At 44.6% G+C, this 72,089-nt stretch overlaps 2 long non-coding RNA genes across 2 annotated transcripts; both read right to left on the reverse strand.

Moving 5' to 3' along the window:
* Positions 1-666: 666 nt before the first annotated feature.
* LOC149976921 (uncharacterized) lies at positions 667-10,795 on the reverse strand. The gene is made up of 2 exons (XR_016487363.1): positions 10,585-10,795; positions 667-846 (listed from the first exon to the last, which is right to left on the reverse strand). It is a non-coding gene; the product is annotated as an uncharacterized LOC149976921 (long non-coding RNA).
* Positions 10,796-24,331: 13,536 nt separating this feature from the next.
* On the reverse strand, positions 24,332-52,753 carry LOC149976922 (uncharacterized). Its single transcript, XR_016487571.1, has 4 exons — positions 52,383-52,753; positions 47,152-47,229; positions 25,176-25,488; positions 24,332-24,917 (listed from the first exon to the last, which is right to left on the reverse strand). It is a non-coding gene; the product is annotated as an uncharacterized LOC149976922 (long non-coding RNA).
* Positions 52,754-72,089: the final 19,336 nt, after the last annotated feature.

Here is a 72,089-nt window from a genome sequence, read left to right on the forward strand (position 1 = left end):
GGTGGAGGTGTCCCTTACCATGTATTCTGATGGGATGTGTTGTGATCTCAGTCGTGACGAGACACGTATTGATTCTGCTGTGTGTCTCGGGGCATTCTTCTCAGTGTGTACTAACCTCGCACTGCTACCTCCAGCTACAGGTCAATATCCCATCCTGGATTTTGCCTGGCTGGCCTGCCAAGGCTCCGAGTATTGTTCCACATGGACCTCAATAACATGCCATTATTCCTGCCCCCTCTGCAGCAGCACTCTGCTCTCCATGCAGTGGCCCTGTAGGTCTGTTGAGGATGCTTTCAAAGCTCTGTCCAAATTAATAGATGAGAATGCAGGGAGAGTGCTCTTTAAATCACCTGTTCTCAATTTGTGCACCAAATGTATTTATGATGATGTCAAAGCCTACAGTACACTCTAGAAATGCTTTTAAAGACTAGTTAGGCCATCACCTTGATCAAGCTGATAATTATTTATTTCGATTTTCTTTTGTCTCTATTCTTTCTCTCTAAATGACTGGACAAACTGTGGATGTACGGTATGTTGCTTTATTGTTGTCAGAGACGGAAAGGACTTCTGTCAGTAATCTGTGAGTACTCTTTATGAAAGTGTCAGTGGTGTTAAGCGGAGCGACACAGGGGAACCCAAGAGCAGACTCAGATGAAGAAACAGGGATGAATGAACCAAAATATTTATTGTTCACACAGGGAGATATGGAGTGCAGATCCGGGGAAGCTCGGATGAGTTGCAGAAAAAACAGATGTGAAGACTGAGGTTGGAGTTAGCTGAGCAGAACAGGGTAAACTGGTCCTGAGGGGAATCCAAGGTAGTGGTGGTGAGTAAAAGAGGGGTAAACTGCAATGAGAGGATAAACGGTGTTAGGCAGGGAAACAGGCACAGCAGAGTAACAGGATATTGAATAATCATAAATGGCTAGACTCATGAACTGACTGAGCAGAGATTACAATCTGGCAGAGAGGAAGTGGCAGGACTGAGTATTTGTAGAGGTCTTGATTATGGAACGAGTTGCAGCTGGTAGGGATCTGCTCTGACTCCAGCACACCTGTCTCCAACCACACAATCACACAGAGAGGGAGAGGAAGAGAGAGTGTACAGGGAGAGTAACTGCAGGTCAAGAAGACACCGGATGAACACCAGAGGGAGTAGCAGGAGCAGATGTGACAAGTGGTTACGCCCCACCGAGAGAATCACTACAATTGTCTTGACCATAGACATCATTGGTGCTGACCTTTGATTGGTGCTGGTTGGAAGGGAGACTCCTCCCCCTACTCACACCTAGTAGTTCCTAAGAGCATCACAGAGGAATGGAAATCATTGTGCTCGCTTCCCCTACAAGAGTCAAGACCCAAGGGGGTCAGGGGCTTGATAGACATTTTGTTAAGAATTGAGCTGAAGTGAGTCTGAAGACGTGTGTTGTTGTGTCATGTAGTGTTAAATTGATCTGACATATGGTTGATTAACGTTGTCCTCTCCTTGTTTTCAGAACCTGCTGGTAAACCATGGATGAAGAGCAATGGAGAACAGCAGTGGAAAATGCTAAAACTCATGTCCAGGAATAGTTTTCCTGAAGCACAAAAATTGGCAGTTCCAAACGTAGCACTCATTCTTATTTAGGGGCAGCGGGCTGCTTTGGTGTTAGCATCATGTCTTTTATACATTGTTTTAAGCAGACACTATTGTAAATTTTTCAGGGTACAGTCGATATTTGAAAGAGGACTGACTAAAGGTTTTAAGTCGTATATACAGTACCTGTCAAAAGTTTGGACACACCTACTCATCCAAGGGATTTTCTTTATTTTTACTATTCTCTACATTGTAGGATAATAGTGAAGACATCAAAACTATTGTAACGATCTTCATCTGATGGAACAGGAAAGATTGGATCAAAACAGAGCGTGGTAAGTGTCCATGTTAATTTAATATCACTGAACACGAAATACAAAATAACCAAGTGAAACAACGGAAATTGAAACAGTCCTGAAAGGTGACAAAACACAAACAGAGACAGGAACAATACCCACGAAACACTCAAAGAATATGACTGCCTAAATATGGTTCCCAATCAGAGACAATGATAAACACCTGCCTCTGATTTGAGAACCACTCCAGGCAACCATAGACTTACCTAGACTACTTCACTAAACCACAATCACATAACCTACAAAAAAACCCTAGACAAAACACACCACATAAATACCCATGTCACACCCTTGCCTGACCAAAATAAAGAAAACACAAAATACTAAGGCCAGGGCGTGACAGTACCCCCCAAAGGTGTGGACTCCCGGCCGCACACCTAAACCCATAGGGGAGGGTCTGGGTGGGCGTCTGACCACGGTGGCGGCTCTGGCGCGGGTCGTGGACCCCACTCCAACATAGTCTTAGTCCTTTTACTCCGCGTCCTTAGATTGGCGACCCTTGCCGCCGACCTTGGCCTAGTAACCTCGGGACTGAGGGGAAGCTCAGACAGGTTGACGGCAGATCCTGGCTGAATGGCGGATCCTGGCTAAATGGCGGATCCTGGCCGACTGGCGGATCCTGGCGGATCCTGGCCGACTGGCGGATCCTGGCCGACTGGCGGCTCTGGCGGATCCATGCTGACTGGCGGCTCTGGCGGCTCATGACAGGCGGGAGACTCCGGCGGCGCTGGACAGGCGGGAGACTCCGGCGGCGCTGGACAGGCGGGAGACTCCGGCGGCGCTGGACAGGCGGGAGACTCCGGCGGCGCTGGACAGGCGGGAGACTCCGGCGGCGCTGGACAGGCGGGAGACTCCGGCGGCGCTGGACAGGCGGGAGACTCCGGCGGCGCTGGACAGGCGGGAGACTCCGGCGGCGCTGGACAGGCGGGAGACTCCGGCGGCGCTGGACAGGCGGGAGACTCCGGCGGCGCTGGACAGGCGGGAGACTCCGGCGGCGCTGGACAGGCGGGAGACTCCGGCGGCGCTGGACAGGCGGGAGACTCCGGCGGCGCTGGACAGGCGGGAGACTCCGGCGGCGCTGGACAGGCGGGAGACTCCGGCGGCGCTGGACAGGCGAGGCGCACTGTAGGCCTGATGCGTGGGGCTGGCACTAGTGGTACTGGGCCGAGGACACGCACAGGAAGCCTGGTGCGGGGAACTGCCACCGGAGGGCTGATGCGTGGAGGTGGTACTGGATAGAGCTCTTGAGCACCGAGCCTGCCCAACCTTACCTGGTTGAATGCTCCCGGTCGCCCTGCCAGCGCGGCGAGGTGGAATAGCCCGCACTGGGCTATGCAGGCGAACCGGGGACACCAAATCTGAATCTCTACATTTAAAATTTTAGGTCAACAAAATATTCAAATGCAATAGCACGGTGCCTGCCCGGTCTCTCTAGCCCCCCGGTAAGCACAGGAAGTTGGCGCAGGTCTCTGCCAGGTAGGAGAGGGGTGTGCCCCGCTTCCATCCACGCCGCCGTGCTCGTCTCTCCAACTCCATTCTCCTATAACCCTCCTCCAGCGAATCCCAGGCGTGATCCGGCACTCTTTTTGGGTCGACCGCCCACCTGTCTATTTCCTCCCAAGACTTCGCTGCTCCTGCTGCCTGTCACCACGCCGCTTGGTCCTGTTGTGGTGGGTGATTCTGTTACGGTTTTCTTCTGGTGAATGAGAGGAGGACCAAAATGCAGCGTGGTTATTCATAAACATCTTTAATGAAAGATGAAAAATACGAACAATATACAAAACAAGAACCATGAAAAACCGAAACAGCCCTATCTGGTGCAACAAACACAGAGACAGGAACAATACCCACGAAACACTCAAAGAATATGGCTGCCTAAATATGGTTCCCAATCAGAGACAACGATAAACACCTGCCTCTGATTGAGAACCACTCCAGGCAACCATAGACTTACCTAGACTACTTCACTAAACCACAATCCCATAACCTACAAAAAAAACCTAGACAAAACACACCACATAAATACCCATGTCACACCCTGGCCTGACCAAAATAAATAAAGAAAACACAAAATACTAAGGCCAGGGCGTGACACACACCTCCTCCTCCATGCTTCACGGTGCTTCCCATGCTTCCCAGCAATCCCAGTTCGACAATAAATGTTTGTTTTGTTCGATAAAGTCCATCATTTATGTCCAAATACCTCCTTTTTGTTCACGCATTTAGTTCACAAATCCAAATTCACTTAGTCCAGAAGAAAAGTCAAAAAAGTTATATTACAGTTTGTAGAAACATGTCAAACGATCTATAGTATCAATCTTTAGGATGTTTTTAACATAAATCTTCAATAATGTTTCAACCGGACAATTCCTTTGTCTTTAGAAATTAAACAGTATCAAATCAAATCAAATCAAATTTGTATTTGTCACATACATGTGCGCGCTCGCTCTCACGGCCATGCGCATGACTTAGCTCATGGCATTCTGCCAGACCTCTTTGTCAAACAGCTCTTATTCGCTCCCCCTTCACAGTATACGCCTGAAACAAGGTTCTAAAGACTGTTGACATCTATTGGAAGCCTTAGGAAGTGCAATCGGACCAAATTTACACTGTATCTTGGATAGGCAAAGACTTGAAAACCTACAAACCTCAGATTTCCCATATTTTTGCCATATGAGTTCTGTTATACTCATTCAAACAGTTTTAGAAACTTCAGAGTGTTTTCTATCCAAATCTACTAATAATATGCATATCTTAGCTTCTGGGCCTGAGAAGCAGGCAGTTTACTCTGGGCACCTTATTCATCCAAGCTACTCAATACTGCCCCCCAGCCATAAGAAGCTAACACTTTTTTGGTTACTACATGATTCCATATGTGTTTTTTTTATAGTGTTGATGTCTTCACTATTATTCTAAAATGTAGAAAATAGTAAAGAATAAAGAAAACCCTTGAATGAGTAGGTGTTTCCAAACATTTGACTCGTACTGTATACATACTTTTTAAAACATATTTTCAGGCAATCCTGACCATTAATTTATCAGGCTTATATTATATTACTTCCTTGATGTCATTAATTAAATAATATCCCTATGCTAATGTATGTCTGATTCTTGGTTTGGCTATAGCTATAGCTGTACTTGTGACTATATCCATCCACTCACTTTATTTTCTTTGTAAACATAGAAAGAAACACATTTCTTTATAGTAATTCATCCACTTTTCCCTTTTATGCATAAAGAACGCATATAATACCATGAAAGACATGTTGTGTTGTTGGCATGGGGGCAGGAGTGTGGGTAGTAGATAATAACCCTGGTGTCTGTTGGGAGAGACCAGCTCATACAGGTGTTTCAGCTGCCTGGGAGCATGTTATCAAGTCCAGCAGTGATGCTCTGCTCTCTATTCAATTCAAATGAAAAATACCAAGGCAGTTTCATTTTGGTATGAGAGAGATAAGAGGTATGGATAACAATAAGTGGTGTTACGCCTCACCAGTGGTTTAAACAACTGTGGAAAGTCATACCTCAACCACGGAAGCACCCACCCCCAGTTGGCTGTCATCACAAAGATGAAGTGGTGTTTCCTATTGGCCCAATTCATTTAAGCACAACTAAAACACATTGGCAGTTTGAAGTGACTCAAATCCAAATTTGTTGCATATCCGATTCAAATCTGTTCTTTTTCCTGCAGTCTGAACAGGCAGCTAGCACATGGAATCTGATGTTTCAATCCGCATTTCAAATCCACCTTCGTAGGTGGTTTGAAGTCAGACACAAATCTGATTGTGACTAGCCAAAAAGGGCTCGTTTTGAAAGTTGAATCATCTTATCCTTTCAGGCTTTAAAAGTGTTCTTGCACTATGATATTGAACATTCAAAGCAACTGGGAAACGTCCATGGCAGGCATTGTTGTCCCCTTAGCTTGCTACATCACTTCTGACTGATAGGAAGCAGGAGCACAACCACCAATCAGTCTACACCACTGCGCACACACACGTCATGACTATGACCACTTGCATAGCCATGTCAGCAAATTACTGCTGTCACACAAATCTGATTTAGCCACTTGTAACCTGATGTTTGGACAGTCAGTATTCCAAAACATTCGAGGCTTTCGAGTAATATTGCCAGGAATAATACCTCTACACTTATACTGCTGGGAGAGGAGGCTGTGGCTGGGATTGATTTCAGACCAGGGTGCTGTTCATGTCAAGCCGGGGTGACATAATTTGTAACCTGACATGCAGGGGTTGATAGGTCTAGCACAAGATCGGAGCCTCGATTAACTTTCTGCTATGCATCTCTTATGAGGAGCTGTGTGTGTGTTTGTGCGTGTGTGTCTGTCTGTACAGTGCCTGGCAGGATCCCATTTGCCTTTCATAATAAGGCTCTCTCAGTGAGAGTGCTGTGAGAAGTGACAGGGTAGAGGGACCTCACACGACCCTGTAGAGGAGATGGACAGGATCTAAAGGCCACTGCAACCTAGTGACAATGGTAGTAGAGGAGGAGAGGACAGCAATACATGGTGGCCTTCAAACAGATCTGTACAGTATTTCTGTAGAAGCAGAAGCTCTACTGCACACAACCATAGGCCAACAGCAATGCCCACACATGAACCCACACAGCAAAGTGCAGCAATATAAAAAATATAACATTCAACGGAGGGGACACCCTAGGCCCGGTCTATTTCCGAGCTCTCTTGGACTCCCCCACATGTGCCCCTGACATTTGGAGAATGATAACCCTTTGGGCAACAGTGTGGTGGTGGTGGACTGGCTTCTCCGGGCTGTGTTAGTAGAGGAGCACCATTGGCTCATCCAGCCGTATCGCTGGGGCTCAACTCCGGGGCTGCCAGAATGAGGTGTCCACAGGTTTGATCCGAGCACAGAGGCTAGGCAACACTGGTATATACACACACCCAGCTGACATTTATCCTCAAATACCAGGCTACACAGATCACTCCGGTTCAGTTATTAGCTGCTCTTCTTCCCCCGCTTTGTGTGTAAAGAGGAGAATAATTAGAGCAGTGCAGGTCCGAACGGTCAGATATCAGCTTTATTGCGTTTTTCATTCTGCTCGAGTCATCACAGGGAGGTGCTCAGGTGGCGTAAGTAAGGAACACCATCCCTCATGACCCCCGTGAGCAGGTATACGCACACACACACCCTCTCAATCAACCAAAACTGGAAGAACTGCTGCTACATACTGTACTTATATGATGTTGTCTCATTTTATACTCCCTCTCCTTTCTCAATCTCAACTGATCACACAAAGTATGTTCAAGAGACACATTCTGACTTTGAATGCTGCTTTGAAAGTTGTAACAGACATAGCTTTGATAAAGGGACTGTTTACAAAACCACGTAAAGAAATTCTAAGAGTAGTCTTTTTTAGAGAGTCATTTCATATGAAAATCAGCTTTACAGTACTGAGACCACATAACTGGTCTCAACACATGGACATTCTGCTTTCTAGGAAACGACTGGCGGGCAAACGTAATAAAAGAAATGTCACGGGATGTGGTCACGTAGATGTTTTTCATGGTATCCACTACTTGAATGCCTTGAGCGATGAGCTTCAAGGTACCAGATTGGAAAATGATATCCTTGGCATTCAAATGCGTCTTCTGTTGATCCCATGTCATACCATTTACCACAGGAGATATTACTACAGACATGTTCCATTCAGCCTGCTGAAAGCCTCCTTTCAAATATGATTGAATTTGATTGAATTCACATACACTATATTTACAAAAGTATGTGGACACCCCTTCAAATTAGTGGATTTGGCTATTTCAGTCACACCTGTTGCTGACAGGTGTATACAATTGAGCACACAGCCATGCAATCTCCATAGACAAACATTGGCAGTAGAATTGCCTTACCGAAGAGCTCAGTGACTTTCAACTTGGCACCATCATAGGATGCCTCCTTTCCAACAAGTCAGTTTGTCAAATTTATGCCCTGCTAGAGCTGCCCTGGTCATCTGTAAGGGTTGTTACTGTGAAGTGGAAACGTCTAGGAGCAACAACAGCTCAGCCGCGAAGTGGTAGACCACTCAAGCTCACATAATGGGACTGCCGAGTGCTATAGTGCGTAGCGCGTAAAAATCATCTGTCCTCGGTTGCAATACTCACTACCGAGTTCCAAACTACCTTTGGAATCAAAGTCAGCACAAGAACTGTTCGTCGGGAGCTTCATGAAATGGGTTTCCATGGCCGAGCAGCTGCACACAAGCCTAAGATCACCATGCATAATTCCAAGCGTTGAATGGTGTGGTGTAAAGCCCGCCGCCATTAGACTTTGGAGCGGTGGAAACTTTGGGATGAATTGGAACGCCGACTGCGAGCCAGGCCTAATCGCCCAACATCAGTGCCCGACCTCACTAATGCTCTTGTGGCTGAATGGAAGCAAGTCCCCGCAGCAATGTTCCAACATCTAGTGGAAAACCTTCCCAGAAGAGTGGAGGCTGTTATAGCAGCAAAGGGGGGGACCAACTCCTAATTAATGCCCATGATTTTGGAATGAGATGTTCCACAAGTAGGTGTCCACACACTTTTGGTCATGTAGTGTACTTTTAGCACCCACGGATGCATCTCAGGAAGTACAGTACAGCACTGCGAAGGACGTTTATTCAATATTTTCTATTTTACTTCCCCAGTCGAATAGTCATGTGTTGCACAAGGGTGTAACAAAGTGTGACTTTCGTGAACAGGCTTGTTTATAACAAAGTTATATATAATTCAAGGGCTAAACAAATTAGAGTCATTTGGAAAATGTACTGAATATATTTGATTGAATTTCCTTGCATGCCAACCTGTGATTGTGAAGGAATGGTGTTCGCTGGGGGTGGGGTTTCAGCAGTGTCTCTGCTTGCATTCACAGGTCTACCTAACACCTCCCATCATTCCTCATAACCCGCTGGCTTCACCTCCTCTCTACCTACATTTAGAATCAATTTAGCATCTCATGCCATAGATCCTCACACCTGAAGAGAAGAGGGTGGAATCATGATACATGAAACTACAGTATGTAAGGCTCAATGTACAAACAATGCAGGACAATTACTTTACCCATGTCAGGCAAATGTTATCGACCGAACATGGACCACCAACTGTCTCGAACACCAAGCCACTCTCCCCTCCCGTCACATGCTGCAGTGTAGCCTAACATCTCTCTCAGTAGTCTCTAAACAGTGGGCCTCCCTCCTCCCAGGCTGCTCCATAAGCCAGCTCACTGGGAGAGCAGTACTCTGACAATGGTCCTTATTAGAGCGTGCCTCAGTCTGACAGCCTCTATTCTGCTCCAGCATGTCCTGCTCCACACAACAGCTCTACACAATCTCAGCTACCAGCTCCTCCACAGCTGATTCACTGCTAATTCAATCCACTCCCATTTTAACCCCAGTTGTTAATGCATAGCGGAACCTGTCTTATACTAATTGAATCAGACCCGGATAGTCCTCCTCTCCTCGCCCAGCCCTGATCAGGGATTTCTAAGGAAGAAAGGCAGTGATTGGGTTGAGCGCTGACATTGCTAGAATTACATGAGTTTCTTATAATCGAGGCTAGAGAGATATCTTATGACTTGGTATGGTTGTGATACCTCCTACAGGTATGTTCAGCCTGGTCTCATAGAATAGACGTAACATAGAAGGCAGTAAATAAAAGTAACATAAAAGTAAATATGGGACACTCAAATGAGTATGATATGTTATTTCTGGTATGGTTACAAAAGACAGAAGGTTACTTAAGGCAGAAACGAAAGGACGGTGGGTGGGTGGGTGGTTGGTTGGTTGGGGTGGATGGGTGAACATATAACACGAATGTCTAGCAACCCAAAGGTTGCTTGCTCCAATCTCATCACGGACAACTTTAGCATTTTAGCTCGTTAGATACTTTGCAAATACTTACTACTTTTTAGCTACTTTGCAACTACTTGCCATGTTAGCTAACCTTAACCCTAATCTTAACCCTTTAACCTAGCCTGAACCCTAACCTTAACACAGGGAACGTTAGCCACCTAGCTAAGTTCCACAACAAATGGAAATTTGTGACATATCATACATATTGCAAATATGTAACACATCATATGAATTGTAATTAGTAACGTATCATATGAAATGGGTGATGGCCATCCACAAATGAATACATACCATACGAAACGTAACATATAACACTAAATGGTGGGAGACAGCTTTACATTTACTATGTTACATCTACCCCTGAGTCCAGGTTGGTATGTTGTAGAGGAGTGTGACAATAAAAACTCATAACTGATTTCCGTGTGCTACATGGTGAACTTTGACTCTCAGCCCCATTCCCTCTCTCTCACGTTCTCTTTCTGCATGGTGGGTGGTTGCAATGCCTCCCCTGCCCTTTGGCGATACAGCACTCACAGCAGGCCTTGGCACTGTGGCGCTGCACACACTCATTACAGTCAGTCACACTCAGAGGCTCTGCTTCTCTCCCTCACACACCACCTCTCTCATACACACCTGACAATACTTCAGGAGGACAACAGGGGGCACTCCACTTTGAAACCTCCGTTTACCTGTAAGCCAATCTCCTCATCTTAACCTGGGCCCTCAACAATTCATAGAATGAGAGTGATAGGGATGCCAATTTCAATGTGATAGTAATGTTCATAATTACCCTGTGTTTATAACCAAGTGGGTAGTTGGTATTTACCACATATGACTGGAAACTCTTCCATCATCCCTGAGCTCCAACTTCTCCCACATGTTGACCTCTGACATCACCTAGTAAGAAAATGATCTTGATTACAGCATTTTTGGCAGTTAAATTTAATAACAAAACATCATCTATTAAAAGCAATCTATTAACATGTTTTTGAACACTGTAATTAGTTTACAAGCATGATAGCTGTATATTTAGTTTATGGTTGACGCCGTTTCTCAACAAAGCACGTGAATGTGACCAACTGGTATTTAAATCCAATCAAAATTGCATGTGCCACATGCATCGAATACAATGGGTGTAGACTTCACCATGAAATGCCTGCATACCAGCCCTTCTTAACAATGCAGATTAAAAAATAAAATAAAATACAGTACCAGTCTAAAGTTTGGACACACCTACTCATTCAAGTATTTTATATATTTATTTTTACTATTTTCTACATTGTAGAATAATAGTGACGACATCAAAATTATGAAATAACACATATGGAATCATGTAGTAACCAAAAAAGTGTTGCACGCTTAAACAGATTCTTCAAAGTAAAAAACAGAAATAACTTATGTAAATAAGGTATTTCAGACCCTTTGCTATGTGACTCAAAATTGAGCTCGGGTGCATCCTGTTTCCAGTGATCATCCTTAAGATGTTTCTACAAATTGATGGATTCCAACTGTGGTAAATTCAATTGATTGGACATGATTTTGAAAGGCACACACCTGTCTATATAAGGTCCCACGGCTGACAGTGCATGTCAGAGCAAAAACCAAGCCATGAGGACGAAGGAATTGTCCGTAGAGCTCCGAGACAGTGTCGAGGCACAGATCTGGGGAAGGGTACCAAAACATTTCTGCAGCATTGGTCCCCAAGAACACAGTGGCCTGTATCATTTAAATGAAAGAAGTTTGGAACCATTAAGACTCTTCCTAGAGCTGGCCGCCCGGAAAAAATGAGCAATAGGGGGAGAAGGGCCTTGGTCAGGGAGTTGACCAAGAACCCGATGGTCACTCTGACAGTCCAATCAGGACTTTGTGGTAGAGTACCCAGATGGAAGCCATTCCCCAGTAAAAGGCACTTGACCTCCTGCTTGGAGTTTGCCAAAAGGCCCCTAAAGGACTCTTAGAACACAAGATTTTGGGGCGAAGGTTCAGATTGGGGCAAAGTTTCACCTTCCAACAGGACATAGAGGACAGAGAGATCCTTGAAAAACCTGCTACAGAGCACTCAGGATCTCAGACTGGGACAAAGGTTCACTTTTCAACAGGACAACGACCCTAAGCACACAGCCAAGACAACACAGGAGTGGCTTTGGGACAAGTCTGAATGTCCTTGAGTGGCCCAGCCAGAGCCCGGACTTGAACCTGTTCCAACATCTCTGGAGACACCTGAAAACAGCTGTGCAGTTACACTCCCCATCCAACCTGATAGAGCTTGAGAGGATCTGCAGAGAAGAATGGGAGAAACTCCACAAATACAGGTATGCCAAGCTTGTAGCGTCAAACCCAAGAAGACTCAAAGCTGCAATCACTGCCAAAGGCGCTTCAACAAAGTACTGAATAGAGGGTTTGAATACTTATAAATGTGATATTAAACTTTTATAAACAAATCTAAAAACCTGTATTATGTGTATTGTGTTCTTTGTTGTCTATTTTAGAATAAGGCTGTAAAGTAACAAAATGTGGAAATAGTCAAGGGGTATAAATACTTTCTGAATTCGCTGTATATGTTAGTAACACAAGAGGAATTAAATACACAAAAATAAAGTAACACTACATGACCAAAAGTATGTGGACACCTGCTCATCGAACATCTCATTCCAAAATCATGGGCATTAATATGGAGTTGGTCCCCCCTTTTTGCTAAAACAGACTCCACTCTTCTGGGAAGGCTTTCCACTAGATGTTGGAACATTACTACTGGGACTTGCTTCCATTCAGCCACAAGAGTATTAGTGAGGTTGGGTACTGATTTTGGGCAATTAGGCCTGGCTCGCAGTCAGCGTTCCAATTCCAATTCAACAATTTCTGTATGGACCTCGCTTTGTGAACAGGGTCATTGTCATGCTGAAATATGGAGGGGGCTTTCTCAGTACCAATCAATGTGCAGGGGTACGAGGTCTTTGAGGTAGATATGTACATAAATGCAGGGTAAAGTGACAAGGCATCAGAATAGAAAATAAGAAGAATCACAACTGGTAATTTCCACCTTGCCATTTGGTTAAGAAAACATCAATAGTCACCAGCATGCCCTCATGAAGTGGTTTTATTGTACAGTGTAAGTTGACTGTGTACATTATATGATGACAAATCACACCCAAATGAGTTGTCTGTATATTATTGCCATTACTGTGATTGTCATTCCACTCTTGTACTGGTTATTAATATAATTCTCCTCTGTATGATATTAACTGCCAGCGTGCCTGGTCTTCTTGTCCCTGTCTGTGTCGGCCTGAGAGACAGTGAGTGCATCCTCTTGTCCGGTCGCCCCCAGGGGAAATCGGCTCACAGAACGGAGAGCGTTTTTATCACCTCCTCCATCAGATTAGACAGACGAGTGACATCTATTAGACTGACCTGGTCGCTGCCAAGCTTAGATGTACTGCTAAAGACTTCCCTACCTTATGATATTACACGTTCAGATAAAAGAGTTCCACATCCCTGTAATGCCATTAGACCCGAGGAACGTGTACAGAGGGAGGAGAGGAGAGACTGGCCTGTTTAACCCTGGCGTTTGAGGACTACATCAACTTTAGAGAGAGTGCACAACTTAATCCCTCTAGGAAGCAGGATTAGACCACAGTCTTCCTCTTATCGCTCCTCTTTTTTCTCCGGGCCGCATTGTCATTTCCCTTTTCCTCCCTTTCTTTCCCCCCATAATGCTCCATACCAAGTGGCTTAGTGGTTCATCATTGTGGATTTTTTTTCCCTTTGTCGTGATAGATCCTGTTCCAGCAGCGGGGAGCATGGATTCACTGGCACTTACTGAGAGTTGCCACTTCCCACCCCTCTGGTCATGTCTATAAGAGGAAAATGATCCATGTTAATACAAGTGATATTTGTTGTTGTTAATTACTACTGTCTGCCACTACACAAAATTATGCAATTAACTTGTGAAGCTCTTCAGTAACAAAGCGCTTGCACAATTGGCCATATAATCCAGTTATTCATACATTTTTGTGATGGTTTGCTTCATTTTTAACACAAAAACAAGTGGTTACTAGAGGTCATCATGAGAGGAAGAGAAGAGAATGTATGTCAGCAGCTTGTCAAATCAAACTAGATAATGACATGGAGTTCTGCATGGACATGCGAATAGAGGGGGAGGTCTGCTAAGCTAACATTTGGAATTGTTTTAGGATGGTCATACCAAGGATAATTTAGCTAATGGATTTTGAATTTTAGGACCCCATAAGGTATAAAAAAAAATTGAAGATTAAATGTTGAATTTGGCCTTTCTGCTATTAGCCCATAGAAACGCATTGAATAACAGCTTCAAACATGCATAAACAAATAATAAAAAATAAGTTTGTTCTGAAGTGTATGTCCTATTTCTGAGCGATATAAGAAAGAGAATGAAACTATTTATATTTTTTGGGACATGTATTTAACCACACAGTGTATCTCCACACAGTGCATTTGGAAAGTATTCAGACTCCTTGACTTTTTCCACATTTTGTTAAATTGCAGCTATTTTCTAAAATGGATTAAATTGTTGTTTGTTCTCAATCTACACACAATATCCCATAATGACAAAGAAAAAACAGGTTAGTAGACGTTTTTGCAAATGCAATACAAAAAAAGACTGAAATATCACATTTACATAAGTATTCAGACCTTTTACTCACTACTTTTTTGAAGCACCTTTGGCAGCGATTACAGCCTTGATTCTTCTTGGGTATGACGTTACAAGCTTGACACACCTGTATTTGTGGAGTTTCTCCCATTCTTCTCTGCAGATCCTCTCAAGCTCTGTCAAGTTGGATGGGGAGTATTGTTGTTGCATTTTCAGGTTTCTCCAGAGATGTTCGATCGGGTTCAAGTCCGGGCTCTGGCTGGGCCACTCAAGGACATTCAGAGACTTGTCTTGAAGCCACTCCTACGTTGCCTTGGCTGTGTGCTTAGGGTCGTTGTCCTGTTGAAAAGTGAACCTTCGCCCCAATCTGAGGTCCTGAGCGCTCTGGAGCAGGTTCTCATCAAGGATCTCTCTGTACATTGCTCCGTTCATCTTTCCCTCGATCCTGACTAGTCTCTCAGTCCCTGCCAATAAAAAACCTCCCCACAACATGATGCTGCCATCACCATGCTTCACTGTAGGGATGGTGCCAGACTTCAATCTTGCTTTCATCAGACCAGATAATCTTGTTTCTCATGGTCTGAGAGTCCTTTAGGTGCCTTTTGGCAAACTCCAAGCGTGCTGTCATGTGCCTTTTACTGAGGAGTGGCTTCCATCTGGCCACTCTACCATAAAGGCCTGATTGGTGGAGTGCTGCAGAGATGGTTATCCTTCTGGAAGCTTATCCCATCTCCACAGAAGAACTCTGGAGCTCTGTCAGAGTGACCATCAGATTCTTGGTAAACTCTCTGATCAAGGCCCTTCTCCCCCGATTGCTAAGTTTGGCCCAGGTGGCCAGCTCTAGGAAGAGTCCACTGTGTTCTTGGGGACCTTCAATCCTGCAGACATTTTTTGGTAGCCTTCCCCAGATCTGTGCCTCGACACACAAACCTGTCTTCGAGCTCTACGGACGATTTGCACATTCTAGCATGTAGTTGCATATTTCCATTAGGGAACGCCTGGTCTCTGAAGTGCGCGTGTGCAATAATTCAATTCACTCTTGCACTCCTTTAAAACAACACCCTTTTTAGACACTTTGGCAAAGGGTAAAGTCTCCAAAACTTATTCCACTCTGTTCATAACATATTCTGGAACTGTATTGAGATTTTTTTTAAATCATTAGGCAGGTTAATTCAACAAAAGCAATGTCGCCAAAAAAATGATTGCAACGTCTAATGGAAACGGCAGATATTGGAGACATTTTCTAAAGATCAACAACATTTTAATCTGTTCGACAGGGGTGGATTTTCCTTTTTGACCCAGTGACAAAGTCCAGAGAGATATGAGACCAGGGACGATGAGGGCCCGGTAGTGGCTGAAGAAGGCCAGAAGGAGCTTGCCGTGGAATCTTGTTCTGGGCACACACTGTGCACAAGGCGCCGAAGGCAGAGACATCAGGAACCATTGTGGGCCACCAGAAACGTTGTCGAATGGCTGTTCTGCTCTGTTCCAGCCAGTGCCTACACTCTTCCAACACCATCTTGACCGCTAGGAGTTCTCGGTTGCCTGCATCGTAGTTCCTCTCTGCAGGATTGAGACGATGGGACAGGAAGGCACAGGGATGAAGCTTTTGGTCCTGGGCAGATTGCTGGGACAGGATGTCCCCCCACTCCAAAGTCACAAGCATCAGCCTCTACCACAAATTGACCAGACGTGTCCGGATGGATGAGGATGGGTGCTGTGGTGAACTGATGCTTCAGGTCCACAAAGGCTCTGTTGACAGCTGGAGACCATGGGAACGGTACTTTGGGAGAGGTGAGTGCAGAGAGGGGGGCCACCAGGGTGCTGTAACCGCAAATGAAACGGCGGTAGAAGTTAGCAAAACCCAGGAAACATTGCAACTGCATGTTGGTTGAGGCCAATTCACCACTGCTTTCACCTTTCCAGGATCCATCTGGACATTTCCCTCAGTGATGACATATCCCAGGAAAGAGATTGTAGAGTGGTGGAACTCACACTTCTCGGCTTTCACAAACAATTGGTTCTCCAGGCGACGCTGAAGGACCTGTCTGACATGAAGAACATGTTCTTGGGCAGACCCATAAAAAAACAGGATGTCGTCAAGGTAGGCGAACTCAAAACGCTTTAGCATGTCCCGGAACACATTGTTTACCAAAGCCTGGAAGAAAATGGTGAGTCCAAATGGCATGTCTTGGTACTCATAATGTCCGCTGGCTATGTTGAAGGCTGTCTTCCACTCATCTCCTTCGCGTATCCGAACCAGGTGGTAGGTATTCCGAAGGTCCAGCTTGGAAAACATGGTGGCCCCCTGGAGAGGTTCAAAAGCCGAGGAGAGGACTGGTAGGGGGTAACGATTCTTAACAGTAATGTCATTCAGACCCCGGTAGTAAATGCACGGATGCCGGGTCTTGTCCTTCTTCTCCAGAAAGAAAACCCTGCACCGGCAGGAGATGCAGACGGACGGAGGGCACAAGTAGCCAGAGACTCCTCTATGTACTCTTCCATGGCCTTGGTCTCCGGCACAGATAGAGAATATAGCCTACCATAAGGTGATGTGGTGCCTGGGAGGAGATCAATGGCACAATCTTAAGGAAGGTGCAGGGGAAGAGAAGTAGCCCGTGCCTTGCTGAAGACTTCCAGGAGGTCGTGGTACTCTGTGGGGACAGCAGAGAAATCCGAGACTTGACTTAAGCCTGAGGAGGCCATCTCAGGGAAGGCTGCGCTGCTTTGAGGCAATGGGAATGGCAGAACGGACTCCAACCCAGGGTTGAACTTGTGGTCCAGTCAACAACGGGGTGTGTTTCTTGAGCCAAGAAAATCCCAAAACAGGAACATGGGGAGACTCAATGAGGAGAAGCTGTATAGCCTCACTCACTCACATGTACATACTACCTCAATAAGCATGACTAACCGGTGTCTGAATATAGCCTTGCTACTCTTATTTTCAAATGTCTTTTGACTGTTGTTTTATTTCTTTACTTACCTACACACACACACACACACACACACACACACACACACACACACACACACACACACACACACACACACACACACACACACACACACACACACACACACACACATACTTTTTTTTCTCCGCACTATTGGTTAGAGCCTGTAAGTAAGCATTTCACTGTAAGGTCTACATCTGTTGTTTCGGTGCACGTGACACATCAACTCTGATTTGATTTGATTTGAATGGGGATACCTAATTCAGAAACTAGGGTAGCGTCCATAAAACTCTTATCTGCCCCAGAGTCAATGAGGACCCGGAGATATATCGACTGATCTCCCCACTGCAGAATCACAAAAAAGGAGGTTGATGGGATTTAGAGGATTCCCAGTCTGACTCACCAGAGCACTTGTACCTACTACAGAAATAGGTGTCTTAACCAGGTGGCTATATAATGTCCCGCAGCCCCACAATACAGACAACTGTTGGAACTTAGCCTATGTGAATGGTCCCTAGGCGATAATCTAGCTCTGCCCAGTTTCGTAGGTTCCGGAGTATCTGACTCACCGGTCGCCGATGATTCTCGAGGGAGCTCGGGGGGCTTCGGATCCTCTTGGAAAAGCAGCCTTCGAGGAATTCCGGATTCCTTCAAAGGTGAGTGAGCCATTGCGAATGAACGAGTGTGCCCTAAGCCAGACCTCCTCTCACTCCTGCATTCCCTTAGACATCCATCAATTCTAATGGTGAGGGCGATGAGGGAGTCTATGTCCACCAGTAATTCCCGAGCAGCTAGCTCATTTTTTACCACCTCAGATAATCCGAGAAGAAAGGTATCGAAAAGAGACTCCGGATTCCAGGCACTCTCGGCGGCCAACGTGCAAAAACCAACAGCGTAGTCTGCCACACTACGGGTGTTTTGACGTAATTCAAGAAGTTCTCGAGCCGCCTCTCTCCCGGATACCGAATCGAATCGAACACCTTCCTCACCTCTGCCATGAAATCCTCCAAATGACGACAAATGGCGGATTGTTGCTCCCTTCCCCACATTAGCGTAATAATATACGCTATCTTCGTTCGGTCCGAAGGAAACGAAGATGGCCGTAGCTCAAAATTAAGAGATCACTGAGAAAGAAAACCCCAGCAGGTAGCAGGATCCCCAGAATATTGCTCCGGAGGAGGTAAGCGGGGTTCTCGGGGAGCCGGGGTAGGCTGTACAAACTCACCACTAACAGGAAAAAACTTACTGGGTGGTTGGCGGTTCTCAGAGGTAGCAGGCTGCCTATGAGCTAACTCCCTGACTTGCTCCATAGTAGCCTTAAATCCTTGGTCGTGGCATTCCGTCAGGGAACAAAGCCCTTCTAAAAGGTCCTGTAGAAGCTCCTCATGCCTCCCAATGGTGGCTCCCTGCAGGGAGACAGCTTGGCGGAGATGGTCCAAGTCTGCTGGGTCTGTCGTGGCCCGTTCGTACTATAAAGGCACAAGGCGAGACCCAGATGCAGACACGGGAGGCAGATGGTTTGAGTCTTTGATATGTATTGATCAATCTAAAAGGGGTAGGCAAGAGAATGGTCATGGACAGGCAAAAGGTCAAAACCTGTTCAGAGTCCAGGAGGTACAGAGTGGCAGGCAGGCTCAAGGTCAGGGCAGGCAGAATGGTCCACCCGGCACAGCCAGAAGAGGACTGGCCACCCCTCATAGCCTGGTTCCTCTCTAGCTTTCTACCTAGGTTCTTGCCTTTCTAGGGAGTTTTTCTTAGCCATCGTGCTTCTACACCTGCATTACTTGCTGTTTGGGGTTTTAGGCTGGGTTTCTGTACAGCACTTTGAGACATCAGCTGATGTAAGAAGGGCTTTATAAATACATTTGATTTGATTTGAATGGTCAGGCAGGCGAGTACGGAGTCCAGAAAACAGGAAGGGAGGTCTAGCAAAAAGAGAATAGAAGCAAAGACATACTAGACGAACTGGCACAGAGAGACAGGAAACACAGGGATAAATACACCAGGTAAAATAAGTGACACCTCGAGGGGGTGGAGACAATCACAAGGACAGTTGAAACAAATCAGGGTGTGACAGTTTTCAGAATAAATTATGATCGCCAAATACTATAACTACAACTATCTGTATTGTTGTCTATCACTTGTTTTCTTTTGTGCAAAAATAATAATAAAATAAGTAAATAAGCATCCACTCCACATTTCATTCTAAACGGCTACTGCTTACAAATAACATTTAAACTATAACATTTATGTTTCTTTGCAGGACAATGATTTTCCTGACTTCAAAGACTGCCTGAATTGCCTTGCCTTGCTTTTCCGTTTGGCTGGCAAGTTTGGCTATACAATTATTTCAGATCTACAGGAGTGCACATTTCACAGTGGCACGGGCCGTGGCGATACATTGGCACATGAGAATTATTAGAATATGGCAAATATTAGTAAATTATTGCATTCTAAAATATTAATCAGTTATTTAATTCTATCCATGCTGGCTTTCGCGGGCTACCTGAGACCCGAAACAGATAGGTGGGAGGGCATACAGGCTGTCACCAATCATTTATTAATGCCCATGTAACGGTTTTCGCTGGTGGAAGAAGGAGTAGACCAAAAAGCAGCGTCGTAAGTGTTCATGTTGGAAATTTAATCCAAACTGAACACGGGCGGCTCTGGCAGCTCCTGACTGACGGGCGGCTCTGGCGGCTCCTGACTGACGTGCGGCTCTGGCGGCTCTGGACAGGAGGGAGGCTCTGGAAGCACTGGACAGGAGGGAGACTCTGGAAGCGCTGGACAGGCGGGAGCACCTGGAGGGAGGAGACGGAGAAACAGCCTGGTGCGTGGGGCTGCCACAGGAGGCCTGGTGCGTGGAGGAGGCACCGGATCGACCGGACCGTGGAGGCGCACTGGAGGTCTCAAGCACCGAGCCTGCACAACCTGTCAGGGCTGGATACTCCCTGTGGCCCGGCAAGTGCGGCAGGGTGGAACAGACCGCACTGGGCTGTGCTGGCGAACCGGGGACACCGTGCGTAGGGCTGGTGCTATATAACCCGGGCCGAGGAGACGCACTGGAGACCAGATGCGCTGAGCCGGCTTCAAAGCTCCTGTCTCGATGCCCACTCTAGCCAGGCCGATACGAGGAGCTGCGATGTAGTGCACCGGGCTATGCATGCGCACTGGGGACACCGTGTACCTCACCGCATTACACGGGGCCTGCCCGGTCAACCTCTCTCCACGGTAAGCACGGGAGTTGGCTCAGGTCTCCTACCTAACTTAGCCACACTTCCCGTGTGCCCCCTCCCAATAATTTTTTGGGGCTGCCTCTCATCCCTGATGCGCTGCCGTGCTAACTCCTCATAACGCCACCGCTCGACTTTGGCTGCCTCCAGCTCCTATTCCCCAGCCTGTGCCCAGGGTCCCTTACCGTCCAAAATCTCCTCCCATGTCCAGGAGTCCAGAACCCTCTGCTCCTGGTTACCACGCTGCTTGGTCCGGTTGTGGTGGGTAGTTCTGTAACGGTTTTTGTTGGTGGAAGAATGAGTAGACCAAAACGCTGTGTGTTAAGTGTTCATGTTGGAAATTGAATCAAAACTGAACACTAAACAAAATAACAACAAGGAATAACGAGAATGAAACAGTTCTGTCAGGTGATACATACATAACAGAAAACAACTACCCACAACTCAAGGGCAAAACCAGGCTGCCTAAGTATGGTTCTCAATCAAAGACAACGATTGACAGCTGCCTCTGATTGGGAACCATACCAGGCCAAACACATAGAAATACAAACATAGAACAAAACATAGAATGCCCACCCTAAATCACGCCCTGACCAACCTAAAACAGAGACATACAAAAGGAACTAAGGTCAGGACGTGACAGCCCAATTTGCTTAAATGGGTGGAAATGCCAATCAGATCTTTCAGATTTATACATCCGGTGAAACATCTGGCTCATTGTTCTATCTGTGATCCAGCTACAGATTATGTCACATGGTGTGCAAATTGCAAAGCACATGCATCTCAGATGGTATTTTTGCGACGTGTTCCAGGGCGTCAGTGTGCTACGCACTTACCAGTCGGTGCACTAGCTCTGGTCCAGGGCGTTATATTAGTGTATTAGTATCGTAATGGTCTAAGGTCACGGTGTTGTTGTTGATTCTTTCTGGTGTGTTAAGTTGTGAATGACCAGTGGACGTTTTGTTAGCATGGAGAGACCAGATTAGTAAATTGGGTTAAGGAACAGAAGGTGGGTATTGGAGAAAGGCCATCAGTGTGTGTTCTGCAAGCAGTACAGCGGATGCAGGTGAGACATGAGCGTGGTGAATGGATAGACGTGGTTATGGTCAGCGAGGAAGAAGGAGAAGAGCTGAGTGGGAAGATGTGTGTTAAGGAAGAATGGCACCATGTACAAACTGTATTCTTCTGTCTCTGATGGCTCAAAAACTAAACCTGATGAGAGTGAGGATGACTTACCTGTGGTGGCAGGTGTGGTGAAGACCTCAGAGTCTGAGCTTCGCCCTGATGGTCATGTAAAGGCTGACTCGGGCCCAGTGAGAGTGACATTTTTGCAGAAAGTGGATCCCTGCCTTTTGGCTGATCCATAGGCATAGGCTGGGTAGAAAATAAGTTGGGTACTGTATCGGTGACTGTAGCTTGAAGTGGACCTGTGACGTGCTTTGCTCTCTGGAGCAGGGCACCTTTAAAAGGAGTGAAAGCAACTGAAATGTAAGATTCCCTGTGCCTGTGAAGCCCTCCGTTAGGTGCAACGCGACCCGGTGGCGAGTGTGGTGAATCGGAGAAGACACTGTCTGTCCTCTTGAGTTTTTACCTGATAAAGTCATGTTAGAATATGTCACTTATCCTATGAGAGCCTTTGTGCTGAACCCACTAATGTGTTTCCGTGGCCAAGCTTATGTTGCAGCAGTGTGTAGGAGGGAGATTCCCAGATGTGAGAAGTGTGCAGGAAGGCATGCGACAAAGGAAAGTGTAGTATCGGTGGAAAAACTGTGTGTGTCAATTGTGGGGGTGCCCATGTTGCTGGGAATCAGAAGTGACCTGTGCGAGAGAGACAGGTTGAGGTTGCCAGGGCAACAGAAGGTGTCAATATGCTGAGGCAGTGAAGAGAGTAGAGGATGATGGGTCAAGGATGAGTAATAGGCCAATAAAGAGTGATATGAATTTGTGCTTCAGTAAGGTTGGCTTCTTCGCATTCGTTGCCATGGTTATCAACTCTACCGCAGAAATGGAACGCAAATCAAAGAAAATATATTTTGTGGAGGCAGCTGCAGAGAAGTACTTGGCTGTACAAGGTTTTAAAGCAAAAGAGTTACAAGGTGTGTTGAACGTAAGGGTCCCGTCCTCCCAGACCGTCAGCCTGGCGTAGGATCAGTTAGGGTAAAGGTAGTAGAATGGGATGTGGATTTTTATTTGAATGAAATAGTGGTATTTAGGTGTAGGTTAGTTGGTGGTGCAAATGTTTTTAGTTTCCCCCCCTTCCTTTTTATTTTTGTATCACAACATTTTACGTGATCGATCACACACTACCGCACAGTAGGTGGCGGCATGCACAAGCAAAATGTGATACCAAAGAAGAAGAAGAAGACGTAGTGGTCGAAATTAGGACAGTAATGACTGTATATATGAAGGGGGAGAGCTAGCTAGCTATGTGTTCAGGATTCATTTAGTTTTGATAACTTTTTGATTCTATGTTAATGCCAAAAAAATCACTACAACCAAGCAACAACTGTTGCTTGTGCTTTAGCTATCACCTTGGTAAATTGGCTACACTGCTATCTACTAGCTATCTAGTACTGCTACTAGCGGCACTTGATAACACTTGATTTACATCATCATCAATATTCGGTCTGGTTGGCTGATACCCGTAACAGTAAGTTCCTTCTCAACATGTTACAGTACAACATGCTGACCTGCTCATAACTGCAGAGCTTCAAATATAAGACCCACATGCTCTCACATACACTGAATAAAATATATGTTCCTCTGTAACATATTTTGGAAACCTATTACAGTAAAACCTGTATTTAGAAATCTTGCTCAAGTACCTGTGTTTTTGCCGTTAATGGTTTGAGGCATGAAGGTACCCACTGACAACGATAGATGGCAGTCTTGTACTCAGAGTGTGCTGCTAATACAAGCAGAGCCACTTTTCGACGTATCCTTTGTAGTTGTTATTTCTGCTTTTCAGTTAACTTTTTTCAGAGGGCTACGGTCTAGTCTCAGATCAGATAAAAATTGCACAACACAAGACTTTCAAGTGGAGTGAGTTTCTTCAAGGGATGCTATGAATTATTGCCGATTGTGAGGTATGTACACAGAAACATCCATACACCTCCACATTCTCAATATTTGCTGACAATTCTGATGTTCACAGGGATGCATCCTCTACCAATTGCAGTCTATCATTAGAACTAGCTCTTAGAAAAAGCCCAATCGGGGACAAAAACTTGAAAGTGGGCACTGTCAGGAAATGCTACTACATATCATTGTAAATTTAGTACATACCAATAACACCTCTGGCATTGTAGCAATCCAACCCCAACCCAGTGGGTACCTCTGGCATAGAAACAGTGAACCTCTCTAGTTGTACAACCATGTGTAGCATGTTGACTGGCCTGCCTGGCCCCTCCCACCTGTTCTTCTCTTTAGTTCGCCAGCCAGCGCCACCTCCATATGAGCCCTCCATAAATCTGTGTCTGTCATGCTCCGCATATGAAATGGAAGTGATGACCACTGTGATTTAGTGCTGCTGGCGCAGGCTCTGGCTGTCTGTTTTAGTAAAGCACAGGGCTCCTCTTTTTATGGCAGATCCACAGTGACATGATTCATGATGTCCTGCCTCAGAGGGGGGCAGTGCATCACAGGATCATAGGCCTGATGCACTGACACACAGGGACATATAACAATAACAATATGATGTATATATAACAATATGATGCACTCTCACACGCTCATTCCCATACATACACAAATGAGCTAATTAAGTCATAAAATCCTCATCCATACTATCAATTCTCACATTGTGCAGCTCTTGATATACAGTACATGGTTATGTACAACCCCTGGTGGTTTCAGCACCAGCAGATCACAAACAAAGTCTGAGAGTAGAGGAGAGACTGTAAAAGGAAGGAAGCAAATGGGTCCTCATCTACATATTTCAGCAGAGTGGACCTGCTTCTCCTAAGTTGGAAATGGGGTCATTGTTTGGCCCTGTGTTTGTTCCACAGTGTGACAGAGGGTTGGTCACTCAGAGAGAATGCATTGCCATTCCACATGAAAATGTTTTTATATAACATCAGGTACACTTCACACTATGGTGAGCTTCATTATAAGCGGACTGTTGAGATGTTTGAAACTCTACGAGGAAGTAAAGACTCACCTGTTGATCATATCACCCCCTCTATTTCTCCGTGGCGGGGAGTGGTGTTGTGGTCCTGCAGGTGGTCTGTAGTCCGCTCCACTGCCCCTGTCTGTCTCTCCTGGCTTGTCTGGGCCTAGGATAGCTATACTCCCAGGTTCCCCAGCTGTGCTACGGAAGGATGAGATTGTACGCAGAGCAGAGCACACCGGTAGAGGGGAGTGAGGAGAATCACAATAACCAGACTAATAGTGCAGCTATAGATTTCTGTCTGTCTCTCCGAGAAGGGTTTTTTATCATTACTACAAAGATGGTTGTTCGATTGTCGGAGATGGGGAAGGGGCAGGTGTAACACTTTATATGGCTGTAATTACTGTAGTAACAACATTGTATCAACATGTTCTCAGCTGAACACATGCATAAACTCACAGAGCCTTTCTAATATCCAGTATGGTCTGGGTGTTGTGACTTGCTCAGCTACATTCTCCAGAGACAGGCATGCCGCCTGTATGTGTCATCGAGGCATAGGGGGGTAATGGTATTCTGCCACAGCTGATATTACTCCTCCACATATGTATGACCCACAACCTGCTAATGGTGCTGTGATTGACAGGAAGAGACACACGGACCTTCCCTGAGTCACTCCCCAGTCATTTCCATCACAATCAGGGAACAGCGGAGCAGGAGGGAATCAGCATCTAATGGAGGGAATGGGTGGGGAGGGGGAGGGATTTACAGCCACCTGCCAACATGAAACGCTGTATTATTAATACTACCTGGACTCAGGGGTAGACATAGAATAGTAAATGTAAATCCGGGATACTCCAATTAGTATGATATGTTATGTTTTTTTATTGGTATGTATTAATTTGTGGATGTCCATCCTCCATTTCGTATGATATGTCATGAATTTGCAAAATGTACGATATGTAACAAATTCCAATTTGTTGTGGCTAACGCTAGCCACGCTAGGCCAGTGGCTAGGGTTAAGGGTTAGGAGTTAGGGTTAGGAGTTAGTTAAAGGGTTAAGGCTTGGGTTCGGGGAAGGGTTAGCTAACATGTAGTTGCAAAATGCTAAAGTTGTCCATGTTGAGATTCAAACATTCATAATTGTAAATACTTTGGGTTGCTAGACACTCACGTTATACACCTACCCATCCACCTCGGACAACCACCGTACTTTAGTTTTTGCATTAAGTAACCATCTACCTTATGTAACCATACCAAACGTAAGACATCATACTAATTTGAGTGTCCCGGATTTACCTTTACTATTTTACATCTAGTCTATGAGACCAGGCTGTAATATTACCCCAGATGCCTTTAGGGCCACAGCAGCCACATCCTAGTCCATACAAAATGTGTTTGTTGTGTTTGTTTATTCACTGGCAGTCCGGTCTATACAAATGTTTTATCAGAATACATTCAATTAATGTAGCTAGCGAAAGCAGACAGCCTATGTGTCCCAGAGGAAAGGTAAGCTTAGTTGAGCAACCCAAAGCTCAGAATAGAGACCAGTGCATTCTCGCTGTATTGAAAGAATGCTATTTGGGACTGACCCAGAAACCTAGTTATCAATTTTGATGTATTACAGCCGTCAGTCCAGTTCTGTAAGGGGAGGTGGAGTTATCATATGGAAGATCACAACCTGATTGGGCTGAATTGTTCTAATACAGAATCAATTACATGTAGTTTGATAAATACAATTGTTGACACAGTTATCTCCCGTTGCGGTCCATATCCTCTCCCCCCTTAACCCTGCGTTTGTTACTCTATGTTAGAGCAATACATAAGTAAATGTTTTGGGGTTTTCAGCCTCTGTAACCCAAATAACTGCACCCATGCTCCCAGTGCTTGCAGCAGTCTCAGCGGTCCACTGGTGCGAGTGCTTCTCGCTTTGAAGAGCCTAATAATGTGAGCACTTGTTTGGCGACGCAGCTGGCGTGTTTGACTTGGCAGGCATGCGTGTGGACAGCCCCAGGGCCGTGATGGGCCCTGCATTACATGGGGCTATTTTCCCAGTCGCACCCCAGTCAGTCTCCTCTCTGACCGAAGCAGAGCACAGTCCAACTGGTTCATAGTTGGCATGGTGCAGGCAGGGGTCTGAGAAAGATCACCCCTCACTTTGAGTTCAGCATCTGCGACTTTCTCAGAGGCAGATACAGCCAGAAGAGAGCATACGTCACAGTCAGACCCAGTCTTATATTGTAAAATTATTTTATTTTTTAAATTCTCACATAGATTTGGTAAAACACACCAGTTTATTTCAATCTTAAACAAATCACGCCTTTTCCATGTTGAGATAGCATCTAGTGTGAATGAGAGCATTGTTCTACGGTGCTGCTGTGCTGCCAGTCTGAAGGGATTATGATTCTGAAGTTGCTGTGCTCTGTCATTCCTACTGTAACACATGAGTTGGTCAGAGTGTGACGTGTTGTGCCTGTAAGCTTATTAGGAATGGGAATTCACTGACTCCTTTCTTAGGATAAGCCAACTGTAAACACTACTACATGCATGAGCGGCGAGAAGCCTGGACTACATTTGGGATTTAAGGGAAGAAAACAGGCAATAATACAGAGGGGAGAAAATCACTGCATCTGCAGAAACGTCTGCAGACAAATCACCTGATGGGGAAAAAAAGATGCTGGGATTTACATTTAGCTGTTTCCCCCTCAGTGACCATAGTTTGAGAAACATGAAGAGGCTCAGCCCAATCGTCCAGAGGAAACTTGGCGGCCCTAACCTTTTCCCTAGGTTATATGGAGCACAAGCTAGGAAATCATAGGAAATGGAGCACAGCAGTGAATACACTGGATAGGAATCTTTCCCCTCTCTATAACTGTGTGGTTCAATCATTGTTCACTTCATGCACGTTTAAGTTCATTCAAATTGATAGTTAAACCAATAAAATATTTAAGCTCATTCAAATTGACTGTTAAGTTAAACCAATAAACGGGGGGAAATGATTTGAGAAAGAAGAAGAGGATGAAGTTTTATAGAAGTCCAGTGGTTCTGGTATTTCTTACAGAAGAGGACACTACATAACTCTTCCTCTGTCAGCATTCCGAGGGCGGCAGGTGCTCAGGTGTGTTGACACTGAGGGCATCACAGCTACTCAAGCTGAAAATTCATTCTGTCACTTTCCTGGAGTCGGAGGAGACCAGTGCACTCTCGCTTGAAGGCCGAGGCACAATTCACTCTCTGTTAGCCTCTGGTTGGTATGTGGATTTGACAGTAACATAGACGTGTAGAGCAGTGGGAATTAAATGATTTACGTCCATGCACAGGAGCATGCTCATGCAATACACACACACATACACACTAGCAACATACACACAAGCACACACACACCATAAATCCTCACATGTCAAATGTATTCACAATAAAGGTGTGAGGTTTACATTCTCGCCATTATCCCATGCAAATGTTAAGGTGTTACAAACATGAATACATATGCTCCCACTCGACACTGCTCTTCAGAAGGCCTACATGCTATTAAAATACCACACAACCAATTTCTTTCTTCCTCCTCACACTCTTGACTCTTCCATGCAGCCCTGAGACCTCACTGTAACCAGCATAGAGAGGGAGTAAATCTCTCGGCCCTGAGCTGTAATTAAGTTTTATGCCTGGTTGGATGGAGAGGGGTGAACCTCTGGCAGGGGCTGGATGTGTGATATCAGCCGTCATGGTGGGCCCATCAGCCTGCCAAGGTTCCAGGATTTACCCTCCATCCCCTCCTCACTGGAGCTCCTCAGGCTGGAGACTAGAGCCAGTTCATGGGGCTGAAGCATGCAGGCTGGGGGCTGTACACTGGCTTACCATTGGCTGGATTGCACAACACCACACAGCAGCAGCTGATTTCACCCCATGGAGGACAGCAGACCTTAGCTGTTCAACATGTGTTTCCCAATATTCGCACAGCAAATTCTCCAGTATTTAATCAACACTGAGAGTGTTAAATGTAACACTGTAAAGTATCTATACAGTGTCTAGACTTGTCTGTGTTAAATTAACACACTGCCCAGTGTAAAGCCTTATTTGCACATTTCCCAGAGCGCCTTTCAAGTGAACAGAGTTGCCACCCATGACTGTATTTGTTAGTGACAGAGACAGTCAGAGACAGCTACATACACTATATTTACAAAAGTATGGGGACACCACTTCAAATGAGTGGATTCGGCTATTTCAGCCACACCCTTCGCTGACAGGAGGATAAAATCGAGCACACAGTCATATAATCTCCATAGACAAACATTGGCAGTAGAATGGCCTTACTGAAGAGCTCAGGGACTTTCAACATGGCACTGTCGTAGGATGCCACGTTTCCAACAAGTCAGTTCTTCAAATTTCTGCCCTGCTAGAGCTGCCCCAGTCAACTGTAAGTGCATTTATTGTGAAGTGGAAACGTCTAGGAACAACAATGGTTCAGCCTCGAAGTGGGATGCCACACAAGCTCACAAAAAGTGAGTGCTGAAGAGCGTAGCGCCAAAAATTATCTGTCCTCAGTTGCAACACTCTCTACTACATGAAATTATATTTCAACTTACCCAACACATTGTGTGTTCCCTAAAGGTCACCACTCCACCACCACATATTTACAATACAACATCCATGTGCACGTGTGTGTAGAGTGTGTGTCTTATCATGTGTATTTGTGTCTGTGCCTGAGTGTGTCTCTTCACAGACCCCGCTGTTCCATAAGGAGTATTTTGATCTGTTTTTTAAATCCAATTTGACTGCTTGCATCAGTTACCTGATGTGGAATAGAGTTTCATGTAGCCATTGCTCTATATAGTACTGTGCGCCTCCCATAGTCTGTTCTTGACTTGGGGATTGTGAAGAGACCTTTGGTGGTATGTCTTGTGGGGTGTGCATGGGCATCCAAGCTGTGTGCTAGTAGTTTAATTAAACAGACACCTCGGTGCATTTGTAGTAGAGTTAAAATGGTTATTCCATCAAACTTCTAATTATTAGAATAGTACACAAAGCAGAACAGAACAACCAGGTTAAGGGTCAGTGGCCCAAACCCACGAACAGGAATATTCCAAGTTCAGACAGAAGGGGTCATGATCGCCAGGAACTTTACTTTTGGTGTCTATTTTTAATTGTTGTGCTACTGGTGCTGCCTGTTGATGTTAGGTAGGCAGCTACAGTAGCTGAATGATGTTAACATCTTCTGGTTTTATTTAATTAAATGTATTTTATTTCATCTAGGTGCTTACGTCACCTACTAACACCCTGGTACTACCCGTAGCTCCCGTTCTCCTCTGTCCGAGAAAACACAGAGAGAAAGGTATGTGTTGCAGATTACTCCTTTGTAGAAATCCATAACGTGAAATAAATTAAACATCCCAAGGTTAATGCTGTAGATATTGTTATAAGGGAGGGAGAGACTATTGAAACTATTGAGACTATTTTATTGTTGTTATTAATATAGTTTACAGAGTGCTAAAAGTGCTGTTGTTGCTAGCTAGCATGCCTTTCTGTGATGTAGACGGTTAGCTGAGCTGCCGACCGGTGCTGGCGTTGCATTATGGGAGATGTAGTTTGGTCCTCTACGGTCTGAATGCAATAGAGGCGATTTCACGTTGTAACTTGTTTATGTTGCAGTGTTTTTGTACATGAGATGTTGTATTTTGGTACGGTCAACACTGAAAGCACCTAGCAATGTATTGGGGATGTGAGACAGGATATGTGTTTTACCTTCGTGCTCCTGTGTAGAACAACTTGTTAGATGGTGCATTGGAGACTGTGTTCCTGTCCTATCTTTTCACAATACTATTGCAGGTATGGTTCTATTGTCTAAGAATTAAGATTATACATTCTTTGTATTAAGGATTGGTTATTATTTTAAACTATACATTATGGCTTTATGTATGAATGTGATTGTGTGAGTCCGAGAAAACACTGAGAGAGAACAACTTGTCAGATGGTGCGTTGGAGACTGATGTGTTCCTGTCCTGTCTTTTCACAATTCTATTGCAGATCAACATAAAAGCCAGAAAGACAGCCGTGGTGTCGCTCTTCATTTCTTGGTTCTCTTGTGGTACATAAGAAACCCGCTACACATTCAGCATGTCAACACTTCCTACAGAAACAAGTAATGATGAAGTCAATCTCTCATCCACTTTGCACCATGAGAGATTTACATGCATATTATTAATGTTAGCTTTCCGTGTACATTTAAGGGCCCACAATGCTAACCTGTTCTGAGCCAATTGTAATTTTCCAAGGTCCCTCTTTGTGGCACCTGACCACACGACTGAACAGTAGTCCAAGTGTGACAAAACTAGAGCCTGTAGGACCTGCCTTGTTGATAGTGTTAAAAAAGCAGACTTCTCCTCATCTTAGTTACTGCTATATCAACATGTTTTGACCATGACAGTTTACAGTCCAGGGTTACTTGACCACCCTCTGCCCCCAGCTGTGCCCTCGACACCATATGTGATTTGATTGCCCCCCATCTATCTTCTGAGCTCGTGCTGCTAGGTGACCTAAACTGGGACATGCTTAAACCTTTTAAGGAGTTTGAGATTTATCGATTACAACACTGTAGTGCTATAGGTGGCGCTCTGAAATTGCCGCTGATGTGTTCCTGCGCAGGAACCACTCCGTAAGAAGTTTTAACACCCCGGCAATCCTACAATATAAGCTTGATGCCCTCAATCTCACACAATTTATCAATGAACCTACCAGATATAACCCCAAATCCGTAAACACGGGCACCCTCATACATATCATCCTAACTAACTCACCCTCCAAATACAGCTCTGTTTTCAACCAAGATCTCAGCGATCACTGCCTCATTGCCTGCATCCGTAATGGGTCTGCGAGCAAACGACCACCCCTCATCACTGTCAAACGTTCCCTAAAACACTTCTGTGAGCAGGCCTTTCTAATCGACCTAGGGTATCCTGGAACGACAATGACCTCATCCCGACAGTAGAGGATGCCTGGTTATTCTTTAAAAGTGCCTTCCTCACATTCATAAATAGGCATGCCCCATTCAAAAAATGTAGAACCAGGAATAGATATAGCCCTTGGTTCACTCCAGACCTATCTGCCCTTGACCAGCACAAAAACATCCTGTGGCATTCTGCATTAGCATCGAATAGCCCCGGTGATATGCAACTTTTCAGGGAAGTTAGGAACCAATATACACAGGCAGTTAGGAAAGCTAAGGCTAGCTTTTTTAAACAGAAATTTGCATCCTGCAGTACAAACTCAAAAAAGTTCTGGGACACTGTAAAGTCCATGGAGAATAAGAGCACCTCATCCCAGCTACCCACTGCTCTGAGGCTAGGAAACACTGTTACAACTGACAAATCCATTATAATTGAGAATTTCAATAAGCATTTCTCTACGGCTGGCCATGCTTTCCACCTGGCTACCCCTACCCCGGTCAACTGCCCGGCACCCTCCACAGCAACCCGTCCAAGCCCCACCATTTCTCCTTCACCCATATCCAGGTAGCTGATGTTCTGAAAGAGCTGCAAAATCTGGACCCCTACAAATCAGCCGGCCTAGACAATCTGGACCCTCTCTTTCTTAAGTTATCTGCAGAAATTGTTGCAACCCCTATTGCTAGCCTGTTCAACCTCTCTTTCATATCGTCTGAGATTCCCAAAGATTGGAAAGCTACCGCGGTCATCCCCCTCTTCAAAGGGGGAGACACTCTAGACCCAAACCGCTACAGACCTATATCTATCCTAAGGTCTTCGAAAGCCAAGTTAACAAACAGATTACTGACCATTTTGAATCACATCGTACCTTCTCCGCTATGCAATCTGGTTTCCGAGCTGGTCATGGGTGCACCTCAGCCACGCTCAAGGTCCTTAATTAACGATATCATAACCGCCATCGTTAAGAGACATTACTGTGCAGCTGTATTCATCGTCCTGACCAAGGCTTTTGACTCTGTCAATCACCACATTCTTATTGGCAGACTCAACAGCCTTGGTTTCTCAAATGATTGCCTCGCCTGGTTCACCAACTACTTCTCTGATAGAGCCCAGTGTGTCAAATCGGAGGGCCTGTTGTCCGGACCTCTGGCAGTCTCTATGGGGATGCCACAGGGTTCAATTCTCAGGCCGACTCTCTTCTCTGTATACATCAATGACGTCGCTCTTACTGCTGGTGATTCTCTAATCCACCTCTATGCAGACGACACCATTCTGTATACTTCTGGTCCTTCTTTGGACACTGTGTTAACTAACCTCCAGACGAGCGTCAATGCCATTCAACTCTCCTTCCGTGGCCTCCAACTGCTCTTAAACGCAAATAAAACCAAATGCATGCTATTCAACCGATAATTGCCCGCACCTGCCCGCCCATCCAGCATCACTACTCTGGACGGCTCCGACTTAGAATACGTGAAAAACTACAAATACGTAGGTGTCTGGCTAGACTGTAAACTCTCCTTCCAGACTCACATTAAGCATCTCCAATCAAAAATTTAATCTAGAATCTGCTTCCTATTTTGCTGCCAAACATACCCCCGTAAAACTGACCATCCTACCTATCCTTGACTTTGGCGATGTCATCTATAAAATAGCCTCCAACACTCTACTCAGCAAACTGGATGTAGTCTATCACAGTGCCATCCGTTTTGTTACCAAAGCCACATATACTACCCACCACTGCGACCTGTATGCTCTCGTTGGCTGGCCCTCGCTTCATACGCGTCGCCAAACCCACTGGCTACAGGTTATCTACAAGTCTCTGCTAGGTAAAGCCCCACCCTATCTCAGCTCGCTGGTCACCATAGCAGCACCCACTCGTAGCACACGCTCCAGCAGGTATATCTCACTGGTCACCCCCAAAGCCAATTCCTCCTTTGGTCGCCTTTCCTTCCAGTTCTCTGCTGCCACTGACTGGAACGAACTGCAAAAATCACTGAAGCTGGAGATTCCCATCTCCCTCACTAGCTTTAAGAACCAACTGTCAGTGCAGCTCACAGATCACTGCACCTGTTCATAGCCCATCTGTATACAGCCCATCTATCTACCTCATTCCCATACTGTATTTATTTATTTTGCTCTTTTTGCACCACAGTATCTCTACTTGCACATCCATATTTTGCACATCTACCATTCCAGTGTTTAATTGCCATATTGTAATTACTTCGCCACCATTGCCTATTTATTGCCTTAACTCCCTTATTTGACTTTATTTGCACTCACTGTGTATAGACTTTGTTTTCTTTTTTTCTACTGTATTATTGACTGTATGTTTTGTTCATTCCATGTGTAACTCTGTGTTGTTGTATGTGTCGAACTGCTATGCTTTATCTTGGCCAGGTCGCAGTTGCAAATGAGAAGTTGTTCTCAACTAGCCTACCTGGTTAAATAAAGGTGGGAAAAATAAAAAATACAAATATCAGGCCCAGACTTTGGATCTTTAATTTTCCTAGATATGGCTGCTATGTTGTGATCACTACAGCTGATGGATTTGGATAGTGCTTTAAAGGACATTTCTGCAGTGTCAGTAAAGATGTGATCAAGACATGATGATTTAATTCTTGTGCTGTTTGCAACTACCCTGGTAGGCTGACTGATAACATGAAGCAGGTTGCATGCACTAGTTACAGTTTGTAGCTTTCTCTTGAGTGGGCAGCCTGATGAAATCCCGTCAATATTTAAATCACCCAGAAAATATACCTCACATACATTATCAAGCATTTCATACATTATCCAGATACTGACTGTTAGCACTTGGTGGTCTATAGCAGCTTCCCACCAGAATTGGCTTAAGTGAGGCAGATCTACCTGTAGCCATATTACTTCATCAGTATTTAACATGAGATCCTCTAAGTTTTATAGGAATGTGGTTATGAATATAAACGGCAACACCTCCACCTTTGCAACACCTCCACCTTTGTCTTTTCTGTAGATGTTATAACCATGTATTGCTACCACTGTATCATCAAAGGTATTATCTAAGCTACATATGTTAACATGGGCTATTTTTAGCACTTTTCTGGGATGCTTGATTGTTTTAATTGCTTATACATGCTCATGTTATTTATGTTAGTGCAGGGTGAGCTGCACACAGTGGACTTCCTACTAGGGCACACCGCCTCAGTGCTAATAGTATAACTATGGTTCATTGGCACATGATTAATGCATGCAATAGCTGTGGGATCAGCAGAGGAATTCATGGCAGTTAGAGGGACATAAATTAGGTTACTTACATTGTGTCTTCCAATGCCCATGGGAAAATGTACATTCGCTGAAGCATTATGACAACTAATCATACAATGGTAGAGATTAACTGAGCTGGGCTTGGGTCATTGAGGTCATTGTCTCAATGCAGCCTTATACTGCTGTGAAAGGATCTAGGAACCCAAATTATTTGGGTGGATCCCATCCTCCTTATAAAATAAGCTTTTTTTCCCAGAAGGTATCAAAATTGCCAATAAACGTTACACCCACAGAGCTGTAACAGTCTCGTAGCCAGTTATGAAGGGCTAAAAGTGCTGAAACGTTCAATGCCACAATTTAGGGAGGGCAGGGGGCCAGAGATTATGGGGTGTTTGTTGGTGTCAAGCAATGACCCAATCAGTTCTTTAAAACCCATCTTCAGCTGTTCTGAGCTGCCTTTCATAATGTCATTGAATCCCACATGAACTGTGATGTACTCAATTTCCTGATTTCCTGATTCCTGATTCCTAGACACAAGCAGTCTCAGCTATGAAGGTGCAGGTAGATCAGGTACCAGTGCAGCAAAGCTATTCTTTATGTCAATCTGCTCCAAACCTCTCGCAGACACTCCAGTCTGCTTAGCAGCATGCAGCTGCCTTCGGTTTCCACGACTTGTGACATGGGACCAGCCCTGTTTGTTCTATGTTTACATCCTTACAATATGGGGGAGGATAAGCAGATGGAGACGACTTCCTTGGCAGGAAAGTTCCAGGTAGCACTGGCCATTCGGATAGGGACAGATGACAAGGCGGGGAAACATCCATCAGGTCCTAGCAGCGTCCAGGCATAGGAGAAAGTTCCAATTAGCATTTTCCCCATAAATTCGCACAGAATTGAGATGTGCTTGCTAAGCATAGCCACCTCATTCCTATAATCCTCTGTTAGCAAATAATTGCCGCATTGGAACTCCATATTGTTTATATTGTCCTGGTTAAGAGCGTAATAAACACAGCTTCTACAGCGCTGGAAACGTGCGTTAGCTATTCCAGGCGAAGCTGACTCCATTGCAACCTAGCTAGCTAGCAGACTAGTTGGTAGCAGGTGTTGAGACAAACCCTTATGAACCAAATACAATTATAACAAAGTAAAACATAGGAAACAACAGGCCGAAGCAACAGGTCAAGGCGCAGGAGGTATCCGAGTTCATGACAGCTACCCCATTCAATGACATTCTATACGAATCTGGGCTTCCAACTTTGTGCAACAGTTTGGGGAAGGACCTTTTCCGTTTCAGCATGACAATGCCCCCGTGCAGAAAGTGGGGTCCGTACAGAAATTATTTTTCGAGATCAGTGTGGAAGAACTAGACCGGCTTCAACCCCATCGAACACCTTTGGGATGAATTGGACCTGCGAGCCAGGACTAATTGCCCAACATCAGTGCCCGACCTCACTAATGCCCTTGTGGCTGAGTGGAAGTAAGTCCCGCAGCAATGGCCAACATCTAGTGGAAAGCCTTCCCAGAAGAGTGCAGGCTGTTATAGCAGCAAATGGGGGATCAACTCCATATTAATGCCCATGATTTTGGAATGAGATGTTCGACGAGCAGGTGTCCACATCATTTTGGTCATGTAGTGTATTCAGTCCAGAGGCCTTCACCAAGTGAGATCCTAAGCTAATATGTTAACATTCAAATACAATAATTTAGCACAATACATCACGTATTTCATAAGCCCTTATTTTGAGGGCCAAGTTTTACCCTAATTCAGTAGCCTGAAACCGATGGTTTACACCCAACATCAGGCCTGCACGTCACATTATTTTGGGATGCAAAGTGATGTGTAATTCCTATTGGATATCCAACATTTTACATTTTTATTCAGAATGACTGCCAGGGTTGGGAAGAATAATTTATGCAATTATCTGAAGTGTCTAAACTGGAAAAAAACATTTCAGTAATGGGTGTAACAAGTCCAAGTAACAGATTGGATTAGTTTAGACAAAATTATGTTATTTAGATTTGACTAGTATAAGATAAATTAATCAATGTACATGCAAAAACATATATACAGTATATGTATAAAAACAATAACTCTAAAAATCAACCTGCAATAGAGCATGCTGGGAAATATGATAATGTTGAGTGTGGTTTTGGTTTACGCTGGTTATTAACACCAACACTGGTGTTCTTTTACGCCAATGAGTGTTAACTTAACACTTAAATCAACACTCAAATTATTACACGGAAAAATCAACCCAAGGTAACACTGGCCAATTTGCTGTGTACTCAAGACAAACAAGGCCTTGTCTTTGTTTCCCACATGCAGCGTGCTTGTTCTAACTACCCTCTGCTCAAATGAACTCCCCCACGTGTGACAGACAGTGTGGCCTTGGGCGGCATACAGAACCTATCACCACCACCTCCTCCAGATGGGTTTTCAAAATCTAGGCAGAACTGGGATTTCTGCACACAACTCCCAGCTCTCTTAGGAGCTAGTGTTGAAAAGGTCTGCCTAATTGTAAATTGTAAAATCACCATAACATGATTGTGAAACGTTTCGTCTCGTTCAGCCTGTCTCTTTGGTCAGGGAATGGACAAGCAACAAGTAATCATAATGCTTTGATAGACATACATTACTGTATTAGTATACACCATTTATCACATGTATCTGCATGGTCCTCTTACTGTGACATGGACTTATTCTGTTGTGCTTGAGGGGCAGCAGAGGAACTGAACTTTATAGACATAAAAGGATATCCTTTCAGATGGAGTTATGTATAGTGCAAGTGGCCCTTCCTTAACAAGACGGATTTCTCCTGCAGGTCTCCTCTCTCCTCCTCGTTCACCAGGATTCCAACTTCCTCCACTCAGGGAGTACTGAGATAGATCAGAACATTCGCAAGAAGGGGGAGCGAGGGCCTCCATTTATCCTACCCGTCTGACCCTTCTGGAAGCGTAGTGCTCCTCCTAATACTCCCCTCCATCCCCCTCTTTCTTTCCCTGTAGCCCTTTCCTTTGGCTGCGTTCAGACTGTTTGAGGCCATGTGGTGTTTAAAGCGCCACCGGGGAAATCTCCCTCGCTACTCCTCACTTCATCTGAAATTAATCCTGGCTGTCTGAAAGAGGAGATGATTTTGAGGAGGCAGGGTGGGAGAATTGAGGCATGGCATGAACGGTGCTCCACTATGTAGCCAGGACCCATGTGGTCCTGATCTTCATCTTTAATGCTGAAAAATGTTTACTCTGAGACCATTGAACAGCAGAGCAGAGAGGAAAGTTAAGAGATGGCAGGAAGTTTCTAGGTTCCATTGGGGGAACAGTTTCATTCCACAACAGAGTACCTGTCATGACCTGTAACCTGATGGCATGTATCTGAACCATGATATTCATGAGGATAGCTTTCCTAGTGTTATGAGGAGCGGAGCTGGTGAACCCAAGAGCAGACTGGGATAAGGTAACCTAGGTATTTATTGAAAAACAGGATGAATATGGGCTGCAGGGCAGGGAAAGCTCGCTCTGGTTGCAGGGAGCCAGGTACTGAGGCTAGAGCGAGGGGAGTTGGGGCTGGGTAAGCAGGTCCGGAGAGGAATCCAAGGAAGCAGTAGAGTAGGGGTCCAGGACAGGGTAGCAGGACTGACGAGACATGGGACTGGAGACAGGGACCAGAATCAGAGCGGACTGAACTGTAGCGGAGAGGAAAACAGAGTCAGGCAAGGGAAAACAGGCACAACATGAAAACAGGATCTATGCGGGAACAAACGGCTAAAACCGCAGACTGACTGAGCAGAGGTTACGATCTGGCAGCGTGGAAGTGGCAGGGCTGAGTATTTGTAGATGTTTTGATTATGGAACAGGTTGCAGCTGGTGGGGTTCTGCTCTGCCTCCAGCACACCTGTCTCCGCCCACACAATCACAAAGAGAAAGAGGGAGAGAGCACTGGGGGAATGCCGGCAGGTTAGGGAGACACAGGATGAGCAGTAGAGGGCACCTTTGGGCGCCCGACCAGACTTATCTGGGTGTGAGGTATAGAATGCACGGAGGGGTACAGAATATGACGGCAGGGAACCCAGCAGTGCTCCTCAGGCCCGTATCCTTCCCAGTCCACCAGGTACTGCCAGCCGTGATCCTGACGGCGCACGTCCAGAAGCTGCCGTACGGTCTCGGCAGGATGGTCATTGATTACCCGAGAAGGTGGAGGAGCTGCTGCAGGAGGAGACAGGGGACTGGAATTGATGGAAGGTAGGTTGGATCTTGAGAGAGGTTGGGAGTTTCAGGTGCACAGCAGAGGGGTTAATGACATGATCCATTTCAAAGGACCAATGAATCTTCTTCTTAGAAGCCACCTTCAATGGCAGGTCCTTCGATGAGAGCCATACCTTTTGGCCTGGAGTGTAGATGGGAGCTGAGGCACGGTGACAGTTAGCTTGGAACTGGGTCCTGGAGGAGGCACATAGAAGGGCAGCCTGCCCTTCCTCTAGGTGCGATGACAACGGTGCATATGGTCATGGACAGGGAACCACCACCTAGACCTCTTGGGCAGGGCCCCCCAAAAAATCTGAATGGTTTTTCCTCTGGGTTTTGCCTGCTACATAAGTTATGTTATACTCACAGACATGATTCAAACAGTTTTAGAAACTTCAGAGTGTGTTCTATCCAAATCTACTAATAATATGCATATCTTATCTTCTGGGGATGAGTAGCAGGCTGTTGAATTTGGGCATGCCTTTCATCCGGATGTGAAAATACTGCCCCCTGTCACCAAGAAGTTAACAAAAAGCTTATTCCCCAACAGCAGTTGGAGAACTTGGCGAACGTGTTGCTGGTGAGCCTCAGAGTCCGTAGAAAAAATCTGAATGTCATCCAAATAGACAAAAACGAAGCGTCCAATCACATCCCTAAGTACATCATTGACTAGGCTCTGGAAAACAGCAGGGGCATTAGTGAGACCAAAAGGCATGTCCAAATACTCAGTGTCCAAGTGGTGTGTTGAATTCTGGTTTCCACTCGCCCCCCTCTCTGATGAGGACAAGGTGGTTGGCATTCCGGAGGTTGAGTTTGATGAACACCGTGGCACTATGGAGGTGGGCAAAAGCAGAACTGATGACTGGCAAGGGGTACTTGTTCTTCACAGTGATATTATTCAGCACACGGAAGTCTATGCACAGCCTCAGCGACCCATCTTTTTTCTTTACAAAGAAAAAACAGCGGAGAAAAGCCTGATATGTCCTGCAGCCAGGGAATCCTGGATGTACCCCTCCATAGCCTCGTGCTCAGGGCAAGAGAGGTTATGCAACCGGCTACAGGGGAGTGGCGCTCTAGGCTGGAGGTCAATGGTGCAGTTGTACGGCCGATGAGGCGGAAGGGCGTGGTGCTTGTTGAACACAGGAGCTAGATCGTGATACTCGAGAGGCACTGATGACAGGTCTGGAATTCTGGAATAGACTGGGGCACAGACAAGGCAGGGGCAAGGGCAGAACGAAGACAATTTGAGTGACAAAATTAACTCCAAGTGGTTATCTTTCCGGTGGTCCAGTCAATCTGTGAATTTTGCAGCTTTAACTTTTCTAGCGCGACAACATTCCAAGAACCAGGGGAGAGTGAGGATGGCCAAGAACCAGGGGAGAGTGAGGGAAGTCAATTATGTAGAGACTGATACTTTCCTGGTGATTCCCAGAGAGACGCAGGAAGATAGTTCTCTCACAGACACAGGCGAGGAGCTGTCCGTTGAGAGCGTTGGCATCGAGGGGTGAATCGAGTGGAACAGTGTCCAGGTCCAACTGGAAAATGGCACCTCGGTCCAGGAAGCTCTCATCGACGTCCAAGTTGATGAGGGCAGGCAGAGGAAAAGCCTGGCTCTGCCATACAAGGGTGCCATCTAGCAAAGGTCTGGGGGAAATGGGCCGACAACTGCCGTGCCACCTCCTTTTGCTGGCGGCAGGGAACAAGTGGAGATGAAGTGAACAACCTGGCCATAGTATAGGCAGCTCCTAGTGCTGATTCGCCGCTGCCTCTCCTTAGGTAAGAGACGGGCCTGGCCGAGCTGCATGGGTTCATGTTCTGGAAGAGACTTGGAAATGAGGCATTCGGAGGAGGAGAACCAAGCAAAGAAGCAGATGTAGTGATGGGGCATGCAACCCTACCTGCCCTCTCCCTCCGATACTCACGGAGCCGGTTGTCAATCGGATGGCGAGAGAGATGAACTCCTCGGTTCCATCAGGCTCATACCTGGACACCAACTCATCCTTGATGGTCTCAGTGACAGCTTGCTGGCACGGGCCTCGTCAATCCAACTGCTCTCAGTGGTGAGGGTGCGAAACTTGATTTTTCCGCGACACTACTATAGCCTTGACAGAGGGACAGGAGTCGCTTAGCTGCATCCTTACCGCAGACAGGGTGGTCGAAGACTCCTCATTTCCTTTGTGAAGCTGGAGTAGGAGGAACGGATGGGGGACTGTCTCTCCCACACTGCCATGGCCCAGTAAAGCACTGCTCCACGGAGGCTGCCGATCAGGAAGGAAATCTTGACCCGTTCGCTAGCATAAGCTTAGGGTTGTTGTTCGTATACTAGTGGAGCTTTGCAAGCTCCGAGGTTGCCATCGTAATGCTCAGGGGCCAAAACAAATGGCTCACGGGGCAGAGGAGAGGGACTCGGGCTGGTTGCGAGCTCTGGGCAAAGGTTCAGCCCTGCAGGTCCAAAAGGCTCCATTAAAACTCCTTGACGTGCTTCAGAAGGGTTTTCAGGGCTTGGTCATGTTGTGATGAAGGAAAGAAGGAAAGAGGGAGAGAGCACTGGGGGAGTGGTGGCAGGTTAGGGAGACACAGGATGAGCAGTAGAAGGCGTGGCAGGCGCATATGTAACACCTAGAGGCACCGCAGTGCTCCCTGGCAACAATTTTTGACATGACCTCTATTTTATACATAGACAGAGGCACATGAACATACAGTACCATACTATCACCTCATATCTTCACATCTCTTTGTCATTTAATAATTTGTCATTCAGTCAGCTGCACTACTTGTGTGCTATTTTTATCACTGTAAACTGTTGGCCTCTGATTGTCAAAATGCCTCTTGTCTGAGTAATGCTGACACAAGAGAGACAAGGTTAACCTGCTTTTGCTGGATCAGGGTTCTTATGAAAGAAATGTTCACATCTCTGACATTTCCCATCACTGTTAACTGCCAGGAGGGACAGGCTCATAGTCAAGGGGATTATTATTGACAACTTGAAGGAAATCAAATATACTTGTCTCCATCTTTGTCTAGGTATTTCCACTGCTTTTTCAATGTCAGGTCTTTCCTTTCACTGTTTCCATAGTGGCAGTTATGTCGAAGACAGTTGACATATTATTTCACTATTATGAGTATGCTATTATATTGCTATACAGACGGGCAGGCATCCAAGTTGCATGCCTGGCATGGACAGGAGTCTGCAATGCAGGTCATCTGCTTGTCCCACTTGGGCCACTCTCCCTGCCTTTCCTCTCCAGTCTCTTAGCTTGCCTGTGGGAGAGACACTGCAGTAGCCTTGCCTGTAGCGGTAGCAGTACTGCCTGCCAGTCTGAAGCTGATGAGCTCTGGCCTTGACCCACATCAGCAGATCCAGAAAATGAATAATAAATACACCAGTGAGTCTTTTCCACATTCCTGTCATCACTTGTTTGGTGTATTCCCCCATGACCCTCTGCAGAAAGGGCACTGTTGTCAGGAGAGTCTACGGCCGTTTATTTTCTCCCTAACATGAACAGTGAATCTAATGTTGGGAGTGTAATATTCATTGCTCCAAATGTGGGAGTTGTGTTTTTTACAGTTTGGATCACTGACCTGAAACATAAACACATCAAATTTGACATCAAAATGTCTTTGTCTTCCAATACTGGGGTAATGATGGAATGTTTTAAACAACAGTGCATTTTCTTTTGTTTTACTTTGCTTAACAAAACATCCCATAAACTAGAGTAGAACAGATCTCACTCTGCAGTTGACTCAGCCTACTGTTCTATGCAGAGGCACTAACCCAACACAACTCAACCAAGTCCATACTAAATTGCATAAGAGCCTGAGTCGCCTTTTGGGTGTTTTAAGCCTCTGCAGCCTCGCTCATGCCTGTCAGATTCCCCCTCAGCCCCCATCCGCCCTGCACCCCATCCCATACTGTGTGCCGTACAGCTGAGCAAGCCTGGCCTGCTTTGTGTGATAGCACAGATTTAATAATAACACCGTTTGGGATGAGAATTGAATTTCATACTTGGACGCCCTGACACTACATGTGTTTCTTTTTAATAAAGAGCAGAGCCACTCGGCCTAAAGGAGATAGCTTTTCTCCTCTAGCCTCTGTAAGCGTAAGCTCAGCTGTGCTGGTCGCTCCACCATGCACTGTCGTGTTGGATAGAACATCTGCTGGGTTGATCATTGCAATTTCTCTCTACTTGATAAGACGGCTCTTCTCCGCTCTCTCCCGGCTCCATTCACATGCAATCTCCTCTCAGCCCTCTACTGCCAAGTCCATCAGCAGCACCGTTTGTCTTCTCTGATCAGGAGACTGCTGGCCAGCACTCTCAGACTTATGATTTGAACAAAACAGATATTGAAGGAGTCAAGGTGGGGTGAGAAGATGCAAAGATATACTGTAAATCCGATGTTGTTTACAGGACAGCGATCATCACAGTGGGATGCTGGTACTCCAGCAGTGAGAGAAAAGGGAAAGAAGTGCCTTATTTTTGATAAACAATGTTCCTGTTGTAATCTGGTAAAAACTAACACAATTTCACAACTTGTGTTTGAAGAGTACCATACATCAAATCATTCATAGATTTTTAGATGAATGCCAACATTTAATAGCATACGGCAGGAGAGAAGTTAGCTACAATTTTTGGGATCAAACTACCGTAGGTTAAGAGACTGCCTGGAGAATAATAGTGTTTGTTTAAAGTGTTTTCTCAACCTTCTCCAGGGACCCAATTACAAGTACAGCAACCGCAGCATATTTAGTCAAATCGTCAGCAGCCAAATTATTTACCTTCCTGTACACACAACAAAACAATTGCTGCAAGCTCTATTCAGAGTTTGTGCTGCAGTCACTATGTATTATGTATGTGTGGATGTCTGGGGAATTTCTCCATCTCAGATTAAACGTATTGCAGAGGGCAGTCAGGGCACAGGCCGGCCTTCCACACCACCAGCGTATGGGCTAGTAGTCCTGCTCTGCAGGAGAACCCCTGACCTGGGAGACAGGCCATCCACACCACCAGCGTATGGGCTAGTAGTCCTGCCCTGCAGGAGAACCCCTGACCTGGGAGACAGGCCATCCACACCACCAGCGTATGGGCTAGTAGTCCTGCCCTGCAGGAGAACCCCTGACCTGGGAGACAGGCCATCCACACCACCAGCGTATGGGCTAGTAGTCCTGCCCTGCAGGAGAACCCCTGACCTGGGAGACAGGCCGTCCACACCAGGCCTCCCGGTAGGGCCTCTGGTTTAAGAGGTTTTATTAATGAACTCAGGTCTCATTGTTTCCCAGCTTACTTCTCTCTGGAGGTCTGAGTTAAAGAATCTAGCCAACAGCATGGGCCGACAATTATGATAACTCACTGACTCATAAAGAAACACTTTTACATACAAACCAAAGACTTCCGAAACCTCTTAGGATGAAACATGGGTGCAAATTAATCACTCTCTCAATTCTGTTTTTTCCCCTTCAACATTGCACTTCAAATTTCTCTTTTAATTTATGGTTGCCATGTGATGTATCAATTGTGCAGAGAGGAGAGAGAATTTTGTATTAATTGGTTTGATGTGGATTAGTTAAGAGACCTTCTTCCACACTCCCCTGCAATCGCATTTCAATTAATAACATTCACTGAGGCGTTACCTGCAGATGTGGAATAAAGATGATTGGCCTGCCACTCACACAGCGAGGCAGAATTTATAAGTTGGCACTGGCTTCCTCCTCTCTTTCTCCCTAACCCTAAATGTTTTTCTGATGAAATCACGCCACATTTGAGTCATTTATTTATTTTGCCTGGGCTACCCGTTGGTTGGGTCAGCGCAGGGAGAGAAAAGCACAGAGCTGTGAAGAGGTTTCTCTTCACGGAGATGGCATGCAACTTTAAAACCTGTCCGAGAGCGCCACATTTCAAATGAGATGGGGAACAACACAGCCATTTTCTATTAGGCTGAGCCTCTCCTCTCTTGGCTGAGTGATAACCTGCAGACAACCTCCTCCCTCTTCCTTTTCCTCCTCTTCTGGGCTCTCTCCCCAAAGTTCTTCTCAATTGGCCATGGCTATTTATTGCTGAAGACGTAATAGGAAATCTCAGAGGATCGATTGTTCCTTCTGCGAGGAGCTTGATTTTTCTCTTCTCCTCCTCGTCTGCTCACTCTGGCAAGATTGGCTTGATGCAACAAGCAACTAGCATCCAGAGTGGTCAGGCTCTGCTGGAGCTGAGAGAAGGAGTGGAGCGAGGAACTCAAACAGGGTCTCCCAGGGCCCAGCTCAAAGCTTTAGTTTAAAAGGAACTGGACAGTTCCATATGCTCTATACCATGGATGGGCAACTGGCGGCCCCCCTTTTAAAGGCCCTCGTATTGATTTGTGTTGATTGATTTTGTGAGTGAGTCTCACTCATATTAGAACCTGCAAACCTTTCTCTCCGCCCCATGGCAAAATGAGTAGAATTGCAGGATATTACCTGTAAACAGCTAGTTTTCCTCTTCCTCCCATGGCAAAATGAATAGAATTGCTTAAAATGTGTTTCAAAATCTTCTCTCTGCTCCATGGCAAAATGTGTAAAATTACAGCAAACTTGGTTTAAAACTGCAACATTTTCTCTATGCTCCATGGCAAAATGTGTAGAATTGGGGGCGTACGCAGCCCCTCATGATGAGTTCAGATTGTTTTGTGGCCCCCATCCCTATGAACGTTGCCCATCCCTGCTCTATGCCCTAACACACCACAAACTTTGTCAAGTCAGAAAAGTACTGAGCTCCTGACTTACTAACACACACTGGGGGAATCTTTCTCAGACATGCTGTCTTTAACAGCAGCTTTCCTCCGAAGGTTTCTACTTTTTCAGTGTGAAGTGAACCTAATGTGATGATGGACCATAGAGGAGCAAAGACCTTTTTACTTCACCCTTCAACTGTGGGGCTGCCGTACACAACTAAACCTTGCAGTGTGAAAAGAAGTTATGAGAGAGAGAGAGAGAACGAGAGAGAGAGAGAGAGAGATACAATTAAATACAAGTGGGGATAAGCTAGCAGAGAACAGAACTATGAAAATAAAAGAAAGGGGGAACAAATGAATGAATGGCAGATAAAATGGCACATGTCAGACTGGTGCAGAGAAGGATAGAGGGATAGAGCGGCAGAAGAGGAGCATGCTGAATGGCGGAAGATGAATCACGGGCAGAGCAGAGCGGTGTTGTGTCGGCTCATTTGGGAGCTGATGTGTCGGGAAGCGGTGGATGGGTGTTAATGAGGAGACTACGTGACTCTCTAAAAAGCCTGATGCATCACAGAGCAGCCGGGGGGAACGGAGAGGGGGAACAGCGCTGTGGGGAGAGGAGAGGAGAGGGGGGTCCTCAACTGGGGGAAGGGAGGGAAAGAAGAGCGCTTTGGGGAGAAAAAGGAGACTGCCTTCCTGGGGAGATTGTAAACCTGGAGCCTGCCTCTACACTGCTTCACCAGGCATCTGCCTCTATGCTGAGTCACAGAGATCTGGGACCGGGCTTCTGTTATCATTAGCACAGAAAGCAGGGTGTATTTTTCAAGCAATTGTATGACTAGTGTGAAGTCAATGTGGCGACTGTCTTACTGGGATTGCTACAATAGCTGTCCTATCTCATGATAATGAAAACAAATCACGGTTACATGTAACTGTAGAGGTGTTTTAGACAGGCATAATAACCCCCGGCTTTATGAAGAGAGTAGTGAAATACAGGCCATCTGTGAACACATCTGGCTTGTTTGCTATCCCTGATTGCTGCCACCCAACATTTTGATTGGAATAGAACTGAACTCCCATCATTCCTTAATCCACTCTAGCTCGCGGAAAGGAATCTACATTCTACAATTACTGTTACATAAGACATGTCATTTTTATTTAGCAAAATGCTGAATCCTCATACCTGTAATTGCTGGCAGTGCAGATAAAAGTTGTACCATTTGTTAAATTGGAAGCAACACAGTGTGGAAAAAGTGTCGACGGGAGAGATGGCCTAAAATAAAGAATTAGTCATCTTCCGTTTACAGCCAGCTCACCTGTTTATGCAGAATCCACTAATGACTTGTAGCTGATTAAACGTGTTTGTTTGTGTCCTCATCTGTCTGAAAAAAGACCTGTGGATGAGAATTGAGAAAAAGGTTGTCTTATAAAACCAAAACCAGGCCACCTACTAACAAATTCTAGGAAAGCACTGAAAAGAAGTGAGATGGCTGGTTCACTCAAATTAAACACAACATTTAGCAGTCAATGCTCAGGAGGCAGAGTGCTCCTCTGCCTGCACATTGACGTTAAGCCCTTCTCTCCACGCAATGGCATTGAGGATGCAGAGCGACACCCTGCCTTGGATTAAACAATGTAACTTCATACTGGGAGAAATCAATGCACTAAATGCTATTTCTTTGGGTAAAACATGGTGAGACATGGAGGCCCATTAGGGATGCCAAAAGGTGACATTCTCATTAAATGTGAAAAGCTTAGAGACTGTGATCTTACAACATGAGTTATCCACTGCAATATGCCTGTCACCACCACTTTAGCCTTTAGCTAGCTTGTGCACTGCCAACATGTTCATATTTCTCAAAACTAATGCCTTATAAGACTTTATTAAAACTATTCGTACCCTGAGGGGTTTGTAAAAATGTCCCCTTTGAATAAGTTATATCACTTTTACTGTTACACATATCAAATGTATTCGGTGGCCCCTCAGGGGTAAAATAACAGAAATGTTTCTGCGGTTTGCAATGTTGGTCGTAAAGCCATGATACATTTTAGTGATGGAGGAAAAAAATCGATACAGTTACAAATCGGGATAATATTTTTGACAATATATAATATTGTATCGTTTTGACAACATCACAATAATATTTTTGTGTGGCAGTTGAAGACAGAAGTTTACATACACTTTAGCCAAATACATTTAAACTCAGTTTTTCACAATTCCTGACATTTAATCCTAATAAAAATTCCCTGTTTTAGGTCATTTAGGATTACCACTTAATTTTTTTATTTTAAGAATGTGAAATGTCAAAATAATAGTAGAGAGAATTATTTATTTCAGCTTTTATTTATTTCATCACATTCCCAGTGGGTCAGAAGTTTACATACACTCTATTAGTATTTGGTAGCATTGCCTTTAAATTGTTTAACTTGGGTCATATGTTTCGGGTAGCCTTCCACAAGCTTCCCACAATACATTGGGTGAATTTTGGCCCATTCCTCCTGACAGAGCTAGTGTAACTGAGTCAGGTTTGTAGGCCTCCTTGCTTTGTGATTGCCACTCCAATACCTTGACTTTGTTGTCCTTAAGCTATTTTGCCACAACTTTGGAAGTATGCTTGGGTCATTGTCCATTTGGAAAACCCATTCACGACCAAGCTTTAACTTCCTGACTGATGTCTTGAGATGTTGCTTCAAGATATCCACATAATTTTCCTACCTCATGATGCCATCTATTTTGTGAAGTGCACCAGTCCCTCCTGCAGCAAAGCACCCCCACAACATGATGCTGCCACCCCCGTGCTTCACAGTTGGGATGGTGTTCTTCGGCTTGCAAGCCTCCCCCTTTTCCTCCGAACATAACGATGGTCATTATGGCCAAACAGTTCTATTTTTGTTTCATCAGACCAGAGGACATTTCCCCAAAAAGTATGATCGTTGTCCCCATGTGCATGTGCAGTTGCAAACCGTAGTCTGGCTTTTTTTGTGGCGGTTTTGGAGCTTCTTCCTTGCTGAGCAACCTTTCAGGTTGTGTCGATATAGGACTCGTTTTACTGTGGATATAGATACTTTTTGTACTTGATTCCTCCAGCATCTTCACAAGGTCCTTTGCTGTTGTTCTGTGATTGATTTGAACTTTTCGCACCATAGTATGCTCATCTCTAGGAGACAGAATGCGTGTCCTTCCTGAGCTGTATGATGGCTTCGTGGTCCCACTTGCGTACTATTGTTTGTATACATGAATGTGGTACCTTCGGGTGTTTGGAAATTGCTCCCAAGGATGAACCAGACTCGTTGAGGCCTACAATTATTTTCTGATGGTTTGGCAGATTTCTTTTGAATTTTCCATGATGTCAAGCAAAGAAGCATTGAGTTTGAAGGTAGGCCTTGAAATACATTGTAACGATTGTCGAAGAGGAGCAAATTGCAGCGTGGTACGTAGTCATAATCATTTTTTATAAATATGAATACTGAACAAAAACAACAAACCGACAAACGAACAGTTCTGTAAGGTGCAAAAAAAAAACTAAACAGAAAATAACTACCCACAACCCATAGTGGGAGAACAGGCTGCCTAAGTATGGTTCTCAATCAGAGACAACGATAGCCAGCTGCCTCTGATTGGGAACCATACCAGGCCAAACACATAGAAATAGAAAACATAAAACACAAAACATAGAATGCCCACCCCAACTCACGCCCTGACCAAACTAAAACAGAGACACAATATAGGAACCAAGGACAGGACATGACAGTACCCACCCCCCCCCCCCCCCCCCCCCCAAACGTGCGGACTCTGCCACAAAACCTAATCCCATAGGGGAGGGTCTGGGTGGGCATCTGTCCGCGGTGGCGTCTCTGGCGCGGGTAGTGGACCCCACTCCACCATAGTCTTGGCCCACTTAAGTGGCGCCTTTGGAGCGGAGACCCTCGCCGCCGACCTCGGACTGGGGACCCTTGCAGCGGGCCCCGAATAGACGGAAGACTCCGGCCTGTCTCTCGTGCCTGTTGCGCTGCCTTGCCTCATATCACCGGCGCTCAGCTTTCGCGATATTCCCCAGCCTGTGCCCAGGGTCCCTTACCGTCCAAAATCTCCTCCCATGTCCAGGAGTCCAGAACCCTCTGCTCCTGGTTACCACACTGCTTGGTCCGGTTGTGGTGGGTAGTTCTGCAACGATTGTCGTCGGGAGAAGGAGAAGAGGACCAAAGTGCAGCGTGGTAAGTATTCATAATAATTGTAATAAATATGAATACTGAACAAAAACAACAAACCGACAAATGAACAGTTCTGTAAGTGCAAAAAAAAACACCCCAAAAAAGGAACTAAGGTCTGGACGTGACATACATCCACAGGTACAACTCCAATTGACTAACATTTTGTAAATTAGCCTAACAGAAGCTTCGAAAGCCATGTAATCTTCTGACCCACTGGAATTGTGATACAGTGAATTATAAGTGAAATAATCTGTCTGTAAACAATTGTTGGAAAAATTACTTGTGTCATGCACAAAGTAGATGTCCTAACCGACTTGGCCAGTCTATAGTTTGTTAACAAGAAATTTGTGGAGTGGTTGAAAAATTAGTTTTAATGACTCCAACCTAAATGTGTGTTAACTTCCGACTGTAGTTGGCTGTACCTGCACCAAAGCTCAAGTATTTCTACTTCTTAGCTTGTTCTCCAGGTTCTTTTTAATAAGGAGCCAATTTGTTTTCAACCCTTTTATTTCCTCGACTGATCAAAACTAGTTTTCTCATGGCTCTCTCTTTTCCATCTGCAGAAGACATGGTGAGGAATATGTTTGGAACATCGAATCACAATAAAATTACAGTATTGAATGGCAGTACATATAGAATCGTGAGAATTGTGAGAACCGCAATACTTAACGTATCGGCAATTAAGGATGGCGATAATATCATATCTTGAGGTCCCTGGACATTCTCAGTCCTAGTTTTATTAGAACTGATTTCTACAGATATTTTATCAATGATGTATAATCATCACTCAGGTCAGTAAAATGACACTAGATTATATTACATTACTCTAGCACTGTTTCAACTCAGTTTTAGCCACTGTCACTGAGTAAGGGGACATCTGTCTCCATCCCCTTTCCTTTCCCTGTCTTCTGCTCGTCACTCGTTGATGATGGCTCCCTGATATGGAAGGTGTTTTTCTTCCTTCCTTCCTCAGCCTTGACAGGCTCTAATCCACATATTTTGTCTCCCTGCATGACTTCTGCTAGATTTCACACGGGTAATTCCCCCTGCGCCACATCCGTCCATCCCTCTCTCACAGAGGGTGCTCTCCACTGGCATTTACGGTGCATCCAGAGTGCTATTGCAGCATCACTTTGCATTTAGATAACTACTGCCTCTCCCAGCAAATTGGCCTGCCACACCAAATGTCTGCGCCTTGTGGTGAGGGGGACGAACAGCTCCCCTGGCCTTAGCAGTCGTATCTAACCATACACACAGGCAGGTACACCCGCCCCACACCCCACAGACATACACACACCTACACACAAACAAACAAACACACAGCATTACAACACCAGTGGCTGAGGCAGAAGCCTGCAACCTGGTCTCAGAGCATTTAGAATTATCCAAGACACTCCATTAGAATAACACAGTATGTTACGTTTCCTATGGTATGTATTCATTTGTGGATGTCCACCAACCGTTTCGTATGATATATTACAAATTTGAAAATGTACAATATAAAACTGATTTGCAAAACGTCCAATATTTTACAAATTTGCAAAATGCGTGATACATTACGAATTCTAGCTAGGTGGATTCTCGGTAACGTTAGCTAGACTAGGGGTTAGGGTTAGGTGTTAGGGTTAATTTTAGGAGTTAGGTTAACCTGTCTAAGATATTGGTTCCCAATTGGGGATCAACCCTCCCACGTTCAGCTGAAACGGTGGCGCATGGAACGCAAAAATATTCTTAAAAACATTTAACCTCCCCACATTAACAAGTCCAATAGCTCAAATGAAAGATAAACACCTTGTTCATCTAGCCAGCAAGTAAGTCAGATTTCTAAAATGTTTTACGGCGAAAACATAGCACATATATATGTAAAACCACCACCAGACACAGCTCATTTGAATAGCCAAAACATGCAATCAACAAACGCAGGATTAAAAAATAAATCGCTCACTAACCTTTTGAAAATCTTCATCAGATGACAGTAATATGACATGTTACACAGTACATATTTTTTTTTTCAATAATATGCCATTTATATCCATAAATGTCCATTTACAGTGAGTTCACGTTCAGAAATTACTCAAAAATGCCCGCAGGAAATCTAGGTAGCGCGGCAAGATAACGTAAATAGACATCAGAAACTTTGACTAAATATACATGTTCTACATATAGTTAGAAAGATACACTGCTTCTTTATGCAACCGCTTTGTTAGATTTATTTTTAACGTTACAGAAATCGCACACTATTCAATATGCTGAGACGGCGCTCAGTTCCAAGCTACATTTCTACGTAATGTTGGAGTCAACAGAAACACAGATTTAAGCATAAATATTCCCTTACCTTCGATGGTCTTCGTTCAGAATGTTCTGGAAGGCTTACCCAATACATCGTTTTGTTTCAAGTCTTGCGTCTTTGTATTAGCTACTGCTAATAACATCAGCTGAAATGCACCCAAAACGTCCTCTGGTCCGGAAAAGTTGCGCATCAAAACTTCAAAATTACATATTATATGTCGACTAAACAGGTCAAACTAAGTGCAGAAGCAAGCTTTATGATGTTTTAGACACGCAAAACAAACTTCAATTCAATCGGCCATCGTCTGCCCTTCTCTTGAGTGCTGGAACAAAGGAATGGCTGGGACCAATTCGCGCCCCTACGCACAGCCTATTCTCTCGTGGCACGCACTAATTTCACTCCCATAGGGTCAATTCTCGCGGGATCTGAACGATTCAAAGCTCTACTGAAAGAGGACATCTAGCGGAAGAGATAGAAAGTCTCCCCAGAATCATAACTGGTTGGGAAGGGTGGGGGCCATGACGTCAAAGTTGCTCCAACTTTCATGGCCACAAAAACTAGTTTGGAAGAATGCCTGCCCTGTGAGTTCTGTTATACTTACATAATTCCAACGGTTTTAGAATCTTTAGAGTGTTTTCTATCCAATAATAATTTTCATTTGCATATATTAGCAATTTTTGACAGATTTTTTTTTCAGTTTACTAGGGGTACCCAATCTCTCCAAAGGGGGCATATGTCTGCCATATCCTTAACAGGTTTTAAAGGGTTAAGGTTAGGGTTAGGAAAAGGGTTAGCTAAAAGGGTTAAGTTTAGGATTAGGGGAAGGGGACGGGTTAGCTAACATGCTAAGTAGTTGCAAAGTAAATCAAAAGTGCTAAGTAGTTGAAAAGTTGCTAATTAGCTCAAATGCTAAAGTTGTCTGTGATGAGATTAAACTCGCAACCTTTGGGTTGCTAGACATAAGCGTTCTACGCCTACCCATCCACCCTGACCAACCACCCTCCTTTCAACCATCTGCCTCATATAATCATACCAAAGTAGCATATCATGCTAAATGTCAGTGACACAATTTATATGGTTTGGGATGAGTTGGACTGCAGAGTGAAGGAAAGCAGCTAACAAGTGCTCAGCATATGTGGGAACTCCTTCAAGACTGTTGGAAAAGCATTCTTCATAAAGCTGGTTGAGAGAATGCCAAGAGTGTGCAAAGCTGTCATCAAGGCAAAGGGTTAATACTTTGAAGAATCTCAAATACAAAATATATTTTGATTTGTTTAACACTTTTTTGGTTACTACTAATAACACTTTATATGATTCCATATGTGTTATTATATAGGTGTGATGTCTTCCCTATTATTCTACAATGTAGAACATAGGTTTTCAAACTCTTGACAGGTACTGCACCTACAGAAAAATACAAAATTCTCTGAGACCAGGTTGAAGCCCAAGCTGGCATGTTATTAAGGAAATGCAAATCAAATCAAAATCAAAACAAAAATTGTATTTGTCACATGTGCTGAACACAACAGGTGTAGACCCTACAGTGAAATGCTTACTTACAAGTTTGCAGTTTTAAGAAAAAAAAGTGTTCAGTAAAAAATAGATAAGAAAAACATTTAAATAAACAAATAGTTAAAGAGCAGCAGTAAAATAACAGTAGTGAGGCTTTATACAAGGGGTACCGGAACAGAGTCAATGTGCGGTTAGTCGAGGTAATTGAGGTAATATGTACATGGAGGTAGAGTTAAAGTGACTATGCATAGACAATAACCAGACAGTAGCAGCAGCAAAAAAGAGGGGGGGGGGGGGGGGGGGGGGGGACAATTGCCGTGTGGTAGCAGAGAGAACAGTTTATGACTAGGGTGGCTGGAGTCTTTGACTATTTTTAGGGCCTTCCTCTGACACCGCCTGGTATAGACGTCCTGGATGGCAGGCAGCTTAGCCCCAGTGATGTACTGGGCCATACACACTACCCTCTGTAGTGCCTTGCAGTCGGAGGCCGATCAGTTGCCATACCAGGCAATGATGCAACCATGCTCTCAATGGTGCAGCTGTAGAACTGTTTGAGGATCTGAGGACCCATGCCAAATCTTTTCAGTCTCCTGAGGGGGAATAGTCTTTGTCGTGCCCTCTTCACAACTGTCTTGGTGTATTTGGACCATGATAGTCTCTTGGTGATGTGGACACCAAGGAACTTGAAGCTTTCAACCTGCTCCACTACAACCCCGTCGATGAGAATGGGGGCATGCTCGGTCCTCCTTTTCCTGTAGTCCACAATCATCTCCTTTGTCTTGATCACGTTGAGGGAGAGGTTGTTATCCTGGCAACACACGGCCAGGTCTCTGACATCCTCCCTATAGGCTGTCTCATCGTTGTCGGTGATCAGGCCTACCACTGTTGTGTCGTCGGCAAACTTAATGATGGCGTTGGTGTTGTGCCTGGCCATGCAGTCATGGGTGAACAGGGAGTACAGGAGGGGACTGAGCACAGACCCCTGAGGGGCCCCCGTGTTGAGGATCAGCGTAGCAGATGTGTTGTTACCTACCCTTACCACCTGGGGGCGGCCCGTCAGGAAGTCCAGGATCCAGTTGCAGAGGGAGATTTTTAGTCCCAGGGTCCTTAGCTTAGTGATGAGCTTTGAGGGTACTATGGTGTTGAACACTGAGCTGTAGTCAATGAATAGAATAATCACGTAGGTGTTCCTTTTGTCCAGGTGGGAAAGGGCAGTGTGGAGTGCCATTTAGATTGCACTCCAAAGCCAGTAAGTCAGAGTCATGAGAGAGAGAGAGAGAGAGAGAGAGAGAGAGAGAGAGAGAGAGAGAGAGAGAGAGAGAGCGAGAGAGAGAGAGAGAGAGAGAGAGAGAGAGAGAGAGAGAGAGAGAGAGAGAGAGCAGTCTATGAAGGAATACAATCACTACCACTCCATAGGCAGGATAGCCTGGCTGGTTGAGTGATATGGTAAGGGAAAGAGACAACCATTCAGTACCAAGACATTAAACGACACATACCCCGTTTTTAATTTTTACCAGAACAAACAACTAATGCAGGTCAAGTGCAGCTGAAGGGTAAAGCAACAGTGCTGAGTGTTGCAACTTGCCAGCTTTATGTGGCATCCCTCATCCCTTCCCCTACACACACTTTGCAGTAACTCTCACTAGATATGAAGCCAATGACAAGACACCACTGCAAGGGCAAGGAAAGACAAACCATCGGACTGCATTCTATCTCACACCTTTGTCATTGTTATTCACGAGAGAAAAGTTTGACACTACTGGCTCCGCATTTTCCATACAAAATAAATGAATGCTGCTTGATCTACTGCGTACTGCACATTTAGAATAATATACAATGTCTTACATTCAGTTACATACTGTAGTACTCTAGGAAGTGATACATACTGTACATAGGAACCTCTCTCTCTAATAAGATTGTGAGTGATAACTGCTGCTGTCAGAATTGCATAGTTCATCTCAGTTGAGTGGAGCCTGGGTTGCTGATAAGGGGTGTAGTAAGTGCTGCCATGTCTTTGGGAGAGGGCGTAGCGTTACAGTCACTTAGTGATGCAGAGAGTGGAGATGGCCGCTGGTGTTCACTCACTGCAACCTACACCAGTGCTATGCACCCTGTAGCCACAATAATCACGTCGTGCTTTGCTGATGCATTGCAAATGGTGGTTGTGGAGCAGACGATGAAGAGATAGTACTGACTTTGGGCTTTGGGTGACTGGCTGTGATGCAGCACTGTACTCCAGTCACCTCACAACTCTGGATGGAAGCACAACGGAGATGGAAAAAAGTTGTCACAAACTATATTGGACCATGAACTTAGGAAATACATTGTAACAATCTATAGCCATATCTTTGGTATATGACCAGTAGTGTAGCGGAGGCTATTCGCAGGTATATGCCGTGTACCCACTTATTTTTCAGTGGGCATTGCATACACTCACTTCTTAATATCCACAATGTAAATCAAAGTAGTATAGTGATGGCATACGCCGTATCAATTAATAATGTTGATCGAAAAGACAAAACACTTCTAAAATGCACAATGCACATGCAAGCAGTTTCATTGACAGAAATGGAAATATCCATTAGCAATGTTGAAAGCGGGTAGAGCTAAAGAGGCAACAACTATCATGGGTTGCTAATATGATTAGGATAATGCCTTTGGCTGATAGAAGAAGCCAATAGAACAGGACAATACATATAAAATAATTGCCTACACTTTTCTGTGGTGGGATTTTGGCTATACACTACATTAAAGCAAAGTAAAACAGGCCTCAATATGAAGTAAAATGTCCAGGTGCAAACATTTAAGGAACATGACACATAGTGATGCTAATGATAGGCCTAACCGTTGTCTGGTAGATGGAAAGGCTTCCCCAAAAACCTTGTTAACTTTCTACAAAGTAGCCTCTCTGACAGAACTATCTTATTATTATTTGCATCAGTCCTGTGGCCATTTGTTTTGCAAATTCCATTGCATGTGCTAACCAAACAACAACAAAAAAAATCAACATTTCTTAGATTTTTCCAAGACCTCAAAAGTGGTCTCCTGATGTGGTTTAAGCATTGTTATGAACTTACAACATCCAATTTGGTTGTTTTTCTGTTTAAAAAAATATTTTAGAGAAAAAAACATGAAAATAAATCAAAGTTTATTGGCTTCGTACACAGATTTGCAGATTTGCAGAAAAATGCTTATGTTTCTAGGTCCAACAACAATATCAGAGCGAACAATATCAGAATGAGCAATGTCAGAATCTGGAATATAAATATGTCTATATACACAGTTGAAGTGGGAAGTTTACATGCACCTTAGCCAAATACATTTAAACTCAGTTTTTCACAATTCCTGACATTTAATCCCAGTAAAAATTCCCTGTTTTAGGTCAGTTAGGATCACCACTTAATTTTTTTATTTTAAGAATGTGAAATGTCAGAATAATAGTAGAGAGAATGATTTATTTCAGCTTTAATTTCTTTCATCACATTCCCAGTGGGTCAGAAGTTTACATACACTCAATTCGTATTTGGTAGCAATGCCTTGAAATTGTTTAACTCTGGTCAAACGTTTCGGGTAGCCTTCCACAAGCTTCCCACAATACGTTGGGTGACTTTTGGCCCTTTCCTCCTGACACAGCTGGTGTAACTGAGTCAGGTTTGTAGGCCTCCTTGCTCGCACATGCTTTTTCAGTTCCGCCAACAAATTTTCTATAGGATTGAGTTCAGGGCTTTGTGATGGCCACTCCAATACCTTGACTTTTCCACAACTTTGGAAGTATGCTTGGTGTCGTTATCCATTTGTAAAACCCATTTGCGACCAAGCTTTAACTTCCTGACTGATGTCTTGAGATGTTGCTTCAATATATCCACATAATTTTACGTCCTCATGATGCCATCTATTTTGTGAAGTGCACCAGTCCCTCCTGCAGCAAAGCACCCCCACAACATGATGCTGCCACCCCTATACTTTTTCCTCCAAACATAATGATGGTCATCATGGCCAAACAGTTCTATATTTGTTTCATTAGACCAGAGGTCAAAAAAAAAAGTATGATCTTTGCCCCCATGTGCAGTTGCAAACTGTAGTCTGGCTTTTTTTTATGGCGGTTTTGGAGCAGTGGCTTCTTCCTTGCTGAGCGACCTTTCAGGTTGTGTCGATATAGGACTCGTTTTACTGTGGGTATAGATACTTTTGTACTTGATTCCTCCAGCATCTTCACAAAGTCCTTTGCTGTTGTTCTGGGATTGATTTGCACTTTTCGCACCATAGTACGTTCATCTCTAGGAGACAGAAAACGTCTCCTTCCTGAGCGGTATGACGGCTGCGTGGTCCCACTTGCGTACTATTGTTTGTACAGATGAACATGGTACCTTTGGGCGTTTGGAAATTGCTCCCAAGGATGAACCAGACTTGTGGAGGTCTACAAGTATTTTTCTGATGTTGGCTGATTTCTTTTGATTTTCACATGATGTCAAGCAAAGAAGTAGCGAGTTTGAAGGTAGGCCTTGAAATACATCCACAGGTACACCTCCAATTGACTCAAATTATGTCAATTAGCCTATTAGAAACTTCTAAAGCCATGACATAATTTTCTGGAATTTTCCAAGTTGTTTAAAGGCACAGTCAACTTAGTGTATGTAAACTTCTGACCCACTGGAATTGTGATACAGTGAATTATACGTGAAATTATCTGTCTGTAAACGATTGTTGGAAAAATGACTTGTGTCATGCACAAAGTAGATGTCCTAACCAACTTGGCAAAACTATAGTTTGTTAACAAGAAATTTGTGGAGTGGTTGAAAAATGAGTTTTAATGACTCCAACCTAAGTGTATGTAAACTCCCGACTTCAACTGTATATAAATGGTGTTTATAAATGGTGTGTATATGTGTGTACAGCTGTAGTTACATAGGATGAGCCACGACTAGAATACAGTGTATTCTAGTCGTGGTTAGAGCATTGGACTAGTAACCGAAAGGTTGCAAGTTCAAATCCCCGAGCTGACAAGGTACAAATCTGTCGTTCTGCCCCTAAACAGGCAGTTAACCCACTATTCCTAGGCCGTCATTGAAAATAAGAATTTGTTCATAACTGGCTTGCCTAGTTAAAGGTAAAAAAAAATATATATAAAAAAAATATACATATAAAGTGGGTAAAACGGTATGTAAACATTATTAAAGTGACCAGTGTTCAATGATTATAGGGCAGCTGTCTGTTACACTTATATACAGCAGTCCATCACATTACTGTAACACTGTAGGCTACTTCGAAACAACACTTTATAACTCAAGAAGATGCATATTCTCATTAAACTGATTGAGATCAAATGGTTGTTATACAGATGCTGCATGGACATTTCACCTGTACAACTTGAATAGTTATTATTCACGAATGACAGTGAGAAATGTGAAGGGAGGGTGACTACAAAAATGTGTGCGTAGGCTACAGGAAAACACATGAGCAGAACGTGTTTCGGATCTTCATGTAGAATACTATCATTATGTGATCTTGCAGACATTGGTTCTTTGATCTAACTTCATTAAGTTTGCTGACGACACAACAGTGGTAGGCCTGATCACCGACAACGATGAGACGGCCTATAGGGAGGAGGTCAGAGAACTGGCAATGTGGTGCCAGGACAACAATCTATCCCTCAATGTGAGCAAGACAAAGGAGCTGATCGTGGACTACAGGAAAAGGCTGTAGTGGAGCGGGTCGAGAGTTTCAAGTTCCTTGGTGTCCACATCACCAATGAACTATCATGGTCCAAACATACCAAGACAGTTGTGAAGAGGGCATGAAAAGACTGAAAAGATTTGTCACGGGTCCCCAGATCCTCAAAAGGTTCTACAGCTGCACCATCGAGAGCATCCTGACCGGTTGCATCACCGCCTGGTAAGGCAACTGCTCAGCATCTGACCATAAGGTGCTACAGAAGGTAGTGCGAACGGCCCAGTACATCACTGGGGCCAAGCTTCCTGCCATCCAGGACCTATATACTAGGTGGTGTCAGAGGAAAGCCCCTAAAATTGTCAGAGACTCCAGTCACCCAAGTTACAGATTGTTTTCTCTGCTACCACACGGCAAGCGGTACCCGGAAGACCAAGTCTAAGACTAAAAGGCTCCTCAACAGCTTCGACCCCAAAGCCATAAGACTGGCTGAACAATTCATTAAATCGCCACCGGACAATTTACATTGACCCGCCTCCCTTTTGTACACTGCTGCGACTCGCTGTTTGTTTGTTACCTATGCATAAGTCACTTCACATCCACCTACATGTACAAATTACTTCAACTAACCTGTACCCCCGCACACTGACTCAGTACCGGTGTCCCCTGTTTATAGCCTCGTTATTCTGATTGGGTTACTTTTCATTATTACTTTTTATTTTTGTCTACTTGGTAAATGTTTTCTTAAACACTTCTTGTACTGCACTGTTGGTTAAGGGCTTGTAAGTAAGCATTTCACTGTAGTCTTCACTTGTTGTATTCGGCGCATGTGACAAATAAAGTTTGATTTGATTTGATTAAACGAGCACCATTTGCCAGAGTAGCCGGTTCTCTACGAGTAGAGCAGAGACTGTGCGTAAAGTAGAGAATTCCACACATATGCACAGAAACCTTCGACCTTTGGCCGTGGGGGGAGACGTCCAGAAATGTCAGATCCACAGCCACTCCGTTTTTCAACCTCACTAGCTGACATGACACTGAACAGATTTGTGAGCAAACTCTGATGCCCTCTAAGTCCAATCTAAGTCCAGAGCCATGTGCTAGGTGACAGCCCAACCATACCATTAAACACACACCCTGACACCAAGGCCAAGCCGTAATTACCCAGCCAAGGGACACAAAAAGCATTCCCTTTAAACTTTAAAGGAGCCTGTCCATTGAGCAGGCAAACCGGCAAACCGCCTCGCTCACCCACGCTCTCCGCGCTCCCACACTTCTTAGGGGGAGTTAATTTGCCCACTGAGTGGTGTCTCAGACGGTAAAGAATACTGTGATCTTCATGATCAAAAACAGGCTACAAAATGTAACAAACGCCTCGCATCGCCAATCTCTCTCTTCACTTGTACTCCCCCGTAGCCTGACACATCACAGGCAGTTGAGGAAAGAAGTTGGACCTTTTTTTATTTGTGTCGAAGAGAAAATAATGTTTGTCTCTAATTAGTTTCCTCCTAGCTAGCTCTTTCTGAAGAGATTTTAATTATGATTGGGTGTTGGAATATGTGGATGAAATGGATGGCATGGATCAAGGAGATGCCAGCCGGTCGGGGAGAGATAGGCTACAAGCAGAGTTGTTAAAACATTAAAACACACACCTCACCCGGGGTGCCAACTCAGCAGGACACGGCCCGTCAGAGTACAGCTACGTCAGAGCTTCAAGACTCAGCATCGTGGAGGTCTGGGAGCTGCTCACAGCGTGAGGCGATGTGGGAAGAACAATGTGTTGCAGGCTGTTGGCAACTTGATGCAGTCTATGAGTTAGTAATGTGTTGTGAGGATGATTTATGTATCTAGCTGAATCACCTGTTGCATTAGGCTGTCAGGAAATGAAAATCCACCGATACATGTTATTTGTGTCTCTTCAGTTCAGTAATGCTCAGACCAGTCATTATCAGCTACACTGTATGAGCCAGAGTGGAGACAAATACGGAGGAGAGAGAAGGAGAGAAGTGGAGTGCAGAGGAGAGGAAAGGAGAGGGTAGGAGAGGAAAGGAAAGGCACGCGCTCACGCATGCACATACAGACATACACCCCTGGTTAAAACACCTCTCCTCTGTTCTGCTGAAACACACATTCTATATGGATGACTCGTTAGCACTATATTGGGGGTATGAGGTATAACAGCCAGGCCAGAGTCATACAGCAAGAAGCTTAAGTCTCTGGAGTCTGGAGTACATTAGATTTCTGACGAGGTTGTGTTTTTATCCCCAATCTAAGGGCTTTTCCATAGTGGATCATTAGCACGCCTCTTATTCTATATTGACTGTAAATTAAATTGTATGATGTGTAAGAACTGAAAATGCACATTACTTTTCAAATTGGAAAAAATTGTGTGAATTAATTAGGCCTACTTGCCTTAAAAGCAACATGCACGCTCACACACGCACACACACATACAGGCCTGGGCAACTCCAGTCCTCGGAGCCTGATTGGTGTCACACTTTTGCCCCAGCCCCAGCTAACACACCTGACTCCAATAATCAACTAATCATGATCTTCAGTTAAACATGCAATTAGTTTAAATCAGGTGTGTTTGCTAGGGATGGGGGGAAATTGTGACACCAATCAGGCACTGGAGGACTGGAATTGCCCAGGCCTGCATTATACAGTACAAAAACCCAGGAAGTAATCTGAGCAGTGGCACATCATCAGGATGACCACATCAATGTCCTGTTAGAATCCTACACCCCAACACCCTGCATAAAAACGCACCTTCGCCCTGTCATCACTAATGTGGTGGCCTACAGCAGGGTTCCCAACCGAGGACCGAGGACCGAGTTTGGGAAACCCTGGCCTACAGTATTATCCAATATGCACAGTCACACTTGGGTTTATGTACCATGCAGAACTGAGCTGCCAGCCAGGCTGCCACACAAGAGGTGATAATATGCTGCAGCTCTATCAAATAGATTCTGTCAAACTATTAATCTCTTTATAGAGAGAAATAAAACCAGATCAAGCATGGATTTGGATTATTCTGAGTTCATGGCTGTCTGTGCCGGCATGTGTGAGAGGCTGTGTGTAATCATGACATGTGTGTATGTGTAAAAATGACTGATCATCTGCAAATGGGGGAGTGCAGGAAAACCTTGTCAGTGAGTCTGTGGGTCATGTTTGAGTTGGATGTTGTTTGGATTGCGTATGGCTCAGAAAGAGTGACCACTCTCAAATTTGGGGAAATGTGATTGTTGAAAGGGTTGTTACATGTTCACCAGCAGTTCTGACCTCCTCCATCCTCAGCATCTGGTCACTCGGTGTTCTTTGTGAAGAACCTGAGCAAGGGACAGGATCCAAGTTAGTACACACTAAAACAATAATGGTTCTAAATAGTACCAGATAGGGGTTCTTTGGCTTGTAGAACCCTTTTTGTTGCTATGTAGAACCCTTTTTTGAAGGTTCAATAAAGAACCATGCTCATAAGGGTCTAAATGGAACTTGTGTGGTGCTATAAAGAACCCCTTTCCTAAGGTTCTATAAAGAACCATTAAAAAAAGTGATATATGTTACGAGATGTCGCCAAGCCAATAGATGGCGCTGATGTTATTTTTATTTTAGTGTGATACTCTACAGTAGGAGGGAGCTAAGTTAGGCATTACTTACTCTGCACTGAATGGAGCTGTACACATGCTACCCATTGATGCTTGCTCTTGCATGGAATAATCAGCATACAAAACAAGTCAGAAGTCAGAACCAAATAGGTGTGTCCTTGACTAACCAAAATATCAAAACGATGCACAGAGAAATGCACAGTAGGAAGGGACTTGCCAACTAGCTAACCGGCTACAAAAAAAAGTATAATGATAAAATAAAAAATGTCTTACTTGGTAATTCACGTACCAGAGCCTATGGACAAGAAGGGTGGTACATAGAGCAACTGTACATTTGTTCAAGTACTAGCTACCGGTCTGGACAAAAAGGAAGCAAAAGTCTGCATAGCAACTCTGCTAACTGTGACGGGAAAGGAATGTCATCTCTCACAGCGGCATCTGCACATGCTGGAAGAAGTCAATATTAAACATCAGAGCTGTACATTGCACATCTGAGAAAGCTAGCAGACACGTGAATTTGGCGCATTACGAGAGGAACTAGCCCGTGACAGGCTTGTCATAGGCACTAAAGATATAGCTGTGTGAGCGAGCATGCTCAGAGAAACAAACCTCACATTGAACAAAGCCATAGATGTGTGTCGTTCAAGTGGACAAGCACAAATGCAAATCAAGAAAATTGGTGTAGGTGAACCAGACATTATACCTACCGTGAGCAACGTTCACAATCAAAAGGCCAAACCTATGGTTGTAAACAGACAACTTTACAGTGTATAATAACAAAAGTAGACTGCCAAACGACTTACCATGTCATTACTGTGGTTCAGTACATGCCAAAGCCAAATGCCCAGCATACAGTGTCACCTCTAAAGCATGTGGAAAACGAAACCCTTTTGCCAAAGTTAGTTTACAAGCAAAACACAAACCTCAACTCAATCTATTGGTGGAAGACAATGAGTCAGATGACCAACAACAGATGCAATGTGGTACATCTCACTGGTTAATTCTGTGTAAGACAATGCAAACAAATGGTTCATAAGCTAGCTCCACTCAGTGACGAGCCACTGACATATGACCCCAGCCATACAATTAAATGTCAACTAGACATACGATCAAGTGAATGTCAAAAGCTATAGGGACCTACAGCGAGTCATGCAAGACGGCAATCTAGTTCTCCTACCGAGCAAAGCTACACACAAACTATATGACGGCACACTGAGAAAGCAAACGGGAGAATGGAATCTCAAAGCAGATCATGATGGGGAAATGTTTCATGTCAAATTTCAGGTCATGGAGACATCCCAGATTCCTCTGCTGTCAAATGACATGTGTGAAAGACTCCGCCTACTACATGTGAACCACAGCCATGTCTTACATCATGTCGACACCCCAAGCACCACATCCACTGAGGTCATCATGACAAATGAGGAGATCATCTCCAAGTCCTACGATGTGTTCGATGGGCTCGGCTGTCTTCCTTGAGAGCTACACCCATAGAAGTAGACAACACAGCCCGGCCTGTGCAGCAGCTATCAAGACGGATACCTATTCCACTGAAGGAAAGGATCACAAAGGCCATACATTCAATGGACAATGCAGACATCATCACAAAAGTCACAGAACCAACACCGTAGATCAGCAACATGGTTGTCATTGAAAAACCTGATAAACTACAAGTATGCATGGACTCCAGTGCACTCAACAAAGCCACTTCCAGATGCCTACAATAGAAGAGATTCTACCAGAGATATCCAACGCAAAGGTATTCTCAGTACTCAATGCCAAAGATGGATATTGGCAAGTCAAACGTGATGTGAGCTGCTATCTAACAACTTCCTGGACATCTATAGGCAGGTATAGACGGCTGAGAATGCAATTTGGAATCAGGCCAGTGGCTGAACAATACCAGCACAGACAGTGTGAAGCACTACAGGGACTAAAAGGAGTGTGATTGAAGACGACATTCTACTCCATGGATGTGGCAACACAAATGAAGAAGCAATGGCAGATCATGACAGAAACCTCACAACTCTCTTGCAGAGAGCAAAAGATATCAATCTGAAGCTGAACAAAAAGAAACTCAGGTTAAAGCTGCCAAGTGTGACATACATGGGTCATCTTCTCACCACAGAGGGCCTTCACCCTGATCCAGAGAAAATAACAGTCATTCAGAACATGGGCACACCGACCGACGTCAAGTCACTACAGCGGCTGTTGGGGTTTGTGAACTATCTTTCAAAATGTATGCCCCCCGTCTATCTGATATGTGTGAGCCGCTCAGAAGACTGACTGACAAGGACATTGACTGGACATGTCTACCACAGCATGACATAGCAGTTGAGACTATCAAACAGTCAGTCACACAACACCCAGTGCTCAAATACTACGACCTGAATGATGAAGTCACACTGCTGTGTGATGCCAGTGAGACAGGTTTGGGAGCAGCCCTTCTACAGAAAGGACAACCTGTTGCATTTGCCTCCAGAACATTGAGTCTGACAGAACAAAGATATGCACAGATTGAGAAAGAATGTCTCTCCATTGTTTTTGCATGTGACAATTTTGACCAGTATCTGCATGGCACAGAGCAAAGACAAATGCAAACAGCAGCCACGATCTAGGCTATGGGACTGGCCACAACTGACCACAACTGACCTGGAACAGGTGGATGACACCAGTGATGTGATCAACATCTTGACTAAGGCAATGGAATCAAAGCACACTCTTCCGTAAACCAAACAGACTATGAGTCACACACTGAAACATTTCTGGACGTACAAAGAGAATTTCACCACAGAAAATGGACCGATATTCAAAGGAAACAGGGTCTTCATCCCTGACATGTTACCCACTGACTTTCTACCCAAAATCCACTCTGGCCACTCAGGCATAGAGGCCAGCCTCAGAAATGCACGTGATGCTATTTTCTGGCCAAGGATTACAGACGACGTAAAGATCTTTATCAGCAAATGTGCCACCTGCAACTCCATCCAGAAAAGACAACAAAATGAGACACTCATCATTAATACAATTCTCAAACCACAAATGGTACAAAATGTTATAGCAAGAAAACAAGCCACAGGGCTGACAGCAAAACGCCACTATGACACACAAGCCTGTGACATGTCCAACATCATCCAAGGAAAAAGAGTAAGGGTCCTTCTACACCCCAACAACTCAGCCAGCACTTGAACACTGGGCACTGATCAACTCAGTGACTGGTCGTTTGAAGTACTAGTGAATGGTAAAAAATACAGCAGAAACAGAAGAGACATTCGTCCTCTGACTGAACAATTCAAGATCCATCTGGTCGACCACCAAACAAACATGGATGAGGATGACTGGGGACCATGGAATGAACCTGCCAACAACAGGTTGCTGCTGTGGAAGCAGCCCCACTGCCTGAAAATCTAACTTCGAGACCCACCAGAACCAGGGCAAATATCAGTCCGCCTGTGAGATACTCCATCCAGAGACTAGGGGTATGAACAATTGTATAAAGAGGACGGAAGCAGATTGGAGTATTGCTTATGAACTGATGATGCTTGTTAAAGGTGCATAAGAACACAGTTCTGTTTGTGTTGCCAGTGTAATGTTTAACTTGAAATGGTCTAACACTAGTTCACCTCATTATGAGGCTAGGAGGAGTTATCTTAATTTCTGTGTAAAGGAAGATGTTACGAGATGCCGCCAAGCCAATAGATGGCGCTTCTGTTATGTGTAGCTCAGTGTGATACTCTATAGTACAAGTGAGTCAAGTTAGGTATTGCTTACTATGCACTATAGGGAGCTGTATGTATGCTACCCAATGATGCTGAGTAAAGATATTCTTATCAACATTACTTTGCTCTCGTATTGAATAATCGGCATACAAAACACTATACGTATAGCACCAACAAGGGTTCCGCTACGGTTACAACCCTTTTTTATGGTTCTTTATAGAACCTTTAAGGAGAATGGTTTTATAAAGAACCTTTCTCAATCTAACCATACAGTTTTTTTTAAAAATTCTGGTCAGCCATATTATGTTGATAAAATTCCATAAGTGTTATTATTGTGTTTATTGACAAGTTGAATCAAGTCAAGCCTTCTCAATTGACACAAGGCCATGCTACACAAGACACCATCACTGGCCATAGTCATTTAATAAGTAATAGAATAACAACACATTAGATCAACTGGAATTACACTCTCACTCACGGTTGCACAAAAAAAGCTGTGAGCAAACCACATCCCAAAATATTCCAATGAGCCGCCTCCCCCACATTTTAATTATCACTTAAAGAGTAAATAACCCTTTTGTGAACTGAAAATAACCATTGAAGGGCTCAAAGGGTTCTTTAAGTTATTAAGGTTCCACATAGAACCATCACCCTTCCCAAAGAACCCTTGAGGAACCCTTTTTTTCTTGGTGTGTAACATTCCTGGTCAAGAGTCCATCAATTGCTGGATTTGTGGGAAAATTCCCCAAATAGCATAGGAATTACATATTGTTACAAAGCCATGAGCCACACATCCATGGCTCAACCATGTCTTCTGTAGGTCATTGTTACAGTAGCCTATGTAGACCTACTGTTGCAGTCGTTTAATCATTCCAGTATTCAGGAAAACAAAAAGCATTTCTTACCTGTAGGCCTATCACTTTCCCTTAATTGTTCTCCAGGCGGTTGCCTAATAAACCTGTCCTGGTATACAGTCTGAAACAAAGGACAACAGAATCGGGAAAATGTTCCTTACAAACCAGAATGTTGAATAGAATTGCATTTGAACTTATTCTGTCAGTGGTCTGTGTGGGAAAGTTTTGTTTACCCAACTTTTTGGAGCGCCAGTCCTTACTGAAGTAGAACTTTGTTTCACCTGGCACATGCACAGAACCATGTAAACACCTGTTAGTTAGTATGGCTGCATCACATGCACAAAACCATGTCAACACCTGTTAGTATGGCTGCATCACATGCACAAAGCCATGTCAACACCTGTTAGTGTGGCTGCATCACATGCACAAAACCATGTAAACACCTGTTAGTATGGCTGCATCACATGCACAAAACCATGTAAACACCTGTTAGTCAGTATGGCTGCATCACATGCACAAAACCATGTAAACACCTGTTAGTCAGTATGGCTGCATCACATGCACAAAACCATGTAAACACCTGTTAGTTAGTATGGCTGCATCACATGCACAAAACCATGTCAACACCTGTCAGTATGGCTGCATCACATGCACAAAACCATGTAAACACCTGTTAGTCAGTATGGCTGCATCACATGCACAAAGCCATGTCAACACCTGTTAGTATGGCTGCATCACATGCACAAAACCATGTAAACACCTGTCAGTATGGCTGCATCACATGCACAAAACCATGTAAACACCTGTTAGTATGGCTGCATCACATGCACAGAACCATGTAAACACCTGTTAGTCAGTATGGCTGCATCACATGCACAAAACCATGTAAACACCTGTTAGTCAGTATGGCTGCATCACATGCACAAAACCATGTAAACACCTGTTAGTTAGTATGGCTGCATCACATGCACAAAACCATGTCAACACCTGTCAGTATGGCTGCATCACATGCACAAAACCATGTAAACACCTGTTAGTCAGTATGGCTGCATCACATGCACAAAGCCATGTCAACACCTGTTAGTATGGCTGCATCACATGCACAAAACCATGTAAACACCTGTCAGTATGGCTGCATCACATGCACAAAACCATGTAAACACCTGTCAGTATGGCTGCATCACATGCACAAAACCATGTAAACACCTGTTAGTATGGCTGCATCACATGCACAAAACCATGTAAACACCTGTTAGTGTGGCTGCATCACATGCACAGAACCATGTAAACACCTGTCAGTATGGCTGCATCACATGCACAAAGCCATGTCAACACCTGTTAGTATGGCTGCATCACATGCACAAAACCATGTCAACACCTGTTGGTTAGTATGGCTGCATCACATGCACAGAACCATGTAAACACCTGTTAGTTAGTATGGCTGCATCACATGCACAAAACCATGTAAACACCTGTCAGTATGGCTGCATCACATGCACAAAACCATGTAAACACCTGTTGGTTAGTATGGCTGCATCACATGCACAAAACCATGTAAACACCTGTCAGTATGGCTGCATCACATGCACAAAACCATGTAAACACCTGTTAGTTAGTATGGCTGCATCACATGCACAAAGCCATGTCAACACCTGTTAGTATGGCTGCATCACATGCACAAAACCATGTCAACACCTGTTGGTTAGTATGGCTGCATCACATGCACAGAACCATGTAAACACCTGTTAGTATGGCTGCATCACATGCACAAAACCATGTCAACACCTGTTGGTTAGTATGGCTGCATCACATGCACAGAACCATGTAAACACCTGTTAGTATGGCTGCATCACATGCACAAAACCATGTCAACACCTGTTAGTATGGCTGCATCACATGCACAAAACCATGTCAACACCTGTTAGTATGGCTGCATCACATGCACAAAACCATGTCAACACCTGTCAGTATGGCTGCATCACATGCACAAAACCATGTAAACACCTGTTAGTATGGCTGCATCACATGCACAGAACCATGTCAACACCTGTCAGTATGGCTGCATCACATGCACAAAACCATGTCAACACCTGTCAGTATGGCTGCATCACATGCACAAAACCATGTCAACAACTGTTAGTATGGCTGCATCACATGCACAAAACCATGTCAGCACCTGTTGGTTAGTATGGCTGCATCACATGCACAAAGCCATGTCAACACCTGTCAGTATGGCTGCATCACATGCACAGAACCATGTAAACACCTGTTAGTATGGCTGCATCACATGCACAGAACCATGTAAACACCTGTTAGTATGGCTGCATCACATGCACAGAACCATGTAAACACCTGTTAGTATGGCTGCATCACATGCACAAAACCATGTCAACACCTGTTAGTGTGGCTGCATCACATGCACAGAACCATGTAAACACCTGTTAGTATGGCTGCATCACATGCACAAAACCATGTCAACACCTGTCAGTATGGCTGCATCACATGCACAAAACCATGTCAACACCTGTCAGTATGGCTGCATCACATGCACAGAACCATGTAAACACCTGTCAGTATGGCTCCATCACATGCACAAAACCATGTAAACACCTGTCAGTATGGCTGCATCACATGCACAAAACCATGTCAACACCTGTCAGTATGGCTGCATCACATGCACAAAACCATGTAAACACCTGTCAGTATGGCTGCATCACATGCACAAAACCATGTAAACACCTGTTAGTATGGCTGCATCACATGCACAAAACCATGTCAACACCTGTCAGTATGGCTGCATCACATGCACAAAACCATGTAAACACCTGTTAGTATGGCTGCATCACATGCACAAAACCATGTAAACACCTGTTAGTCAGTATGGCTGCATCACATGCACAGAACCATGTCAACACCTGTCAGTATGGCTGCATCACATGCACAAAACCATGTCAACACCTGTCAGTATGGCTGCATCACATGCACAAAACCATGTCAACACCTGTTAGTTAGTATGGCTGCATCACATGCACAAAACCATGTCAACACCTGTTAGTATGGCTGCATCACATGCACAAAACCATGTAAACACCTGTCAGTATGGCTGCATCACATGCACAAAACCATGTAAACACCTGTTAGTCAGTATGGCTGCATCACATGCACAAAACCATGAAAACACCTGTCAGTATGGCTGCATCACATGCACAAAACCATGTCAACACCTGTTAGTATGGCTGCATCACATGCACAAAACCATGTCAACACCTGTCAGTATGGCTGCATCACATGCACAAAACCATGTCAACACCTGTTAGTATGGCTGCATCACATGCACAGAACCATGTCAACACCTGTTAGTATGGCTGCATCACATGCACAAAACCATGTCAACACCTGTTAGTATGGCTGCATCACATGCACAAAATCATGTCAACACCTGTTAGTATGGCTGCATCACATGCACAAAACCATGTCAACACCTGTTGGTTAGTATGGCTGCATCACATGCACAAAACCATGTAAACACCTGTTAGTATGGCTGCATCACATGCACAAAACCATGTCAACACCTGTTGGTTAGTATGGCTGCATCACATGCACAAAACCATGTAAACACCTGTTAGTATGGCTGCATCACATGCACAAAGCCATGTCAACGCCTGTTAGTATGGCTGCATCACATGCACAAAACCATGTCAACACCTGTTAGTTAGTATGGCTGCATCACATGCACAAAACCATGTAAACACCTGTTAGTATGGCTGCATCACATGCACAGAACCATGTAAACACCTGTCAGTATGGCTGCATCACATGCACAAAACCATGTAAACACCTGTCAGTATGGCTGCATCACATGCACAAAACCATGTCAACACCTGTTAGTTAGTATGGCTGCATCACATGCACAAAACCATGTCAACACCTGTTAGTATGGCTGCATCACATGCACAAAACCATGTAAACACCTGTTAGTATGGCTGCATCACATGCACAGAACCATGTAAACACCTGTTAGTGTGGCTGCATCACATGCACAGAACCATGTAAACACCTGTTAGTGTGGCTGCATCACATGCACAGAACCATGTAAACACCTGTTAGTGTGGCTGCATCACATGCACAAAACCATGTAAACACCTGTTAGTGTGGCTGCATCACATGCACAAAACCATGTAAACACCTGTTAGTATGGCTGCATCACATGCACAGAACCATGTAAACACCTGTTAGTGTGGCTGCATCACATGCACAAAACCATGTAAACACCTGTTAGTCAGTATGGCTGCATCACATGCACAAAACCATGTAAACACCTGTTAGTATGGCTGCATCACATGCACAGAACCATGTAAACACCTGTTAGTGTGGCTGCATCACATGCACAAAACC

The sequence above is a fragment of the Oncorhynchus mykiss genome, chromosome 16 (assembly GCF_057628025.1).
Source record: "Oncorhynchus mykiss isolate SJ-2025 chromosome 16, ASM5762802v1, whole genome shotgun sequence".
NCBI lineage: Eukaryota > Metazoa > Chordata > Actinopteri > Salmoniformes > Salmonidae > Oncorhynchus > Oncorhynchus mykiss.